Raw genomic sequence first — 72,089 nt, forward strand, 5'->3', positions numbered from 1 at the left:
TAAGAAGAGAAACTTCTTGTTCAATCTCAAAAAGAGATCTCTTCCCGTGCATAAAGAACTCACAAGAGAAGGGCAACGAACAATGAAAAATGAACACCTCTTTGAGGTTAAGCCAAGAAGTAATTAATCTAACTGGAAGCTATAGAGATCTTAGCTTGATATTAGGGAAATACTTCTTTACCTTAAGCACTTGAAGTATGTTACCCACATATTCTGGCAGAAGAGTTGAGTACATTACACACAAAGAGGGACAGAACCCACCCTATTTTATCATGTCTCTAGGCTGGACATACCCTGCACTTCTCTGATTGGCTTTTTTTAGATAGGGCCTTATAAATGAAGACTTCTGGTCATTATGGCTTTGTTTTGCTGGGACAGAACAATGCACTGAGATCCTTACAGGACTTAGATGAAATTGTACTGCATGCCACAGTCAGACTTCTCTCCTCTTGATTATTTAGTCTTTTATCATCCTTTCTGCAGAGCAATGTCAGTCACCATTAGGGAAGGAACATTCCCTTCTTTTCTAAAAAGGTAAATTAGATGCAGGGGAGAGTTCTGAAAATAGGAAAAAACTCTATTTTACTCACTTATGCAATAAAATGTAAGCAAATGTATTAAGCACTTTTACTCTTTGCCATTTAGGAGGTGGGAGCAGTGACTTGCTGAGCTCCCTTCATGCTCTGTGATTCCCCTTATGGATGAGATATGAGTCGGACAAGATGTGAGTTGGAGTGCTATACATCCTGTTTGGACACGTAGGTGATCCCACTAGTCACTCATGCAGTGTTCATCAAAATGTTCCTGTCTCAGAAAAGGCAGCAGTTCACTGCAGCCTGTACTCTGGCTGATAGATGTGTGAAACTGCACACTCCATAGTTCTGGATAAATGGAGTGCTTGCTTTAAAGACAGAGTGCAGGGCTCGTGAACCTGTGCCTGTACAGTGTAAATAGTGTTCAGTTTCTAGTCTCTGTGAGACACCAGTTAAAATTTTGCTGTGGTCTCAGTGGATAAATGAGGAATACCTCAAGGGTTCCTGCACTCTAGAGTTAAAGTGCTCATATGGAGAAAAAAGAGCATTTCACACAATCACTTTAATTTTGATAGACAAAAAAAGAAGAAGCAGTCAGACTTCTTATGTGGTTTTTTAAGGTATGGGTTGAAGCAGCTAACATTCATACTCTCTGCTGGGGGCCTAGGTTCCAGAGAAGTTGACTGCAGATAACAATAGTTTTCTAATAAATGTCACAAATTACCTAAGTTAAACAGCTTAGACATATCCATTCTCTGATTTCTCTTCCTGGTCCAAACCCAGCCTATTTGTACATATCATTACCTGAATTCAGTTTCCCTATGCAAAGAAAAGGGAAAACATTTGTACTGTTGGGTCCATGTGTACACTGCCTTGTTTGTGCAGACACAGAGCTCTGGATCAACATTCACTGCAAGATTCCATGTGCAAGTGGCTTCAGAGGAGATTTTGCAAGATGCGTCTTTTTTTCTTTTTAGAAATGCAAATCTTTTACTCTCTTTCAGGAATTCACTCCCAGCCCTTTCCTCCCTTTTAATCCAAAAGCCTTAACCAAGTCTATCCAAATCACTTTCATCCCAAAATGATAAGCTTGAGGTTCTTTACACTAGTTATGTATGGGAAGGGTTGGTGGAGAGAAAGACCATCAGTGGTCACTAGGAATTGTACAGGAAGTTCCACAATTGAAGATACTTGATATTTCTTTTCCCCCAGTGTGCCATTTTGTTCTCCAATAAATGATATAATTAGGGAAGAACCATGGGAGAAAGGGGTGGTGTGGGAAGTGTGTGCACCCTCACTATTCTGGTCTCTTGATCAGGGGAGGTGGATTCCAGAACAAGGACCTAGAGGCTGGAAGGAAAGATCATCCTTATTTTAGGGAACTAGAAAAAGTGACTTTCTAACCAACAATACTGTGATATGGAGACAAAACATATCTAAATAGATGGAGTCAAATGCTGGGGAAAGAAATTAACAACTCGAGTCGTGTGACGGCACCTGGTAGTGGGAGAAAAGCCCTCACCTGCCTACAAATTTAGCTTAGACAGGACACTGGCAGAAATTTTGACATAGCAGTGGGAGGGCAGTGAGCTTCTAAAACAGCTTCCCAGTGAGTCTGTGTGTGTAAAGGGGACAACAGGCTTGCTAAACCACTTCTAAATGGAGCTAAATTGCTTAATACCACCGTGTTTACAGTGCTAGAAGGCTGGATTTGTTGAGCCAGCTGAGAAGGTCAATGCAAACACTATTCTACCTCCACACTAACATACAAACATGAACTGATTTAATTATTAGATTTCTTCAGGAGGCAGAAACATGTTAAATGCATTTTGCAACCCCATGCAGTTGTTTAGGGCCTGACACCACTGAAGCTCTGCCACAATTAACATAAATCATACAGTTTGCTGATATTAGCCAGCCATCATGACTGTGAACTAGGCTGTCCTGAGACTGTTTCCATTTAACAAGAATTGCCACTGTCTTATTTATAAACCTGCCTGCTGAAGTGGGAATTGGGATGACTTCTTGGGCAGACTAACATCCCAGAGACTAAACAGCGGCTACCAGCATTATCTGTCTCTTCTCATGAGCGCAGAATCCATCACAAAAAAACCAAGCAATTTCTGATGCTTTTTTAATGAACTGTCTCAGAGAGAGAGAGTGAGAGAAAAAAAAAAAAGTTTGTTCCTAAGTTACATGGCAAAAAATTGGCTATAGAAAGCTGTGGATTTCCTTTGTGCTTGCTTCATAGTTTGTAATATCACCAGGATTGCACTCTGAACCTTTCTAGCTAATACTACAGCCTCTTAAACACAAACATTGAATCTGGAAGCAGGCTTATTGCAAACACTCGGAGAGCAAAGAAGATAAACACAAGAAAATTGTTTCAGTATTTTGACAATCAAGTCTGAGAGCTTTTACACATTGACTCTTGACAGTTCAAGATGTCAGAATACTGGAAGTGAAGGGTAGTGACAGGAAGAAGCAAACAAAATAGGAACCCAACCCCCACAGCAAAATAATAATTAAAAGGGAGAGCATAGGGGAAGGATATGATTTTTCCAAGGTGCTGAAACAAGAATAGAAGATTTTAGTTTGTGTGGTCAGGGTGCTCATGGGGCTTCATTAAGGCTTTTATGACTGTTGCTATTAACAAACCAACGATGTGTCCACTAAAACTCAACATCAGCTGTTGAGTATCAACACGGGAGCTATAAAAGCATAATGCTAATTTCTCCACATCTGCCTTTTCTTCTTTGTGCATAATCCCTAATTGCAATCCCTGCTTTTGGGTGTGTTTTTTGAGTGGTGACCTTCAGTTAGATGAAGGTTGATTTGTTCACACGATTCAGAAAGTGTATTAAAGTTTGACAAGCTGCAGTTCCTAAGAACTTCAGTGGCAACACCACCAAATGAAATATTGGAGCAATAATAATCCTCAGTAGCTTTTTCATCTTTGATACCAGTTTATATTTTTTTTCCCAAGAGGACATTTCCATGGCTGTTCTTCTGCACCCCATTTATATAAAAGAAAACTAGATTTTCTTATTGAACAGTGTTCTGGTTACATTCCTCATATCAGTACGTGATGCCTAATTTTTTTCAAATCTCTGTGGGCATCTCTTCAATGATATGTACATGTGTAGTGCTGCTCTGTGTTTTTGTGTTGTTTTGTTTCTTCTCTTGTAGAAGGCAAATGGGATTTTCAGCTTGGGGCTGTACCTATGTGTTCTTGTATTTCTTACCTTGCTGTCTATGGGATTTAAGCCAGTCCAGCAAAAAGCTGTTGGTGGATGCTGAGTTGACTTCCTCAGTACCTGCTTAGATCTGTGTGACCTCCTACCACAGGGACAAAGAGAAACAATAGAATTGAGGTACTGAGAGGCTTAATGGTGTACCGTGGTCCTTATGTGTGCTCAGCTTCAGTCAGAAAGGCATCCTTTTATTGTCGTCTTTTGAAGGTACTTGGTACATTAGTAGAAACAAGAACTTATACTAAATGTGCAACCTTCAGATACCTTTAAACAGGAGAGGGCTAAAGATATCTTTTTGAGCTTTCTAACAGATTTTTGCATGTGACTTTCACATGCACTTTTCCCAAGGCTAACACTGAAGTTACAGCACAGAGGGTAAATCTGTACATCTCACCTGTGTTTCTCAAGCACCTGCGTGCATGCACGTGTGAACACAAATGTACATGCTCTTGTTTGTCAGCTTCTCTGCTCTTAAAACTCTGCATAACACAGGCTCACACTTGAATTCAGGAAGAAGTTCTTCATGAAAAGGTTGCTAAGTGTTGGAACACACTGCCCGGGGAGGTGGTGGAGGTGTTCAAGAAATGAGTAGGCATGGCACTCAGTGCCAGGGTCTGGTTGACAAGGCAGTGATTGGTCAAAGGTTGGACTTGATCTTGGAGGTCTTTTCCAACCTAAATGCTTCCGTGACACTCTGACTTGATAGGCTTTGGATTTGGGCCTGGCAGCACACAGCAGCGTTTACTCAGAGCTGCTGATGGCGCTATGTGAAATTGTGGGTCAGCAGAGGAAAATTGTTGAAGCTTAGATTACAGTAAAGGTTGCAGAATTGCTGCTGCCACCACAGCTGTTTTTCTTTTTGGATAGTCAGGTGTTTACTCTTGCAGAGTAAAAAAGGGAACACTAAGCACCTCCAGAAACTGGTGCTTAGCCTGAGTGCTGGATCAGAGCATAATGGTGCAATAGGTAGGATTTCTAACTGAATGGTTTGTCCCACTGCCAAATCCAGATTTCTTCTTTAAAGCGGTCTTCTTTTGGGCACTTGGCATGAAGGAAGAAATTAAGCATCAGCACAGTAGTATCCTTTCCTGTAAAATTTTACAGAATGTGGAGCTCTGTGTGGAAAAACATAGTTTTTTCTCTTGGTGATGTAGAACTGGTTTTTAAAGTGAGCTCTGTGTCATTACAAGAGCTCAGTACTGTTCATATAACAGTCTTCTTTGTAATAATATTTCCTCTTCCACTTCTCACTGTGTGGGAAGAGGGCTCTGTGTGCCATACTGATCATTAAATGAAGGTTGTGAACATGCTACTCAGAATGTTGCTGCTATTATAAGCATCAAGTATGATGTCAAGAGTTTCAATTAGTCGTGCTGGTGAGTGACTTGCTGGAAGATGCTGTTTAATGGCGTCTGTAGAAGTGATCTTGGACCATTTCCTTGTAGGTGGGTGACTCATGCTCAATATGAAGTGGTGTTGCGTAGTGGGCTTGTATTTCAGGGCTTGGAAATTGAGACAAATAAGGCAAGTTTAAATGACTAGTATTCCTGATTGTACATGCAAGGCCTTCAGCCCACAGATCACCTTGGAAACCACAGTACCTCAGGCCCACCAGCCAGCAGTGAGTGTAACAGCACTGCAAGTAGTCTGGAAGATTGTAGGGGAGGCTTCCAAGCTGGAGAGGCTTAGCTCTAGAGAACGGACCTCTTATGGTGCCAGCATGATAAGACTCTCCTGTGCACTGATAACATAGTAGTGTGTTTTTTCACTCTTCTGAATTTAGTCTCACTACGTTCTGTTCCTTCTTAAGGTTTCCCAGGATAGATCTGAAGTATGGGACCAACATCCTTCTGCCTCCTTCTTAGGCTGCTTTTGTCATGGTAACAAGTGGTACATGATATTTATGTTACTCTTCTCTGTCGCTGGGCAACTAGACAGGGATGATGATTCCTAGGGTGTGGGAAGGGACATAGTGTTACCATCATCTAGCAGTAAGTGAGATGAATACCCTGTTGCTAATGTGTATAAAGCATAAGGTTCTTCTGCATGATTGAAACTAAATTGTGTGTTGGGGCAAGCACACTCACTTCTTGAGGTTATGCTGAGATTTCGTGTACTGCTGCTTCAGAGAACTGCAGTTTAAGGTAGCTCTAGTAGCCTTGGGTTATGTGTTGTGTTTTGTTACCAGATAGAAAAGCCCTTGGGAGGCAGCAGGGAGTAACAACAGCAGCTGCTGCTCAGAGGAGAACAGAGTGATTCCTTGTTCAGCTGTTATTCCTGGCATGGCTGAGAGAGGGTAGGGAGAGAATTCTGCAGAGTTTTGGAGGTGGCTAAGAGGAGGAGGAAACCTTCACACTTGGTAGATGCTGTTCCTTGTTGTCCTAGTGGTGGGGAACTTCTGCCCATCCTCTTGCTGGAGTAGCTACTGGGAAATGTCTGTGACTGATATTTCAGCTAGAGGAGCCATAAAGCATGTGCTTACTCTGGAGCTATTTGGAGTGAAGGAGGCTGTGGTATGAGTCTCCACAGTTAACATGTGGTACTGTTATCTATAGAAGCCCATTGGGCAAATAAAGACCATAAGATGAGGTCAGCAAGAAGGTAGCGGGACCACAGTGCCTGCTGTATAAGTGGAAAATCATGGGTGGGTAAAGGCCTAATTGTGTAAATGATCAGCTGAGAATGCTAGAGAAGAATCCCAAAGGCTTGGAGGAGGGCATTTTCATGGAATATTTCCTGCACATTTGTGTGTTCTGTCATTTGCATAGTGCAACAATTAGTTGGGAATGCTAAGAAAGACATATTAGCATAATTATACCAAATGTTGCTTTGGTTCTATAACACCTGTCACTTGAAACTTCACAAAGATTATATATTTTTTTTTTTAATTCATCCTTCTTTTTTTGTTTGTTTCTATGTAGACAGCTAAAATGAGATCCTGTTGGTCAGTTATACTGCAACAGTCTTCAGCTGACTCCTACTCCACCTCTTCTCGTTCATCCATTTATAGTAATAGTGGAGGAGTTCTGTGCTTTTTATTTCAGCAAAAATAAAGCAAGCTTGTTGTTTTGAAATACAACTGGGAAATACTGCCTTAAATATGTGGCTAAGTCCTTAGAATAGATTAAGAGTCTGATGTTTCTAATAATAATAAATTAGTGAGACAGTACATTTTCTGCTTGGTAACTGACTGGAAGGCAACGAGATTACTTTCAGTGTTTAGCTTCAAATATTAGTTTTCTCTTCCTTAAATTGCGTTAGTTATATCTAATTATAGGTACAGTTTGTGGTAATCAATTAGAAGCATAACGATGTGAGTTGCCTCTCTCTATAAAGAATATATTTTGACTTGGAACATTAGAAGTATTTTGAATGCTGTGTGATTTTCATTTATGATTTGATTACACAGGTAATTGAAATGTGACAGACTCTGATAACATTTTGTTGGAACAAATTGGTGAGTTCAACTTTTTTCTCAGATATATTTTTTTTTTGCCTCCATAAAGGCAAAAAAAAGAGTTTTCAGCTGCTTGACATACAGATATTTATGAGGAATTTAATCTTTTTGCACTGGGTCTTAATTTTTCTTTTCATTGTGATGTCTATTGGAAGGGGAAAAAAAACCAAATAAACTTCAATTTCCCAAGCTAATAAATCCAGCAACAGAGCTGTTGCTGCTCAATGACAGTAAACCAGAATTAAGTGTAATTTGGCATCTTAGGTGTAGCTTATAATGAACTTACGTCACCTCAAAACCGTGCCATTGCAATTATGATATAGTAGTAGTTCACAAATAAGATATCTAGTAATTTTTGATTGTGATGAACTGCAAACCTCTGCAGGCACCTAAAGATTGTTGTACAATATTCGGTAAATATCTGTAAACGCTGTTAACAGCTTTTTCCCTCTGTTGAAACAGAATGGCCAAGCTTATGTGAAATGTCAGTTGAAATAAGTCCTTTTTACGTCCATCTTATGATGTGTCTGGGGACTGACTGGGTCACTGCACACGAGTCAGCACACAAAACCTTAATTCAGAAATAAGCTATTCCAAATAATTCAAATGCAGAAGATATTGCATGCAATTAGATTGTACCTAGCCAAATTTTTGCCTTGAGTACCCTATTTTAGACTCCAGTCATGTAAATGTACACACTTAGATTTACTTATGAGTACATTAACTGCAGCAGGTTGTTACTTAACAATGAACCAAAATGTGTGCATAAATCCCCTCAGCATTGGGAATTAAATATGTTGAGATAAATTGGTTTGTTGGAATGGGTAAAAACAAACAAAACTAGGCTAACCAGAAATTATTGTTTCCCTTTGGTGGAGAACCTGAGGAAGGATAGAGAGGGAGAGTAAAATGAGAGTGGTTCTTTACCTGCTGATAAGAAAAACTTAACTCTGAAACTTCCCACAGAATACAAATATCCAATATATTATTTCAGGACTACTACCTATATTATTAGTATTGAAGTGTTTCACTGGGAAAGTGTCTAAAGTCTAACTTACATAATGTATTTATAGATTAGTGCATAGATATATGCATAAATACACTCTACAAGCATGAGTGCCATGCCATATATAATATTACAGGTATTCTTCCAATACCATGATTTGCAATCTTTTATTCCTACTTCTTCTATTTGTAGATTGCTAGCACTTCTCCACGGGAGATGTGGATCCCTATGTGTAATAGATTTAAGCTCTCTAAAAGCAAGCTTGCTCTTCCTGGTGGTTTTTGGAATTGTCAGAGATTTGCAGAGAGCCATAAAATTGATAGCAGCTTTGAATTACGTGTGAACGTTTTCCTAGTGGCTTTATTCCTTTCCATTCATTATCAGGAGTGTTGAAAAAAACCCAGGAAAATAGTCCTGATAATATTTTGGTGGGGGGCGGGGAGGGGTGTGAAAATAATGTGATTGTGCCTAGCTTTTTTTAGTGCTCCCTAGTGTTTCCCTATGTTCAAGACAGAAAAAGAACCATTCACATTCATGTATGTGTGTGTATTGTTCTGTGCCAGTAGGCTCAGTGTGATGAAGTTGCAGAACAAGGTAGAAAGGCTGCCTTCAGCTACCTGTTGAAAAGGATGAACTGTGGGTTCCTCCTGAGGTTGTGTGTGTGCCGGCTGATTCTCACCACCCTTCCGTGGAGCATAAGTTTGCCTGGCTCCTTCCAGAAAGTGTCCTTTCAGTGCCACCTCTTGGTAGGCTCACACGCTGACTTAGCTGCAGAGTCTTAATTCCACGAGTGAGGAGGTCAGCGCACCCCTCGCACAGAAACAGCCTCCGTCCCGTGAGCTGCCTGCTGGGCAAGCACTAACCCCGTCTGGTACCAGGACTCCACATTTATTGGTTGAAAATACTCTTGGTCTCGTAAAAAGGAGCAGTTGGCTGATGCACCGCTGCTGGGTTTAAGGCATGTTGCTACAAAGGTTTGCATGCATTTGGACTTAGCCCAGTACATAAAAAGCTGTAAAGTAACATTTTCCAGCAGGTTTTTGTCAATTCAGTGTGTCTCGTTGCCTGGATTATAGTGCTGAGTGGTCAGCAGTTTTTACAGCTGATTCGAAAGGAGTAGTTCCTTTTTGCGCAGCAAGGGTTGCGTTACCTTTATGTGCTCTGAGGAGTAAAATCAAGCAGCATGGCCTTTCAGGACTTCCTTCTTCCCACTTCTCCCAAGATATCCCCAGTGCTTCAGTTTTTAGGGAGGAATATTTTCAGGTGGATAATGGCAGTACACTTTCAGCTTCCTGAAACAGCATCCAAGAAGGAAAGGACAAAGTGATGTGGGTACTTAGCACCAATACTACAGATATTTTAATTTATTCAATCTGCCTCAATCTGATCCCTTTCTCCTTTCTTAGGCTGTTGCTTGGGATTTTCTGTTAATTTCCATGGCGGAGTAACCGTTAAATCTGCAGGGGAACAGTGTGCCCTCCAGCCCTTGCTTGTGTGAGCATGCTTTGGCACAGCAGAGAGTCTCCTGTCAATTTTGACCTTTGGTCAGTTTAACTTTTCTTTATGGAGATGGTATTGGTGGTTATGGTGCTACAATCAATACCTCCCTTACCCTTTACTTTGTTACAGACTGTATTTAAAAGTTCTGAGAAAAGCCAGAGATGAAGAAACAGCTTCAGAGAACACTCCATAAAGATGCTCATCTAATCTAATAATATAGACTGAACAGAAGAAGAGAAATTGAAGTGTACTATTCAAATATGAAACAACGCCAAAGAAAGCGTTTGTGTTTCACAAGGATAATTAGGAAAGAAAACCGCTTGTAACTGTACATAATTAAATGTGAAAGGGAGGTGAAAAACTTTCTTTATATCAGCAGAGAAGGTGAAAAGCTTAATTTTTCTTTCAAGTTTTCTCCTAATGAAGTAGTGGATTCCTGACTGGCAACTGAGTCCAAAAGTCCTGCTGCCAGCCTCAGTAAGGGCATTCTTACTCATTTTAACAGCAGGTACTTAATGTTTAATTGTTTCAGTATTTCTAGTTGTTCTCCCTCCATGTGTTTTGAAAGCCTTCATAATGATTTTTGCGTTGTGGCATGCACAAGCATCCTCACTTTCTCTTGGTGTCACTGGCAGGGAGGATCCACTGGCAAGGCACAGGTTTCTAGGTACACAGAAAAAAATTAGTTTTCTTTGTAGTTTATCTTAAAGATGTTTCTCATTCCTCTTGAAAATCAAGATTATGCTGTGTGACTTTCTCATCTGACTGTCCTATTAAAAAAAATCACTAAGCTTTGGGTAAGAGTTACTAGGCCAGAAAGAAAAGTTGGAACAGTTGAGACTCTAGGCTTATCAGTAGGACATTTGCATGGGACACAAGAAACTGCACTACTTGGAATGGGGTGTTTTTATAGAACTGAATTCTTTTTGGGATCAAAATGGAATTAATTTCACTGTGTGGGGGTCAGCGAGAAGATGTTTCTTGCAGCTCTCTCTGCATGATGGTTTTGTCTGAGTAGTTCAAAATTTGGAGATTTGTTGGCTCACTTTATGGGTGAAGCAAGTTATGTGTTCTTCAGTGTAAAACAGTGGGCAGTAAGCCAACCTTTCTAAACTGTTGCTTAAGCTGCATGCCTGCTTTATATCACTGCACTATATAGTGGTTTTATAGTCATCCTGTATTTGTTTCTACTAATTTTAGATGTTCTGGGTAGAGTGGAGTGTTTCTGAAGTACCCAAACCTGAGTAGTAGGTGTTTGTGACAAGACTTGAATTCTGAGTGCAACCCCTTCAATACTGGATTGAAATCTTGATCCATCTGAAGCTGATACAACTTCTTCCCATCTTTTCCCTTGAAACCAGCTTTTCCAGCCCTTCTGCTGTGTCCAGACTGTCAGCATATGCCTCCATGTACAGTAGTTAATGCTCTACTCTTAGTATTATCTGCATTTAAACAACCAAAGGAAGTACTAAAATCAGGCTTTGATTCTGCTGTCACATTAAAATTTCTGGGAGAATTGACTTGATGCAGAAAAATTTCTGATTAGGGTTTGAGGACAATATTTTTGTGTCTCAGTTCCATCTGTTTTGCCTTTTGCATAAGGCCTGCATCTTTGACATGGGCAGCTGCCTGTGCCCATTGTAAAATCAACCTGACAAGTTTAGAGTCCATGATGCCCTTTTTTGTAACTACATGTTGTTCTCTGAAACACGGCAGAGCTGATCTTGGTCAAATGTGGTGATTTGTCTCATAGCACATTTTATAGGCAAGTGATTACAGTGCAAGTACTGTGTTGCAACTTGAAATGGTCAATAATACTAAAAATCATTAATGTGTAGTAATAACTCAGATATATGGAAACCTGCCTGAATGGCTTTTATAATTCTGTGTCATGTATGTGTTTGCCCTTTATAAGTTTTTTCCATATAAGTCACAGAATTTTTAACAGGATGTGGGAATCCCCCCCCCCCCTCATGCATCACAGGCATACTTACTGAAGTGTGTCTTTGTTTTCCAGGAGATTATCTGCAAAGGTTCTCTTCTCTTAGTTTGATTAGTGGATGGGCAGAGAAGGGTGCGTGGAGTGGTTAGAAGCATTCACCTTTACTGCCTTGCAGAGACGCACCCTGGGCTTGTGGCACAGGGAAGAGCTGAGTTTTCAGAAATGTGGCATGGTTTAGTGTTAGATGGCAAGTAAGATTAAGTCATTAGGTTTGATGGTGATATTCTGATGCACTGGAAAATTGGCAATGGCACTGTAACAAGACTGACTGAACTTGAGTGTTGTTCTTGATGTGAGGTGATTCTTCGACTGTAAAAGCACATGAAAAAACCATTTTTAATACAAGCGGTACACTGATTTTAGATGCAGTCAAAGCAGCAGGAAGTTTTAACAACTTTTGGGATAAGTGAAGCACAGCAGAGGTCATTTTCTTCCTGTGTACACTCCAGACTCACGTTGAGGCGTGTAGGAGAACAGCGGAAAAGAGCTGTAACACAGGAAAAGAGATGCTCCTTTCTTCCTTGCCCTAGGAACTGACCTATCAGATTTCTGCCATGGTGACAGCAGATGGTCCCAACTGATACTGCAGGAACCAGGGAGCACTTTCAGTAACTAAGAGTCTAAATGATCCCTCCTAGTATTGGTCACATCATCTAAGCTAACCATCAGGGCTCTTTCTGTGGCTGGAGTTTTCTCTTAGTGCGAAACACATCTAAAATGGATGAACTTAGTTGGCTTTTGGTGACACCTCTTTGGTTCCTAATGGGAAGCTTTTAAATGTCCCAGACAGGATAGTTCTATCTGACAGCAGTCAGGTGGGCTCTGTTTGAAGAGGATGTGTATCAAAATTAACTGTTAGCTACAGCAGTTGCTGGGAAGAGGCGAGGAAAAATAGAGGGTGGATTAAATAAAAGATAACTTAATAATGCATTTGCTTAGCTTCGTAAGAACTTGATCTCTCTCTCCTTTTGCATTTACATGTTATCTGAGAATTGAGCACTATTTACAGCTTATTCCATGCTGATTTATTTCATCTGCTCATTATTCCAAATAAGAACTTTCTGTAAGTTTCTATCACAGGTGAAGAAATCTAAATAAATTAAGCACATCTGCAAACAGAGCTGCTGGTGTATTTCTTATGAACAAATAGACAAATGTTAGGAAAAATATTCTCAGCTCTCTGCTGTGTCAATGTGTCAAATCTCATCAGGATTAACTTCAACCCCTGGGTATCTGCGTATCTTTCTTCACAAACATTTATGATTTCCTGGCACTGGTAACCCTGTCCTTACCAACAGAGAGACTTTTATGCTGAGATGAGTTACACAGATTGAGCAGAAACATTAGCACAGCAATTTGAAATGATTGATATGTGCAGTGCCTTGTCTGCAAAGCTAGTTAGTTTGCTACTTTTGACAAGGCAATTTAACAATAGAAAATTGTTGATAGTGATCAAAACAGATTGCCATGTGGAGATGGTGGGTTTTTGAAGTGGAATCTAAGCTTTGTAAGCCTGCTAGTTCTGCCAAAAGCTATTTACCTTAAGTTACCCAAGTTCTTAAATTACTTAAATGCTTTGGAAATACTGCCTCTAAAAAGGGCCTCCAGAGAATCACAAAACCTAGATTTTATTTAATTGTCGCAAGGTAAGATTTGAAAAATTGCCCAAGTAGCAATAGGATTTGTGCATTCATATATCTTTGAAGTCTGGCTCTAGAACATCAAAGGCAGACTGCAGAAGTGAACTCCAAAGATACAGGGGTATGCTTTGGTATTTCATCTCCAGATTTACTGTTTAAATTCTTGGATTTGCTATACTAATAGAATGTTGTGCTGTCTGCTAGACTGACAATTTCCTTCTGAAGACCACTGTGTATTCCATGTGTTAGTCCTGAGCTGCATATGACCTCTGGTTGGCTTGTGCCATTCTGATGTGTTACAGCAGAGCTCTTCCCCTGATGTGCATTTCCTCCTGCCAGGCTTCAGTTGCTCCTCATAGCTATCCATACTCTTGTTATTCCTTGTATCACAGGAGTACTTGCACATTTGAGCCAGACTTAGGCTGTTTCCTGAGAGGTCTGAAGGGATAAAAGGTAGGGGGAGAGAGCCAGGACCAGGAATATGGTTTCATTGTCTTTGCTCTTCCTTATCTTAGTTTGACTAGGGATGTGAAGGTCATGTCCATTGGCCTGGGTGGTTGTTTCTTTGGATAAGCTCCAGCTTCTGTCATCTGTTGTGGGAAATGTAATGGCACTAAAACAGCATGAAAAAGGGATAGCAGCCCTGGTACTTGGCACTTCTCCATTTTTCTCAGCTATGTTGAGCTTCTGTCAACAAATGACTACACTTTTATCATTGTTGTTCAGCTTCAGGTCACTCCCATGATCTCATCTTGTACAAAAAAGAAAAATCAAATTAGTTTGTCAAAAAAATTGATGAAATCCAGTTTATGACAGTAGCCTGGTTTCCTTAGAGCAGCAGCTCTCTTATCAGGATCACAGCCTGAGGAGCTCCACAGCCCCTTTGTTTTTATGATAATCAGTGTCTTTCATCCCAGAATCCAAAAGGCTGTTGGAGCATATTTAATATTCTAGCCATTCCATGTGTCAAACAAACATTTGGGCTGTATCTAAGGTGGAAAACAAAATTGCATGGTTTTTCTTCTTCCTCTGTAGGGCTGCCTGTCTTACACATGTTAGGTGAAGGAATTTTCCGGAGCCCAGCTACTGTGGGGAAAGGTGAATTTATATCTTGGCATCCACAGGAAAACCTAAATTTGTTAGCCATGGCAGAGGCACTGCAGAACAAGGAGAGCAGCAGATTCTGAATGTCACTTTATGATTGATGAAGATATGGGTGGTGCTGGAGGAATTTTCCAAAGCATCCAGAATTGACTGTGAGCCTCTTGCCATAAATTACTCTGGAAAACCCTGCTTGCAAAGTGATTTTAAAAACCAGGATGGATATAGAAGAGGAGCTGTGAATGTCAAGCATAATTTCTTGCCCAAAGCAAGATTGTCTCTTGCAATATGGTGCAATCTATGTACCTGTCTTTTACAGACCTGATTATGAGGGTAACTGATATCTTCCTTTTTTTCCCTTTTTTTTTTTTTTTTGGAAATTCACCTAAAAACTGTCTTTAAAATCACAGCCCTCCTTATTCACATAGCAAGATAAGAGACAATGTGCAGACAATATGCCATAGATTATTTTGCTAGGTGATAAGGAAAAGCAAGATGTTCAGAAGACATATTATTTAATTTTTAAAAAGATAGTTAAACATATAAATCTTTCCTCATAAATTCTCCCTGAATGGTCCTAGTTGGAAATTTATCACGTTAGAAGCATTTTAGTTTCACAATTCATTTTTTTCTACTTTACATCTTTAAGTCGAAGATTGATGCCTGATTAAAACATTTCACCCACACCAGAGAAATTTCCAATTAAAAAAAAAAAAAAATCCTCAGCCAAAAGGAACATGCCAAGTGAGAAAAATCACAGCTATCTGCTCTGTGGATTTTCTACCTGATACTGACACCTGAGCTCTTTGTAGACTACAAGAATAATTACAGTGCATTTGCATAGGCTGGTGCTGAGTTCCTGCAAAAGAAATCCAGGAAGGGATTAACATTCTTATTCAGACACCTTGCATATTTTATGCTGGATTCGTGAATTAATTGTCTCCTCTCCACCCACACCACATCCCCCACCTCTCAATTTTATTGTTGTATAGTGTTTCTAGCTTGAAAATTTCAGATAGAAACTGACTATATTGGAATATGTGGAGGGAACCAAGCAGAAACAAAACCAGTTTCCTAAGTAAATATTGGCTCTGCCTTTTTTTTAAGTGCTCTGTGAGAGTGGGACCTGTGTCTATCACGATCTAAACAATATTTTCAGCTAGTTGAGCCAGTCACGATTCTCCAGCTAGGATCAAACATCAACCTACATTTTGTTTGGGTTTTTTTTTTTTTTTTTTTTTGCTAAAATGGCAACTAGAAACACTCACTGTCATCCAGCCCCCAAATACTCAGTTCTGTACACAAAGCACAGTCAACACAGGACCTACAGGAACAAGACACTTGTCCTAGCTACTGCACCTTCTGCCGTTTCATCTCATAGGTTCTTCTGTTTCCTTGTGGACAATATTCTGCCTCTGGTGCAGGGAAAGGTTTTCCTGCGAAGGGAAAATCAAGGAGAGCTGTAACTGTGTGCAGGTTTATGAAAGGCTGCTGCACTGGTAGGGCAAGCAGTGATAAGGCTGAACTTCAGAAAGGATGATTTAGATAAGATGTGCTAGGTGAAACACTAACAATAAGAGCGGGGAGAGCTTGTGCTGCCTGGGTATGCTGCAGAGTCTCAAGTAGAAGAGATTCTGTAGGAAAAACCTGGACATGCTTTTGCAGAGGATAAAGATGACTCCAGGCATTCTTCTAAGGTGCTTTCCTATCTTGTGTCTCTGCCTTTCTGGGCCTTCAGGGAGACCATGCCCTCTCAGAATTACTGATTTATTAGTGGATAGAGCACTAATGGGAGCACACAAGGGCCTGTGTTTTCTTTCCGGTTTTACTGCTAGCCTGATGCATGACTTCTTGACCCTGCTGATCAGGGAGACTGCAAGAATCTTCAGGTGTGTCTTTGTACAGGGACAGGGACACTGCACAGTCCCTCAAATGTTAGAAATGCCCCATCTTTTTATGGTAATCACTTCTTTCAGTAAACAACTACTGTGCTTGAAGCAGTTCTACAAGCTTATGCACTGCATTTCAGAAAAAAATGGTTTTAAAATATATTTTTAGTTATTTATATTATTATAGTGTCTACTGTATTCCTTGTATTTATGGCAATTTATTTCTGGGTACTAAAACTGCCTTGTTACTTTGCTTAAGAGGCAACACAAAATAAATAAATGAATAAATTATTTACCCAGCTTTGGTGTGAATCACACCCCTTTCACTGTAAAATTATGCATTGCAGAAGTTATTTTTGATCCTGCAAACTGAAGGGGGTTTTGGATTATGGACTAGTCTTTTGGAAGTGCTCATAGCTGCTCTCGCTCAGAACAAGGGAGAAGAGCTCTCCCAACGAGAACAAAGGGAGCTGTGAGGTGCTGAGCAGGTTTGAAACTTCATCCATACAGCTTTAGAGTGTGCATTTTGTTAAGGATTCTCTCTGAAGATTCCAGTAGAAAGACTTGGTTTCAGCAGGAAATAACACCAAGGGTTTTAAATTGATGCTTATTTTTCCTCAGCTGGACAAACTAGGCCATGCTGGAAAGTATGACTCCAAGAATCTGGGACCTGAAGAACAATTTTGTTTCCAGCCTGAAAAATTACTGCTGCTGCTTAGTATAGGCCTGCTGCATTCACACATACTTTTAAGCTCCAGCCTTCCACCTATTTATATTTCTCCCTCAGTATTTGAACTTGGACAAGACAAGGTCTTTGCCTGTTTTTTTTACCACTGAACTCTACCTTCAGCTCTTGGTCTCTCTCATTTCAGGACTCTTTCCTCAGAGAAACTCTTGGGGCTGACTTTTCAGAAATACTGATCTCTACACTCTGCTTTCCCACCAACAAAATCTTGTGCTAAGGCAATACATGCTTTTCAACACTTACTTTCCTGTGAGAAGGTTGAATGATCGCGGTTTAAAAGCAGATATCTGCATTTCTTTGTTGCCTGTTAATGTCACAGTATCAAAGTGCTTCAGTACAGACTCTCATATCTCTGAAAAGCAGAAAAGTACTTCTATATCTAGTTTGCAGAAAAGATGTAGTACAGACATGGTACTGTGTGACATTTTACTTAAGAAGCAGAAATAAGTAATATCAATATGGTCTATATTAAATAACTTATAATGAAAGTGTAAATGTAAGATTGTTGGGTAGGGGTTTGGATAAGTTATTCCTTGGCTCTACCTGTATGACATTTTCATCAAACAAAGCCAAAATCCTTACTGATAAAATCTACAGATGACATTAAGGCTAAAGAAATAGCAAATAAAAAAGAAGTGGAAATCATTGCAGTCTGCATGCAGCTTATTCCAAATCTGCAAACATTGTGCATTCCAGCATGATCGTGTGAAAAGGTGCAGAATGCTCCTTGTACGTGCACGGGTGGTGGCTCTGTCCTAGGACACCACATCTCCAGAAAGGAGCTAGGGATTCTGATGGTTGATGAATGGGCTATTGAATGTTGGATGCCCTCGAGTGCTTATGAGTCAAGATACTTACATGAATTCCAAATGCATAAAGAGCAATTGTACCATAGGACCACTGCTGGAATGCATCTTTGATTTTCGTGTTGATAGCTGAAGAATCAGTGAGAAGATTAAGAGAACTGTGAGGAAGATAGTTGAGAACCTGAAAACAGAGCTATTGTTTAAAAGCATACTTGGTTATGTATTATATTTGCTCAAAGGAAACCTGGATCAATTTGATCACAGTCTAGCAATCTGTCTTTGAATGTTGAAAAATACAGTAACAGGTGTCCAGCCTTCAAGCGAAGGAACAACAACATACAGTAATGAAAAGCTGAAAACACTGCTTCATTTAAAATGATCAAGATAATTAATGATTGAAATATTCAAGCATCATTACAGTTTCACTCCACATTGAGATCAAATAAGGAAGCTTTGCTAGTGTGTGTCATACCAGAGTTGAAATTAGAAGGTGGAATTGGTTCTAGAGAGCTGTAACATCTCACTTTTGGGGCAGTACTTAACAAGTTGCCCCCAAGGCTGGGGCTGCTTGATTTTATTTTCATTCCCTTTTTTTTTTTTTTTTTTTTTTAAGCCTTCTGGATGCAAAATGCAGCATGCTATTTCCAGCCTTACAAAACTGGACCTATCTTAGTTCCCTCAAGACTCGAAGCTGCAGTGGTCTGCCATATCTGCTTCTTAAGACACCAGTATAACAGCAAGAAATACAGGGAACTCCAGTAGGAAACTAGGAAGCATCCTGTTTCTTCAGTGTAACCATATTTACCTGTATACTAGGTGTAGGTGATTGCTACGTGTGTAGCTCAGTACCATCCTCTTCCCTATTCATTCACACCTGCTTTTTGCAAAATTCATTCAAACCTAAGGAGTAAAATATCATCTTTAATGCTTATTTCATTGCATCTAACACTGAAGTCGCCAATTCCAATAAAATATATCCAGAAGGGCACTGTGTCATTTTCCTGAACATTGCAGGAGACATATTAAAATGTGTATGCTAATTGAATGTAGGGAAGCAGGATTTGAAGGTTATGAGCTCTCTCTTGCTTTTCCAAGCTATTCAGTATTTCTCTTATTTTCATGTCAGCTCCCTGCCAACTTCTTTTCTGTATGAAGTAATCATATTCAGCATTAGATTGTAGGATAGCAATAATAATAATAATAACAATAATAAAAGACTTTTTGAATATTTTAAACGGCATGGCACATATCCATGCTCAAAAAATTCTTTGAATATGACCATGATCTCATTTCCTTCCTGCTCTTTCACCATCACACATGCACTGACGGGAGGGACAGGCATTGCCAAGTTCTGAATCGCATGAGATCCAAGGGGTATTTTCACTTCTTTCATCAGCCAGGCTGAAGTGTTCATTGCAACCACAGTAAGGTCCAATAATGTGCACGTTGATGAGAAAACTGCAGAGCAAACAGAAGTACGGCAGCCTTTTGTGTTTGAGATTCAGCAGGCACACCAAGCTGAAAGCGTCTCTTCTGCTTTGACATTATCTACAGGTTCAATCTACAATATGCTGATTCTATCATAATACAGAAAATTGGTTAATTCCCTCTGGAAATTTACAATAAAAATAATTCTCCCCTTGAACTGCTCTTGCTTCTTCCTTTGATTGGATGATGCTATCACCTTCATTCTTAAGTGGGGGACAAAGACAGTATTTATATAGCCAAGTATGTGCATTTATATAAAATCTGAACACTTTATGCACATGTTTTACACTTTCTCTAAAAATATTGGCAAGTGAAGATGATTAATCAAACTTATTTCCAAGTCACTAGGACCTGTGCACACTTGCAAGTTGTTATCAAATCACTTGAAATTTTTTCCCCTTTTGTTAAAAAAATTTTCTCTCTCCACAACTTGGCTGCTTCTTTTCTTTTGAGCATTGCCCTCATCCAGGATGTCCAGTGCAGCACTGGAATTACAGGTCACCATGTCAGCAGATAGAGTGATTTTATCATCCCAGTAGCAGCCATTTTTTCTAGATCCATTTCATTCATTCACGTATGGAAGACAAGAAAGCTTGGAAATAGGTAAAACACCCTAGTTTGAAGTTTACATGTTGCTGCAGAACACAAACTAGCCAGAATCTAGGATTAAGGCAGACATTGTTTTGGCAGGGAATGTAATTAAGCACCAGCACAATTTGACTGTCATGTGGATGAACTCTCTAAACTTTATAAAGTAGCTGCTGAGGATCTGACAGACATCATGAGCTTGTCCAGTACTTAGGATGTGGGGGCCATGGTTGGCAGTGTAAAAAACATCAGATGAAGGAGATGGTGATAAATTTCTTCCAGCTTCCTAATCTCAGACACTGCATTTCCTGAATTTTTATGTGTTTATAGGCAATGTGCATTTGAAAGTCATGTGGCTCTGCTGTCAATGCATAGTGAGACAAACCATATTTAATGGGATGCAACTTCTATTTTCCATGTGTGCCATTGTGAAACTTTAAAGCATCTTTGTGTTCTCCTTCTGAATTTTATTATGGGTGAAATTCATATCTGATGAAAGTTCTCAAAATAATGTCAGCTGCTTGCCTTATGACACAAGTTAGCACATACTGAGTCTTGGACTAGGAGTCAGTATAGAGGGCTGGAAAAAGGCCCTCTGGGAGGTGATCTAGTAGAGCTGCCTTGCCAAGTGTGTGTTTTCCCAAAAAGCATTCTTAAAATTGCCAGGCTCTCTCTGTAGTGTGTAGAAAATACGCACCTTGATAACAACCAGTTACAAGAATTGTAGACTAATAGCAGCCTGGTGGGGATCTCATATTTTTTGTCTATTAATAGTTCTCTTCTATTAGTACTGGCTATGGTTGAAAACACAGATACAGAGAAGCACAATTCTGTAATATGCCTCTGCAGACTTTGAAGCATATCAGCAAGTACTGGAATATCATACACATGCTGGTTCCTAAGCTTGGAAGGCTTTGTGAGAAACTCTCTGCAGTAGAGAGTTTCTTACTAAGATGTGTGATTCCTGCTTCCTATTGAGATTTACTGACTTGCTTAGTCTCCCATAAAACATAGAAAGAAGGAATCCACTGTGTAAAATATTTATTTTCCTTTTTCTCTTTTAAAAATTTATTTATTTATTTGCAAGAAGCCATTTTATGAGCAATTAGGGTTTTTTATTTGCCCCAGAGTAATATTTTTGTTTCTGATTTGGCATATCTTTATTAGGCTAAATAAAAAATATCTGCTTAATTTCCAGAAGACTAAAGAAAAATAATGTGCCTGCCAAAGACATATTGTGTTCATAGCCAGGCACTTAGGTTCAAGTTCAGCAAAAGTGCAAGGAGGAAGGGCTGGCTCTGGCCAGAGAACTGCCACAACCTTTGCACTGCCTTCCTTGCTTATCCTAGGTTTTGGGAAAATCATGCTAATGGCTTGTGACAAAGCCAGTGGAAGAAAACTGCATCTAGTTTTTTGATTTTGAGGAGGAGAAGAGAGCAGCTACTGCCTCTACAAGCAATGTTTCTGATACGAGGAGCAGGAATAGCTGGTCTGGGCTTCCATTTTGTCTCTTTCCCATGAGAACTGACCAGTCTCCTCCTGTGGCTGGCACAGGCATGGCTTAAGCCATTTTGTGGTCTCCTGAGAAACTGTGAGATGTATCTGCAAGGAAAACCAGATAAAATACACAAGTGCTCAGGCCCCAGGGAAAGGGAAATGAGGCTGAGAATCTGGATGGTCTTTAGGGCTTTTCTCTTAGATCTTCTGCTTCTGAATGCAACAGTCTAGTATTTCTGCTTCCCCAAAAGGGGGGGGGATATCTGAGCTAGCTAGAGAGCTAAGCAGATTGAAATAAAATGAAGGAAAGAATTTAGAAATATCTTAGTTGCTTGCATTAATCTGGATTTTTTTTTTCATTTAAAAATGATCTCAACAGAACAGAGCTTTTAGAAGCAGTTAAAGAATATTAACAAAAGCAATATTTAGTTTAGCATTGAACTCCTTATATGTACAAATCAAAAGGACTATTTTTTCGATCTTTCATAAATATTAAAAACTAATTTTTTTGCAAATTACATTCCTTTTATATTTTTTGGGGTTTTCTTTTTAATGAAGCAACTAAGCAAGCTCTCATTCATAGGGAAAACAATCTGTAAATGCTATATAATACTTTTGCCTGTAAAATGCCTTACTGGTGTAGCATATTCCAGACAGCTTGATACCAGCCAAATGAATTTATGATTCTTTTACTCATTACAGGGGAGTAAAAGAATCCTTCTGGTTTTTTAATTACTTCTGTAACTTAATAGAGGAATAGCAAGCCAGAGCATTGCCTGCTGTAAGAACACACTCCCTAAATAACCTCACCCTTAATTCGACATTACATAACAATGATGCACTTTCAGTTTTACATTAGAATGTTAACAAACATCCTGATTTCAGGATTGATAGAGTTTTCTTTTTAGAGCAAGAGCTTATAAAAACAAAACTACTTTCTTGAACATAACAGCTTTGCACATCTATTAGGCAGAAAGCTCCACTGATTTAACTTAAAATTAGACAAGATAGAACAGGATATGTGACATTCTGTTTGTGTATGCCTTTTGAAATGGATATATATTACATTAATCTATTAAAACACAAAAGGCAATATCATAATGGTCTTGTTATAAACACTTTGGGAGGTCCAGGGTGTGGAAGAAATTATTTACTTTTTTTGAGTTGCTACTTTCTGTTATGACAGAGGAAAGGGAATAAGGATGAATTTTAGATTCTCGATGGATGGTCCTCATTGAAAAGTATCATTGTAACCTCTTGCTTGCTCAACAGTCCAACATTTTGGTCTTGCTGAGACATTGCACATGTTCCTTTCAGCAGCTGTAACAACTTTCTGTTGTCCCTCCTGATACAAGTCTCTTGATCCTTTAATTAACCCAGATATGTCCAGTAGGTGAGAGATTACAGCTTTTACCAGTCAGTCCAAAATAACAAGAATTGGAGAGAAGATTGTATTTCTTTGACTACCTTATGTGTTCAGGTTTTTAGAGGAGAAACCATTAAAAAAAGGCAAGATAAGAATAATAAACAGTATTATTAATGATAGGGTATGAACTGGGAAAACAGTTCAGATACAATTTAAAAAGTTAAAAAAAGTTAAAAGAGAGGGATGTTTTGCTGATGGTTAGCAGTGGCATCTCAGTAACAAGGAGCCAAAATTTCTGTTGGCTCACAAAGCAAGGGAACGTGAAAAACGTAAAAATGAAGAGATGAGAAAATCCCATATGTCTGTGTGATCCTGATGAACCTTGAAGACACAGTTTTGGTAATCTGTGCCAATTCTGCCAGCAATAATTCAATAGGAGCCTCTTAGTGATTAAATATCCTTTTTAACATCAGTAATAATTACTGTGTACGCTTAAGCAATAAACTAATTCCTGACTCCAATCCCTTATAATTAAGGTTAATGAATTGAGTTGTCTTTAGTGTCAGATAGGCCTGAACATTGATAAAACTACAAGGAAAAAAGATGAAACGGGAGGCTTTTGCAGGGATAGTGCAGAGATAATGTGACATGCTCTTTCTTTAAAACAGAAGTATCTGCAATTGAGCAAAACATGTATTTATCAAAATAAAATATGTCAACGGAATGTTTTAGTTGCATTTTAGCCAGTTGTCTCTCTCCATCCCATTTATAGAGGCTTGTTGAAAATTTTCTGAATTCTAAAAATTATTTTGATTATGCATCCCTAATCTCTTTTTAGCTCACTTTCCCATATTATTTCTCAAACTGTTGTAATGGGAAAATAGTTACTAGTGAGTTGGATTTCCAAAGCTCTCAGTAATGACTAAATTCTGTTTGCCATTCAGCATAAGAAGCAGTATTAGGGCCAGCAGAAAACCCCAAGGTAAGGGCTAGAAAACTATTCCTTCTCATTCAGTTTTGTGAACTTGTTAAAAATAATAATAATTACCAAATTAAAAAAAAAAGTATTCTAGACAGAATCTCATAGCAAATAAAAGTTACATTACTCTGTGTCATAGGCTAGCAAGCATAGTCCCAGAAGGGATGTCCTTGCTGAGGGGTGCTTACAGTTTCCTCTGGGACCTGATAGAACCTATCAGCTGGCCAGTTTGAATATGGACAATTCTCTAAGCCACTTAAAGTTGTGAACACCTCTGTGATCCACATTTAAGAATAGACAAACTCCCCCCCAAGCTCTCTCTCGTTTCTGGCGCTGGCACAGGTGGCTGCAGGCCCCGTGTGGGGGCCAGCGGGCCCAGCCAGGCCCTGCTTGGGCCAGGCCGGGCCGGGCCACGGCCATCCTGGAGCCATGGACCTGTTCCAGCCATGGAACCCCCCCCCACTGCCTTGCCGTGGGCAGCCGGAGCGGCTCGGCTCTCCGCCCTCTCCACTGCGATAAGAAAAATTCAACATTCCAGCTGCAAAGCTGCAAGGCTGAGGTGAGATTAACCCTTTTACTGCTGTGAAGAGCTGAAAACCCTAGGGAAGAGAGAGAGGAGATGCTTAAAGCTGAAATTCTGTTGTGAAGCTATGATATATCAGAGTATCCTGTTGTAATTTCATGAAGATATGGGGGGTGCAGTGTTCAACTCGTAAGCAAAAGCACCTGCGCTGAGATAGGCAGATGCTGATGCAGCTGTAATTTCATGAGAAGTTTGGACAGGGAGAGATGGACCAGATGAGGACTTTTGCTCCAAACGGGAAAGGAGAAAACCTCAGTCCCTAGAGATGCTCCCAGAGATAGTCTTAACGATGAAGATGATGAAGACCCTTTGCTCCCAGGGAAGGAGAAGGGCCTCTGTTTTTGTTTCTGAACGGCTCAACCTTAAAACTGTACCCCAAAAAACTTCAAGAGAGGACCCTCGAACGCGGGAAAACCAATTGCTATCTGTGTGTGACCTTGAACAAGCTGCAAGTCGGGGGAAGGGACTCAGGCGCAGGCAGAGAGACTCCTCTTCCTAAATGGACTGAACAATATTTGGAAGTGGGCGGCTGTCTCGTTGTGATAATGTTTTCATAGCATGAGCAAGAAGAGACTTCTCTTTCTAAATGGACTGAACAAGGTTATTATGGCAGTGGTAAACAGACTAAACATCTTAAGGGTTGTCTTTTCACATTGTCAGTGGGAGAAGGGAGGAAGGTGGGGGGAGGAGGAGAGTTCTGAAGGTGGTATAATTCCCCCCCCCCCCCCCCCCCCCCCCTTCTTTTAGGTCTGTTAATAAACTTCTTTCTATTCTTTCAAGTTTGGTGCCTGCTTTGCATTTCTCCTAATTCTTATCTCACAGCAGATAAACAGTAATGAGTCTTTTGGACCAAACCACTACACTAAATTGGTGTTTCTGCCTGGTTACAAACCCAACCCGCGACACTGTTATTACTTCTATTAACATTCCAAACACTCAGTGGTGTAAAGAGGCATCTCATTCAATCCTGACAGGTTCCTACATGTGGGTAATACAAGCAGTAGGTGAAAGTGGTTGAGGGATGAAGAGGGATGCTTGATCCAGTAGATTCATCTTGTGCTATTAGTACCTGCTGTAAGGAGGAAGAAATACAAGGAGACAGTGGTTCTGCCTCTATGCCTTTGATTGCTCATCTCAGTGGAGGCTGATTTGGAATCTCATCTTTGTCTGGAATGAATGGTCTTTGGCTCTGTTGCTCATGCAAATGTGAAAATGTACTGAGGCCTGCATCAAAATCTCAGCTGGAATAAACTGATGTCAGTGGGCTTTGGTACAGACCGGTGCAGCCCCAGAAGACTGACAAGTCTGAGAATAGCTGGATCTTCTGCAGGTTTTATGTGCCTACATGCACAGTTTAATGGCTATTTAGTGTCTTTAAAATGTCTGATATTTGCTAGTATTGCCTTTTCTGAAAATTCCTTTAGATGGCACTTGGGCTGCCTTAAAAAAAAAAAATCTAACTCAAGTCCCTTAAGCAATCCCTGTTAAATGAAAATGTTCTGCCATTTCAATCTCAATGGGAGATTTTTGTCTGAGACAGAATTTAATGTGGTGCTCATTCACATCTGTAGGAATATGTTTAAAAAACCAGAATGACCCAATGTACTAAAATGAAGCACATAAATCATATTATGGCATTAATCAGATTGCCATATACAGTTGCCAGCCTCTGCTTAATTTGACTGGGATATACCAAAACATAATGCATCAAGTAAAAGGTATTTTTAAATGGGCTGAAAGTAGCATATACTCCATTACCATTTCTATTTTTTTATTACCATTTCTATTTTTTTTTATTAGTGATCAAATGGAAAAAGCTCATTTGCAGTGTTGATGACTTGAAAACTTGGCAGTCGTGTTTTTGTGTTCTTCATGAAATAAAAAATGAGAGAGAGTACATGTGCCTCAGAAATGGCACAGGTTTGTGTCCATACATAAGAGTGTGTTCATATTCACATCATTTACATAATCCCTGTAAGGGCTTTTTTACAAATGGGGAGATGGAAAATGTCTTGAGTGACACTTCTCTCGATATCCCCTGTACTTTCAGTGAATTATGTAAAGGTCCAGTGAATCGAAAAGTGCCTCTGATTTTTCCATGCTTTATGCATATGGGATTGAGCGTTCAGTTTTCATGACTTAGACAGAAAGCAACTGAATAGCAACTGGCTGCATGATTTCAAAGGTCTTTTAATAAGGCTTTCCCTTTTTCCATTCTGCAAAATACTTTCTCCCATCAAGATTTGGCTGGTTTTTCACCATTCTCATCAGAATTTCCCAGTCTTTTATTTTTAAAGAGTGTTTTCAAATGGAATCAACTCATTGTGGTTTTCAGTTCTTTCTGAGTCTGACATTCCTAATTGAAAATCTAAAAGTGTCAGTGTCACTACCATGCTGGAAATTGATATAATGCATGCTAATGAGGACTTCAAAGGAGGAACTGTTTTTATTATTTTAATTCAAAAATGACAGATATGTTTTCTTGAGTCAAGCCTAAAAGGCACATTTGAGGTAGATCAGTTCAGGGAAGAAGCAGAAAGAGATAATAATTCATGAAGTGAGCAAAGCTGTTTCTTGCCATCTTTCTTCCTGAACTCTGGCAAACTTAGGTACCTTTTTGAAGAGCTTACATGGACTGATTGAAAGATTCCGTATTGGTTGTAAACAATCTTTTTCTGTCTTCATACTTTGTGGAAATAGGTTTGAAAGTGCCAGCAATATAAACTAATCACAAACACTGAGTACAAGGGAAAAATGAACTGCTAAGTTTAGGTGACAATTGTAATAAAACGTCTAACTATGGGAAGAAAGATAAAGTTAAGTTACAGATACACTTTGGTCTCTGCCTCAGAATTGCTGATGTGAATTTTGAAGGCATGAAGTAGAACTGAGTTTTTTTTCTTTTCCCCAAATCCCTGTCATCATTGCCCTTGTTTAAGATAACATTTCCTTTTACTTCTGTTCACTGCTGCCAATGCTTTTGATATACGTACTTCAGAGGCCCACGTTTCTGAGCCTTCCACATACCTACTTCAAGCCATTTACTTGTGTGATCTGTAAATTTTTAGTGGCCTAATGAATGGGTGTGAGTATGGAATGGGAAGGAAAAGGCACATACGGGCTGCATTTGGACTTTCAGTTCACCTCAGGCTTCAGCAGCAGCTTTTCAAAAGGCTGCTTCTGGAAGAAGATGGGCAACTGTGTGCAGGCCAGTAAATGGTTTTCCTGTTTTGTAGGGAGGTCACCTCTCATTCTGGTTCAGCTGAAGCTGTACTTCCAGAGCAGTAGGGCCAGATTTGGCTCAGTTTCTGACCCTGCTGTCCTTGCACATCCGATCTCTGCAGCTTTCTTCCTGTGCTGCATCTGCTAAGCACTATCTTGCTCTGTGTTAAGTGACATATTTCTCAGCTGTGTAAGTGGGCTCATAACTAAAACCTGAGTCTTTTTTTATCTTTGAATTGCGGGCTTTGCAGCATAGAGTTAATTGCTGCATGCATTTTTCAGTGACAAAAGGTTAGGAGTTTATATTCTGTGTATGCTTTTCCCTCTCATGTTCTGTGGCTCGCTCCATATTGCATTTCCCAAACGGGTTTCCACTGTTCTGCTGTATTTTTCTAGTCCAGGGTGCTCCTTTAGGATGAGTTTTCTTCTCAGTATTCTTGCATGCCTTTTGCAAGAGCTGTGCAGGGGAGGTGATAGACTCCAGTTCCAGCCACAGCCTGAGCTTCTCTGACTTGAATTTAAGAATTGAAAACTAGCCTTGTATTGCTGATAACTTTATAGTTCTATTTCAGTAGCTGCAACTAAAAAAAGTACTTTGTTTTTGATTTTTGGTGTCACATATTAAAGAACCCTGTAACCCAGCCTCTAGAGACTAGAGGGGAAAATGCAGGAAACAAAAGTATAGACCTTTGTGGTGACTTTCAGGGCTAAACAGCATTTTAGTCTTAGAAATTGCTTTCCTTTTCCTCAGCAGAGCTGTGTACAGAGCGGGCTACATTCCCCTCCTGTGCTGTACAGCATTCTTTGCTTGTCAGTGGTACAGGTAACTTTCAGCTTGTCATTTGCTTGATGTGCTGGTGCTGCAATAAGCTTTCATATGTGTGCGTTCTTGCCAAGTATATGTCCTTCGTCTGGCTCTGTTCCTTCTGGTTTTTAAGTGTATGTGCCACATTTAAAAACATCGGTGGAATTATCTGGTGGGAGATGACATTCTGAGCTGAAAAAGTGAATGATAAGTAATGAGGGAAGTGGGAAGTAATGTATAAATGCAGAAGTTTTATTTTCTGAAAATTACTGTAGCATCGAAGTCCCTAGATGAGTAGAAACAATGTGCCAACATTTCATCACAGACTCTCATCAAAACTTCAAATAGAATTTTTACATCCATACACTATCATGAAGTATTTATAATTATTGTGCCAGGAAATCTAGCTGGTGATTCTCGGAAATCAAAGGATGAAAAATAAAAGATACATAAATGAATAAATAATTATAGATTCTCTTTGTGCATTCTCTAAACCTAGAGTGTCAAAGTTTTTCTGTAGCAGGGGATGACTGACATTTTCAATTGAGCTCCCTGGGAGAGAAATACAAAATGTGCCAGTGGAGGAGGGAAGGCTTCACTGTACAGAGCTCCTAGTGAAATCAGTAGGCATGCTAGCTGTACAGCTTAATATCTATGCCCTGAGAGTTAGGGGTAGGTATCTTTTTTCAGATATTTAAGCACTTGATAAATAGGCAGCAGTTTGGTATCTAAATATCCCCAAGGATGTGGCCCTTGTACATATGAATTGTAATATTTTTCTGCATCACATAAACATTGTGATATGTACAGAACACTGCTGCAGAAGGAATTCCTTAATTCTGAGTGAGGGCTTGCACTTTCTTCATTAGGATCATAGAATGGTTTGAGCTGGAAGGGACCTTAAAAGTCCTCTAGTTCATGGGCAGAGACAACTTTCAGTAGCCCAGGTTGCTCAGAGCTCCATTCAGCCTTGTCCTGAACACTTCCAGGGATGGGGCAAACACAACTTCTCTGGGCAACCTGTTCCAGTGCCTCACCACCCTCACAGTAAAGAATTTCCTCCTAATATCTAATCTAAACCTACTGTCTTTCAGTTTGAGGCCAAAATGCCTTGTCTTGTCACTACATGCTCTAGTGAAGTAGGGGACAACAGAAGTGTTTTTTGGAAATCATTGAGGCGCTGAGCTCCTAATACAATCAGGATGGAATGATGGAAGAAGTGTAAGCTGGAGGCTTCTAGCTGAGTGGCTGGGCTGATGCTCCTGTCTTGGAATTTCACATGGGGAGCAAGCCAAGCTGTAGGGAGACACAGCTGGTGGAAGGCAACAAAATCTTTTTGAGCAGCAAGGCAGTGAGGGAGATGGAAACCACTCAATTTGCCTGCTGATGTGGCAGGAGACAGGCATAATTGATTTCTGCTCAGAGTAGAACCTGTGTGATCGCAATTACTGTGCGCTGAGCCCAAGGTAAAACATCTTGCTGGGATACCCTGTGTCCCTACCTGGATGCTGGCAAGGCTGGGGCAGGGTGCAGGGTGAGACTGTATCCAAGTGATGCCCGTCCTGCACAGAGAGGGTTTCCTGTTTGGGAAGTGCCATGCAGGCATTGCGGGTGGAGGAGAATAGACCTGGTGCCGTCTTTGCTGCCCTCCAACTACACAAATGAGACAGAGGTAGCTAAAGGCACTGATGTGACTTGTAGGAAGTGTGCCTTACTTGGTATGTTGTCAAAAGAGGCTCAGTTTGTGGAAAATAAAGGTGTCACAAAATGGACAGACTGGGAGGGGAGAGAAAGAAAGGAAAGAGGAGCATGTTACAATCCTGGCCATACATCAATATCTAGATCCAGCAAGTGGCTTTACTCTACTAGATCTCAGTTTTACAGGAAAAGATTCCATATTCTTTTAAGGTCTAGCATGGCAGCCTTATATCTTAACTTACACATTTTTCAGCTCTTGCTTGTATTCAGTTGTTCTACTCCCACTGCAAAGCTGAATCAATCTTTGTGCCACAGTTAAATACTGGGTGATTTAGTGTGTCATCAAAAACTGCATAAACAGCCTATTAGAAATGTATTAAACATTCAGTAGGAAATTGACTGTTCACATATCTCCTTGAAGTAACAATACCCAAATAATACAGCAGTCATTACCCAAATTATCTAAACTTGGTTAATTGTACAACAATGTGATCATGGTTTTGTGACTGCTGATTTTGATTAATAGAATGCAAGGATTTAATATGACAACTATATTTGAAAAGATGAGGCTGTGTTTCCATGAGCAAATGACAGGGAAATATTTGCAATGGTGTTCCTTAATCCCCACCAGGATCTAGACTTCACACCTGTGACCTTTTCTATAGTAGGTAGATCTCTGTTCTAGTAATCACAATTCCAGTGGTAACGGTAATGAAACAAGTTCTGAGCACTTCATGTTAACAGCATGAATTTACTGTGCCAGATTTATGCCAAGGAGAGAAAGAAACTTTTCAGATCTGTTCATAAATTTAACATATTTGAAAGATCCTTTTAATCCCATGATAATGTGTCCTGACAGTGGTAAACTTCACTGATGGAATGGGTTTGTTGGTTTATTATTATTACTCACACACAGTAGCAGAAAAATCCCATGTTAATGTGTGTGTTACTCTCATTTTTTTATGAAATTCTGGATAGGAAGTCAACTCAAATGGTTTCAGAATGTGATACAGTTTATCAGGGTGCTTTAATATGTCTGACACCATTTTGAAATAGATACTGCCTTTCATATGGTTAATATATTGAGAGAGTATGTACTTATCATTTAGAATGAGGGGATCAGTCCAAAGAGATGATGGGGCTAAAAAAGCCTGTTGATTGGAAGATACCATGAGGATACTCTTCACCACCACTCATACATTGGATGAGGCTATGGATATGAAGGCCAGAATTAACTGTTCTCATCATGTCTGGTATTTGTAAGAAATTATGTGGAGCACTGCCATGACTCATAGCTTCCATCTAAGCCTCATTACTTCCATCATTACTCCTCTAAAAGTCTGCCTGCATTTTCAGAGTATTTCTGTGCCTTCATTTTGAGAGCACAGAACAGCTGGAAAACAAAAGGAGTTGTTTGGAACAGGAAGCCTGCCTTGAGTTAAAAGAAATGCAGAGGATACTTGGAAGAATTTCTAACATCATAAGGGAATTAAATATTTTCCCTGAATTGCCAGTGTGTCTGAGGAGAAAGGGAATCATTAAAAGGAATGATGGTCCTCTCACTTCCACCCAGACTGATTTATGGTTTCACAGGCTCTAAGCAGGGACTTGACTGATTTGTCTCCAATATGTTTCAAGGGGTACATTTTCTTGTCCCATCTTCCTTGTTTAATATTACTGTCCTGCAGATTTTCCTGAGGTGGAAGGGTAATTCCTTCTTATATGAGAGCTGCAGATTCTGAAGGAAATTATTTTTGTCCGTGGTTGGGTCCAAGACCCAGAAGGTATCAGAGTCTAGAGACAGGTTCCCTGTGCCCATTTGGGGTCTATAAAACTGCTTCTCTTTGCCTAGACCCAAACTTTACTTTCAAGTCATGAGAATGAAAGGGAAAATAATGTGTGTCCATAAGGAAATGCATTGGAAATGGGTGCAAATCAGGTCTTCTGCTGATGCTGGCCATCTTTTTGGGATGCAAGGATGTTTTTTGATAAGATTTCTGTGATAGTCCTACACTGTAGGCAAAAGACTCAAAATGTCTCCTTCTTTTCCTGTCTCTGTACTGCTCAGGCTTTTGCACCATCAGAGGAATGAAAGTGTTTAACTTTTAAACACGTTGTTGAAATATTAAACAAAGTTTTTCCTGCTGATTGTTAATGCCATATCAAAGCAGGTTTGAAACGGCTTCATAATCTCTTACATAATGCTGTCATGCTGTTCATGTCACTGATGCTATTTCATCCTGATAGCTGCCACCAGTAGGAGGCTCAGAAATGTGATTGTAACCATTCTCAAATGCATCTTAAATAAATTTCACAGATTACTCTTGGGGAGAGGTGCTTTCTTATGTTACAGCTTTTTAGGTGGAAACCAAATAGAATTCTCCATTACCTCAGTTTCCTTGTCTGTGTATTGCAACACAGATTCTCCTCTTCCTCCCAAAAGATGGATCATGCTTAAAATAGTTGCCTTTTGCTGGTGTAGGGTTAAGGAGCTAGAACACAAACTCTTCCCGTGTGTTGACATCTTTCATACAGATGGTTTGAGGATTGAATCCTGTGTGGTATCTTCCATTGCACCTAACTCTGGTGCAAGATAATCCCCTTGTACCCAGAGAGGAGTCTGTGATTGAAATCAAGGAGTGCCTCCTGTCCCCCTCCCCACAATCTCTGGTAGGATTGATTCATATGGGATTAGGAGATCCTGCTTCATCTGAGTTAGATCAATAACTTGAATAATGTCTTTCCACTTGAGTGGCCGTAGCAGTGTGCCTGGATATAGGAAATCTGTACTTCTTTGGGGAAAAAGAAAGAATTCTTCAAAGAGAATCCAGCTTAACCTGCTATGGACTGGGATGCATACTGAAATAGCAAATATCTTTTGTCAGTTAGGAAAATGACTCAGATATGGGCATGAGAATTTTTTCAAGATTATATCCTTCAAACCTCAGTGTAAGAAAGTTACTGAAGCATGTAATGATGTCTTTTGGAACAGGCACATGCTTGACTGCTTCCCTGAGGCAGAATGCTTCCTTGGAGTTAGCCTTCAGGTAAATATATATTTTGGCATGTTAATTTCTACCTGGAGCCTTCAGAAGCAAACAGGTATTCGTGGTCCTCACTTGGAGAATGGTACAGAACACTGTGTGTTAGGTGAGGGAAGGGAAAGAAAGAGGAAGGAGAAACAGAATAGGGACCCCCCCACCCCCCCTTTTTTCCCATTTCCAATTTGGTAGAGTATTTTAAAAAATAATATAGACCCTGAGATACTTGTGCTGTGGTTTAACCAAAAAATTACAGTTGTTGTGCCTCAAGACAGGGTCAACCTCTTTGAGAAAATGCTGGCACGTTTCTTGAAAATCAGACATCTTGTTTCCTTAATCAAAATTTGTACAGACTGTTTTAAAGCAGTAGTGGGCATCTGGAAAGAGAAATGTTCCACTTTGGGATGTCATAGGAAATTTTGATCTAAGAAAAAAATTGAAAATTCTGTGGTCTGAAGTAGAACTGCCAGAAGGGAAATTCAGAGGAAGTCCATGAATGCGGCCACAGGCAGGAAGGTGGAGGACTGAGAGGCTGAGAACTTGTATGTACACCTGGAATAATCAGGAATGTGTCCCTGGGATCACAACAGACATTTCCATCAGAATCCCAAGGCTTTGGCATTTGGTCTGCCTTTTGCACCTCTATTGATACTTACCAGATTTGGCAGATTGTTTTGATTCAGTGATTCAGGGTACTGGGCATCTCATGGAGTATGGAATAAGTAGTCAACTAAGCGTTAAATCTAATCTGCTGTCCACTTAATTCAATAGGAGAACTTCCTTCCGAATTTGCAAGGTGCTGGAACAAGTTCCAACCAGTCCAGCCTTTTGAGGTCTGTAAGTGTGTACACGGCTTGCTGAGCAAAGACAGGAGTTGGTGTCAGATTCTCGTTGCTTGCGTGTTTATCCTTTCTAGAAGGCATTAGTTCTCTTTTTCTCTCTGATACAGTGCTTGCCCTGCTTTGTTATTACTGCATCGATGAAAGCACACTCAGTTTTTGCAGTTCAAAACCCCTACCAACTAGAATTTCAGTCATCTGAGAAAGAGAGTGTTTTTACCCTGTAGGAATGTATTGAAAAGTGGATTACTGCTGTTTCTGCTGCACAGAGAAGCACTGTTTGTAAGCTTACCATCGTGCATGTGAATACACTTTTACAGGATCAGGACCTTAAGAATTGAAAAGTATTTTGAAAGATTTTTTGAATGTAGTCATCACACCTAATTGTTAAAGATAACAAAAGAAGATCTTATCTAGATTGATGATAGGAAGTTGTCAATCCACATATTTCTTAAGGAAAGTGAAAAAAAATGTCAGGATCTTTAAAAAGAGCAGTGAATTTTAAAGTATTTTAAATACTGCCTGGGTTATTCTACCTGTCCCTATACTTCAGAGCATGATATTTACTATGATTTTCCATCTTGATTTTTACTTTTGCAGAGGAAATTCACAGCAGAGTTCTGTTTATTTGGTGTTGGGGTGGGGTTTCCAGCTCCAGCAGAAAAGTGCTTCACTGTTAGCCCACTGCTGATCACCAAGGACCAATGCCAGCCTCGCAACTGGCTGCTTTCTGCACACACACTGGGAAAGCACAAAAAGTTCTCAGGCTCATTCCAGCTATGCCTATAAATCTGTCTGGAAAGGATTCTTCCCCTTCAGCAGTCCTAGTGATTAATTAGCTAGCAGGAGCCTCTGCAACAGCTCAATCACATTGAACAAGTGGTGTCACATTCCCTTCCTAAATGTGATTATTGCAAATGTCCATGACATAGCAGCAGGCTCCTTCACTGAGATCTTTTACTGCTGCAGAGATTACAGAATATTTACTGCTTTCATTTACTACCAGGCACCAGAACATCTCAAACCATTTCAGCTGTAAAGTCAGGGAATACACAGAGAGTTTTCGGATGTATTGGAAACTTAACTGCACTGTTAAAAATTGAGCACATACAGCATCAAACTGGACCTACAAGATAGATAATTTGGAGATTATGTTTTATGACTGATAATTCAGTTTGAAAATGTGATTCTATTGCTTGTTCTTGTCTGCTACTGCTTGCTTGCAAACACCAACCTCTTCTCATGCAGGTAAGTTGTTTGTCATCAACTCTACAGGGCAGATACTCCCAGAAGATATTCCCCACGGCTCCCCCACTTTTTGGCACTGCTGACCCCTGCCTAACTTCTAATTCTCCAAATGTTCATATCTAGGGAAGACAGACATCCTGTCCAAGAATTAATGAAACCAGAAAGCTGGGGTTAACTACTGAACAATACAATTATATGATTAGCTCATAGTACTGTCACTGGTATTTGTGCCTGAATTCTGAACTGGCTGTCCTGTCTCCATATTGTAATTTAAGCATGTCTCAGCAGGATCATCCTAACATCAGCATTTACAAAACAAGTTACCCTTAAAGCCTTTGTCATGGTGCTTATCAAAAGATAAAGAGGAAGGCCATACTAAAGAAACAAGGGAGCAAGGAAGTATTTAATACCAAGATAAGCATTACACTGGGCCCAAGCAGGGAGAGAACTGGGGTCCCATGCATCCTAACCTGATATTCTCCAGAGTAAACTGCATTACAAAAAATGAAGTTCTGAGCTCAGGGTTAAAGGACAAAGCAAGAAAAAAAAGTGTTTGTTTTCCTGTGTTATAGCAAAATCTTCCTAGATGTAACTGTTTCTTACTGATACATTACCCTATGGAAGATGGTACAGGGTTTTTTTACTTTGTGGTGTTTAGAAAAGATGCTTAGTTTTAGAATCTTTTCAGGTTTTTCTGACTTTTATTGTTCTTTTTGTTGGCTTTATAGAAAGTTTCAGATAAATTTTCCCGTAATGCAGTTTCCATTGTAGAATTGTTGTTTGAATCTACCTGCTCTGGTATCATTTTCATTAAATCTATTTACATCCTGATCCACAAATATCACATGCTGATAGTTATTAAAACTGGAGATAGGGTCTGAGCAGCCTAGCAAAGAAGCCAGTAGGAGATTAGCCTCTGTGAGTGCAGCTCCAGACTGGAATGCATAATTCAAGTGGAGATAAGGGACAAGAAATGAAAGGCAGATAAATTCAGTTTCAGTTCACAGGCAGTGCTCCTACTTCAGGTGCCTCTAGGAGGGAATTTGTTGGTTAATCAAGAAAGGTGCATAGCAAGACCTCTCTCAGCAACTGCTCTGAGCTTAGTAATATGACATCTTGCCTAGACACAGTCAGTGAGGACAGGCATCTCTGGCATGTTCCTCTTTGGTAACCACAGACCTCCAGGATTTGGTTGCTGCTCAGACTGTGTGTGTTTCCCTCACAAAATATTTAGGGAAAAGGAGTGTGAGAAATGAGACAACTCTTAAAAAGATTAATTTATTGAAAACAGAAAAATTGAAAAATTACAGAAATTAAAAAATATATAAAAATTTGGGATCCTATGGCTCGGTAGATGGTATGCCCCAGGAGCGCAGGGATTTGAGATCTTCTGACTGAGACAGCACTAGACCTCAGGTAGAGAAAAAGAACTTGCAGTGCTGGGTTGACTTAAAAAAATTACTAAAAGCCCCTTAAAAGGGGTAAGGCTTTTAATGCCCAGCACCGATGTCTCCCACAGGTAGTCTGGAGAGAGCAAGAGGGGAAGAGAGAAGAGAGCCCGCCTCTCGGCTTCATCCTTTTTATAGTTTTTGCTCCACCCCCAGTCCGCCCACAGCCCACCCCTTCGGTCCAAGGCGATTGGTGCTTTCCCTTTGATGGATCATCTCTGTCCACCAATGGCTCATCGTTGTCAAGGGGGGTGGTATCAGTTAGAGATAAGGGAATACAATGCCTTCATTAAAATTCAGGTATGCAGGTTGCCGTGGAACTTGCCTGCAGAGTAAAGGCTCTGTAGCTAAAAATAGCTGCTGGCTATTAAGACTGGGTGGGGGGTTTGGCCTTGGAATCAAAATGCAAGTGAAACACCTACAAAAAGTATTAAAATACATCCAACACACCTCAAAACACTTGTAAAAGTATACAGTAAACACAGGAAAGGTAACTCTTATGGTGTACCAGTGGTTTGTAGCTTGAAAAGGGGCAAGTTTGTGATTTTTAACTGGGAAAATTTTAACTGGGAAGAGTGCAACTCTATTAATAAACTTTAAACAAATGGAAACACTGATAATGGAACTGGATTTTTGTACCTGGGCTGATGGGTTAATTGTAACATTCAATTTAAAAATAATTAACTCAAAATTAATTACTTAAAGCACTTAATATGCAAAGACCAAGCACAAATAGGGATTTCATGTATGACAGGAGTGCTTGTATGTCATGTAGATATTACCATTAGAATAACAGGGTCCCTGACCACTACAGGGCAAGACACTGCTAGAGGAGAGGAATATGCAGCCATTCCTCCTCTCCAGATGTTTGGGAAGCGTGGTGTGCTGATGTAGAGATCATCGCCTGAGAGTTACAGTCACCGGTTCTATTGAATTGCTCTTTAACCTGCAGGATGACACCCTCCTTGCCTTCCTCTCCCTCAAACCTTGAATGTGCACACAGCTGGGATTTTTTTCGTGTTGCTGGGTGTGGAGTAGATGTGTTTCTTTTAGCTGTTTGCTTTACACACCTAACATGTCTTTAGAGTCGAGACTAAGGGACAAGAACTTGTGTGGAAGAAAGGAACTGAGCTTTCAGACTGTCCATATCTCTCTGCATTGGCACTAGAGAGCCTCACCAACAGGAACCTCCAGCAGATATCTAAACTCTGTGTGTCCAGGGCTGCCTGGCAATGTGTCTTGCAGTGCAAGTGAGCCAGGGAAGAAGTAATGCTTTTAAAAGCATGGACAAACGTGTTCTCAATGGTCAGGTGTGCTGCTAAAGGTAACAGAGATGTTAATAGTGTACCTGGTAGTACTAGACAGCTAAAGAAACTCTTACCTTTCAGATGACTCCCTGTATCTTGAGTGATTTCAATCTTCCTTACAGAAACTGGGTCATTCGGTTTTGTTTTCTAAAATCCTTTGTTCCAGAAGGCTTTTATTCTTGTAAGAGTAAACCGAAAGTGAGGGGCATCGTGGTATTTAAGTGCCTCTTCTGTAAATGCTACCAGTAAACCTTTGTCCTCAGTTTCCACAGCTGGAAAAAGACTGTGATATACTAATGCCTACCTTCTTCCTGTGAGTACTTGGCTCTGACGTGGCTAATTCATTCCTATGTTCAAAGCACAGTGGATTGCAAAATTATGATTATTAAAGCCAGCTATTAGCGGGTGTTGTCTCCTTTGAGAATATTGATTTGATCACGTCTCTCTGTATTTTAAATATAAAGTGATATGATATGGAAAGATCAATTTATACTATATCTGTATCTAGAGAATAATTATGGAGTCTTCTCAGTTCTTTCCGTAATTAATAAAAAATAGATGGGTTTAGTCAGAAAAGACAGGAGTGCATGCTTGACAAAGAAAGTCCACCAGGCCATGATGCATCTGTTTCTAACTTAATTTGCTTTTTTCAGATGTACTTTTCCCTTCTTCCCCCCTCCCCCCCGCCCCTTTCTGTTCTAGTCAGAGATGCAAGGAGAGTAGATGCATTGCACTCTGTTGTGTTGGTTTTGTACCATGTCTTCAGAGGGGCAGGGTAACTGGGAGTACCATACTCTGCCTTCTCTCCAAATGTAGGTTTGCTCATGGCCAAGTTATTGTCTCCCTCTCTGTCCTTGTTCTGTTTCTTGCTATGGAAAGAAACAAGATACCATTGTTTCCATAGATACATATGGATTATATCTTTCATGTCACTGTTTTTGAGACTGTGTCCAAAAGGGAAACAGATTTGTAATAGATGGGCATTTATCTACTTGAGTACTCCCTGGTCTCTGGCAGTAAAAGCTCCAGCTGCAGTGAAACCTAGACCCTATGAGAGTCTGGCTGTCCTTCTGGGACAAACATTGCCAAATTCATATGTATGGCCTCGTTAGTAGGGATGTAAAACCGGTATCAGTAGGGGCTGACCTTTTCCTACAAAGCCACTTCAAAACTCTCTGAGATTGCGACAAATGTTCTTGTTTGTTGTTACTGGCCGTGCTGCCTTCTCTGTGTTTTATGGCTTAGGCTGAAAGTAGACGTAGTAAAAAAACTGAGTCTGCTTCTCTTGAGCTGTTTAGTTTTGTTTCCGTGACTTCAGGGGTCCCTGGGTGAAGGGCAAGCAGCTTTGAGAGATGGCAGCAGACCTTTGTAGAATTGATACAACAGGGACACAAATTCTCAGCCCTGCCTGTGTGTGTGCATGAAAATGAAGCTGATGTGGGCATCTTATTTTTCTGTGAGGGAGAAGGTTGTGTTCAAGTCAGGCTTAAACCAAGTTTAAAAAGAAACAGAAACCCACCAAGTATCTCTCCTTTCCAACTCCAGCCCCTAACATTTCCTCAGCTGTCAACATTGTTTTGGCCGGCTTTCCTAATAGCAATTTTGATCTAGCCTTAAAGAGAAGATTTGAAGGATTGAAGCGCTCCTTAGGGGAATGAAAAATATTTTCAGGTCCAGTGACAGCTGATTTGCTTTTATGAGATTCACTTCTCTGTTGTAATAAATGAGGGCATGATGTTGTGAAATGCGTGTTACGGTATTACCAATAATGTCAACACTATTAATATAACGTCTGTAATTCACTGCATCGTGCCTCATTATTTCATCTCTGAAGATTCTTGTTGTTGTGAGTATAATCATTTTTATGTTATATTAAATTAACTCTCTAAGAGGTCCAGCACTCTGTTATATTCCCCAAAAATAGAAGGTACTAAGATATGCACTGCCTCAAAGGTGTTACATTTTTATTACAAAGTGATAGACTAACATGAGAAAAATCTCCCCTTCAAAGTATTTTCTTGGGATCAGAATGGCTCCTGCATCTGCTGCTTTGTGCAGACCCTTTTGGGCCAGATACTGAATTATGTTATTGTCAAAGTAGAAGTTTCTTTGTATCTTACTGATTATCTGAAATCGTTTTCATTTCTGCAGTCCACTCAGTCTGTGTTAGCAAACTTGCTTGCTTTATGTACATGTAAGGATGTGACATGAAAGATAGTTTTGGTTCCATTTTTGGCACTGAAATTATTACCTTTTGCCCACTTTATATTGCATGAATATGTCCAACCTTTATTTAATACTAATTTCTGACATTAGGCAGCTGAGGTATTGTCAGAATATCTTAAAGTTGCTGTTGGGATGTTGTACTTTAGCCAAGGACACTGGAGGCTGCAGTAGGGATATAAGGCAAGTACTTGGGAAGTTTTGGAGCCTGCTGGTCTGGATGTAACTAATCCTGTCCTGTGTCACCTTTCTGAAAAAATTAATGTAGTCTGTATCTCACAGTTTCTGGCCTATAGAATTCTTTAATTTGAGGGTGGAGCTAAGGCTGAAGTTCAGAACAAATTGCACTATTTTTTTGGCATTTATTTAACTTGAAATATATTTGTATATGTGTGGCAGCGTATGTCTTTACCAAGGTGATGCAACTGGTCAGATATTTGGGTTTTATTACAGATCAGGCCTATGGTTTTGGAATTTCATTCTGGTTAAAATTCTTCAAAAGGACATGAATTTTCAACCTTTCTTCCACACTCATTTGGACTACTCCTGACACTTTCTCAGCAAACTTTCATGGACAAAATTATACAGAATGATATATACTGTAGCAATTATAGGAAGTAGCAAGTATTATGAAAATAAAAACATAATGTATGCCCTATTGAAAAATGGGCATCTTGTAATATTGCATCTTAAACTGAACATGGAGTTTCAACAGGACATGGTTTCCTAAGAGCTAGAGATATCTTTGTCTTGTTTCTAGATTTGAAACATAAGGAAGCCTATTCCCTTTAATACATATGGGTGCAAAACCCCTAAGTTTGTAAGATTTGAAGATTATGGTAAAGTGAAATGGAAAATGTGCAATCCCTTGAAGTGTGTGGAAGATTACCCCAAAGCCTGTACTTAATAGTAGGTTTCTGTGCATTACACATACTCCTCTTCAAATGCACATTTTCTTTTAAAGACATAAAAGTCACTCTGGAAACCTACTGCAAGAGCTTTTGAACCATCAGCAATGCATAAAACTCTGTTCTGAGAAGGGCTAGTGACAAATGAGGTGAATTAATTTCAGAGAATGGCACAGCAGAGCTGGAAAGTAGGAAAGAACAACAATTAGTGTCTATAATAAGAGCCTCTGGGTTTGAAGAGGTCAGTGGGTCCGTTTCTCTTCTACAGAAACTAGTAGCTGAAGTTTCATTTACCAGCTTCATTCCATAATGAAACTTCCTGCAATGTCCTTAACAAGAATAAAACTTGTGAGGTGGAGGAGAGAGATTTAGCATTTGACTGGCTAAAATTACTTTTTCTATGCAGCCAGGAAGAAATTTTTATTTACTGCTCATTATTGTTTATGCATGCTACACCTCTATGTAAAATAAGCAATCAATGTTCTTTAGCCTTTTTCATCACTGAATGTTTGCAGGAGAAAGTTTCATTTATTTCACTTAAGCAAATAGAGTTACTGTGGAATCCATGCTGAATGCCTGAAATTCATTTTTAATAGCAAGCAGGACTGATATTAAAAAAATAAAGCAAGGTAACGAGAACAGTTGTCAGTTAACTTCATCACTTCTTCCCATAGCTGAGATTTTTCCTGTTTCAGTTTGACTGCAACTGAGGCAAGAACCAGAAATGCTAATGACTGCATGTGTACTGGGAATATGGCAAGCAGTCCTCATTTGCAGGCACCAATTACTCATAAAGGAAATGCCATGACACAAGGGATTTTTTTCGTTCTTTCATTTGTGGTTTGATTCTGTCATCATTATTTGATAGTCATAGGCGTAGCAGGGTGTTGCTCAGGCTTTAAAACAAAGGGAAGTCAGCCTGAAGCAAATCGCCTTGCACACTGGGGAAGTTCAGAACTTACTCCTCACCAGGCTTGCTTTCCCTTTGGGATGTGACTGGAGAACAAAGTTTCCCTCACAGAAAAAACTAAATGTTTTGAGACTTCCTTTCAGCATACATCAGGATGAAAGCAAATCCCTCGACTCTGATTGTTCCCTCTCCTCACCAGCCATGCTGTCTCCTACATCCCTTCACTGCTTCTCTGCATGTCATTGTCTTTTCCCTTTGCTTTCAAATGTGTTAATGTCTCTCTCATGCTACCCTATGACACATCCCCTCTATCCCATCTGCTTCCATCACTGTCACTTCTTCCCTTGTTCCTGCCTCCCTCTGTGTTTCATCTCCTTTAGCAAACTGTACCGTGGTATACTTTCCTAGTTGTTCATTTCCATGAGTGGGTTGTCCCTGTTCTTTACTTGCTGTGTGGGCTCCCTGCTCAACACTAAGCAAGTCCATCCTGGCTGCTCTTTGCATCCTGAGCCTAAGTTGCCTGAAGCTCTAGGATAAAAGGCTGTGTTTCACAGCTTGGTTCCAAGGAGCTTCTTCCTCAAAGGATGGAATCTCTGTTCATCAGAGATGAAGTTTACATGTCAGAGTGCAGATTCCACCTTTCTCTCTGCTACACAGATCCAGGGATTAAGAAACGTGTCTAAAAGTCTTCACTCTTTTTCCCCACTGCAAGTTTTGTCTCTCTCACGCGATTGTCTCAGAAACAAGTAAGGAACGGAAGACCTTAAACATATCCAATAAGACTTTTATGGATTCACTTTCCAGTTGCAAAGGAAAAGTGACACAGGTTATAGGTGCCACCCTTCACCTCTCCTGTTTGTTGTCAAAGGTGTGACATTTGGTATTCTGTACTAAAGGTCTGTACAAAGACTGCTGGGAAGGCTTTGGTTTGCTCAGGTGCGGTCAAGAGTTCTGTGACGTGTTTAGTGAGGTTCTCAAGCACTTTCTGGATATGTATTCCATGGTGGACAGTATTTGCAGGAGAATGACATGGATGAGTCAAAGAAATTGTTTACTCCTCAGTCCCTAGACTGGTAAATAATGATTTTTAGTTGTACTGCTGGTGCTGTTCGGATATGAAACTTCAATGTCATGTGGGGAAAAAGTGCCACTAAGAAGAGCCCACTGAGGAGCTGTATGGAGTCTTTTCCCCATGTGCTGTAGATGCTCCTTCAAAATTTTGATTCACTCCACTCCAGAGTTCAGGTCAGCATCCAAAACCTCCTGGTCTTTTTCTGTTCTCGTTTTCCCCAGTGTCTGTCTCGCCTTCATCAGGAGAGATTTCAGTTTTCTCTTCCAGTTGTCCTGGAAGACTCTGCCATCTCGTGGTGGTCTTTTCTGGTGACTCTTCCTTTACAGGGGGTTGCCTTTTGGGTGTGATGGATCCAAACTGTTTTGTATGTGAATTTCCCATGCAGATAGTAAGACCTAACAAGCTAGAATTTGGAGAAATTTTGTATTCTCTCCACATTTTAGTAGAGCAACTGAACTGTGGGAAGTCAAATAAAGTCCCTGTTTCTGCATGGTGAGAACTGATTGGGAATGTGGCCACAACTGCCTCCTTTCAGCTCTAAGCTTTTGCTTCTAATGCCATTTTCTCTCCCTCTCCCTCACTTTAACAGCTCTAACTTTATTTTTTTTCATAAAGAAGGAAATATTTTCTGCAGCATTGCAATAATATATACCTGAAATTTAAAAAAAAAAAGCCAAACCCAGCTTTTATTGACCAATATTTTTGGCACTATGACATCATAACCCCTGTGTGTCCTGTCACTAAAACAAATGTATGAAACAGTTCCACTTCTCCTCTTTAATTGGAACTAGCTTGTTTCAAGGAGCTGAAGAGGCAGACTACTCACAAAGGTTAGTGTGGAGAAATACATCATTGTCTTGCAGGGTGTTCTAAGTGGGTCTCTTGAGTATCAAGGTCAGAGTTTATTTAGCAGCAAGTTCTGCTGGTATGAATCATCAATAGTGTTTCTTACACAATTTATCAATGCCTGGCAATTATACTTTATTCTCTAAGGAAATTCTACACATTTTCTCAGGAAATGGTGCACACTTTTAACTCTTCATTGTCCTTTTCAAGTACAACTTTCAGGTTTTTTGACACAGAAGAATGGAGATGACATAACACTATGTTCTTTTGAGCAGGTTTTATCTCAAAAGTCAGTTCTGCATCAAAACCAGAACTTCTTGAAAAGGAGAATTGATTCAGACAGAATTAATTTTCAGTAAAATCCTGTTTTTCCTGATATTCTGTGCTTTAAAAAGTGTCACCTTGGGCAGTAAAATAAATATATATATATATATTCCTAATTTATAAATGGGGAAAACCCACCTTCTTTCACACTGGGAAATGAGTTTTTTTCACTAGCTTAATTCATGCTTCAATGAAATTCATGCACTAGGTATTTCTGAAAATTCAGGATGGTTTTTTCAGTTTGGTGAAAGAGTTCAGATGAATGAACTTCTGTTAACTGCTAGACTAAGTAGGGGTGGACTCTCCTGGCTGAAATGGCTCTGAAATTCTGGCTGCTGGCACCTGTTGTCTGTAGAAATGAGCTGAAGCACTTCAGCTGGGGATGGATACCGTAAGTGCCAAACATGGGTAATAAATCACAAACTCCAGCTCACTGAGTTGCCAAGAGGTTTTTCCACAGTTAAAGGAATACTGAAGCAGAGAAGGTAGTAATAATGTAGGCAGAATATTCCAAAAGTATAATTGGATCTTGAACTGTGGTTCACCATCTCTCTAAAAACAAAAAAAAAGCAAACCCAAACAAAAAACCTCAAAAGTACAAATCCAAACAGATACCTAAGCCCCATCTGCCAAAAAATCCCCAAACAGAACAAAACTAAAAAAACCAAACCAAATAACTCAAATAAACACACTCCACACCCATGCCTTGATTACTGAGTAGGTGAGAGACACATTTTTCAAAGAAGGCTGTTGTTTCATTGTACTAATAATACCCAGTCTCACTGTCTTTGCCTTTTGGGACCCCTGGGACGTAGCATTCATCTGTTACACACCGTGCCTAAGTGACAGTGCTCCCAGGCCAGCTCCAGTGCTTTGCTGGAGAATACAGGGCAGGGTGAGGCTGCATGTGGCCTTATGTTGCATTTCTGGAGGCACTCCTGGTTTCTAATATACCTGTTTAGACAGTTTCCCTATGTTTAATCAAACACCTTATTTCTTCCTTCTTTGCTCTTACAGAATCCAAAGAAGATGACTGACATAAAATGTTAACCTGCTGAAAACTCAACCCTCTCCAAACCATTTATTTATTTATCATTTCTCTGACATTTCAAGCTTTAGAATGTGTCTTCAAGATTTCCCTGCAATTAAGCAAAGCTGTTTCCTTTTTGAGAAAATCTCAGATTCCCATGGAACTGAATTCCAGGGGCTTGGTCTTCAGTGCAAATACTAAAGATCACAAGACTCCCCATGTTTCTGTGGAGTGCCTTTCCCAAGCTGTTCCTCGAGCTGCAGTTTCCCCAAGTTATTTGAGGAGATGAGGAATGCTGCAGATTAGATTGTGTCTGTGTATGGCAGAGAGGCTGACAGCCCTGAGGGAGCAGGTGTAGTGGAGATTACCAGTGAAGCAAATGCAGGTATGAACTGACACGTAAGTGGCAGAGCTACAGACCCTCATTCCTTCCTATCCTTTGTGTGAGACTAAAAACTGGTGCTGGCTGAAGAAGCTGTTGTGCTGTGGGTGCACAGTCAGGGCAGAGCCAGCATTCAGCCCTTTCCTTCAGCAAGTAGCTGAGTGTAGAGTTGAGACGAGAACAAAATACTCTGCCCTGCAATTAAGGAGGTTCTTTGTGTTCAGTAGTAGCAGGGGGCTATGCTGCCTTCTGACCTTTGCTCTATTATTTGGGATTCACAGCAGTGTTGATAAACTTTGGTATTAAATGCATCAAGTCAGCCAGAACTGCATTGTGAACTGGGCTACAGGGTGAGAAACTCACTTCAATATCTGTGTTTTGCCAAGAGAGGTTTGGATTAGATTTTAAGAAAAAAAAGTCACTGATAGAGTGGTTAGGCACTAGAATAAATTGCCCAGGGAAGTGTTGGCATCACTGTCGCTGTAAGTGTTCAAGAGGTGCCTGGATGTGGCACTCAGGGTATGTTTCAGGGGGAATTATGATGGCTCCAGGTTGATGGCTTGACTAGATGGTCTTAAGAGTCTCTTCCAATCTTGTTGATTCAGTGATTCCGCAGGAGCTGTGCAGATTATGCAGGGCTCTGCTGAGAAGTGCATAGGGTGGAAAAAGGAGATTCATGGGGTCTGTGACTGTACTTCTCTAGTTACCCAGTGGGGAGATTTGTTTCTGCTATAAGCCATCAGGAAATAATAACCTCACTGGAGCAAAAGGAAAGGGTAGAGAGCTGAGATGCAGGAGTCCTGGGATCTACATATCTCTTTAATGTAGTCATGTCTCAGAGGAGAGTGTCTGCCCATGAATTGTGGTCAAAATTGGCTTGTTCCACCTTGGAAGACACGTACTTGAGCTGATTTGTGAACTGCACTTTGACACACACTTTCTTTTTTGTACCCACTTGATTGAACAATGAAATATTTCATCAGAAGGAAAATCAAACTGCTACAACTGAGTGTGTGTTGGCAGATGCTGGACACACCTTCTCTGTGCACAAGTTGCAAAGCAGAAATAAGGAGTTAGATTTGACAGACCTATCACCAAGTCTGGAGGCAGTACAACCATGTTAGCACAGCACTAAACCTGGAGGCACAGTTTATGTTCTTTGGCTCCATGCCATGCTTTTAAGGCAGTATCGAGCCAGCTATTGAGTTAGCATCTCCTCAGGGACTGTGTTGTGCAACTCAATGTGTGTAAGATAAGTGTTCAGTGGTGTGGGGGGTTGTTTTGTGGTTTTTGGGTGGTTTTGCTGCTGCTGTTGGTTTGTGTTTTTCTTTTTTTTTTTTTAATGTATTATGGTCAGTAAAGCAGTAGGAGGAGGCTATTTGGTGCTCTTGGCTTCAGAGCTTGCTATGGACCTTGCTCATCAGCACAGGCCATTTTGGTCAGGCTATGAGAAGACTGTGCTGCATTGAATTTTGTGGGAATGCTTTATGAGAAACCTGAAGTAATGTTTTAAACTTTCATACAGGCTGTACACATAAAATAAAAGCTTTTGAGAGGAAGAGGGAAGAGCTGCACTCTTTAAGGCGGTCACAAGGGGTTTAACAGAGAAATAATAAAACTGGTTCCTCTAGAATGTTCCAGATACCTGTGTAACACCCCAGTCTCCAAGGCAGAAGATGTTGATGTTTCATATAGTGAAAGTTTCATCCCAGATTGTCCTGCAAGCCTTGGGTACACAGAGCACAGTGGGGTTTACTAGGACACCACACAGCATTCATGAATTAAAAAAAGGCACCCTCTGTTCTTAAGATCCCCGCCCACGCCCTTTTTCTTTTCCCAGGAAAAAATATTATTAGAAGGGAAACAGTGTGAAAAGTTGGTGGAAAGTGTCCTTTTTATTTTATTTGCTTATGAGTTATTGAGCCTGCTGGCTGCCTTTCACAGAGTTTATTAAAGCTGATTCTGATTTCAGCAGAGCTCATGACAGCAAAGGATTTTAGTCTTGATTTTGGGTTACCTTTACAGGGCACTCCTAGAAAATACATGCAATCGTCAGATGTGTTGAAGTTCTGCATGTTGCTTAAACACTATATTGAGCAAGTAGCAATAGCACTGCTGGGGAAGTAGCAGTGTGAGATGGTGGTGGATCAAGTGAACATGGAGCAGCAGAACAGAACAGAGGGAATCCTCCTAATATCGTTATCTTCTTATAGATCAAGTTTTCTCCCAGACAGCTAATAACTGCTTGAATGTGTTCCCACTGCTTGTAAATTTTCCTCTTGTGACTCAGCTGTGGCATCATGAAAATTCAGTGAACTCTTGACTTATCATAATTCCCACAGTGCAAAGAAATTACTTGGGAATTGCAATGAAAGGTCACCTTAGATGCAATTCATGGGCATCTGGAACACCTGGTCTACTTCTTTTGCACAAAATTTTACTTCTCCAAGATTCTCTGAGGATAAGCTGTTCCCATTACAGTTTTCATAGAGATGATGGCTCTGGTACATAGTTGTGATATGCATCATGCTCTTCCTGGTAGGGAACACAGAACTTCTGCCCTCTTCCACTGCTAAATCTCTGAGATTGCTCATTTACCTTGTTCTTTTCTACTCTCATTTCCCTCTTTAACCAGGGAAATTTATAGACAGACCTAGATGTTAGTTCTCTCCTTCAGTACTGTTTTGTGAAATGCTGAGAGCACAGAATCCTTAATGTCTGGGGACACTCTGGGACAGAATTTTATGTTCATAGTGCCCTTGGTCTGGGGTAGAACTCAGCTTCAAAGGATGTCATCTGTCTTCTAGCTATCTTAAGTGGAAGCTGGAGGTCGCATATTTGAGAGGTTCCTCCAAATTGCTTAAATAATTCAAACTCAAAAACCTGATAATCATAGAGCCATAGAATTGATTAGGATGAAAAAGACCTCTAAGATCATTGAGTCCAATCATTAACCCAGCACTGCTCAGTCCACCACTAAGTGGTGTTCCTAAGTCTACACAACTTTTTAAATACCTCAAGGGATGGTGAATCACTTCCCTGGGCAGCCTGTTCCAGTGCTTGATAACCCTCTCAGTGAAGAAATTTTCCCAATATTCTATCTAAACCTGCCTGTGAGAAACTTCAGGCCATTTCCTCTTGTCCTGCACTTGTTACTTGGGAGAAGTGACCAACCCCCACTTCTCTACACCCTCCTGTCAGGCGGTTGTAGAGAGTGATAAGGCCAACCCTGAGCCTCCTTTTCTCCAGGCTAAACAACCCCAGCTCCCTCAGCCACTTCTCTTAAACCTTGTGCTCCAGACCCTTCACCAGCTCCGTTGCCCTTCTCTGGACACTGCAGCACCTCTTCTTGTAGTGAGGAGACTAAAACTGAACACAGGATTTGAGGTGGGGCCTCACCAGTGCCGAGTACAGGGTGACAATCACTGCCCTGGTCCTGCTGGCCACACTATCCCTAATACAGGCCAGGATGCCACTGGTCTTCTTGGCCACCTGGGCACAGCTGGCCCATACTCAGTGACTGACACCTCCAGGCCCTCTTTTTCTTGGCAGTTTTCCAGCCACTCTGTCCCAGCCTTTACCGTTGCATGGAATAGTTGTGACCCAAGTGAAGGATCCAGCACCTGGCATTGTTGAACCTCAATGGCCCTGGACCATTGATCCAGACTGTGAAGATCCCTCTTCAGAATCTTCCTGTCCTCCAGTAGATCTGTGCCTCTCTGAAACCTCTCTCAGGAGTTAGCTGAGAAGTTATTTAGCGTAGTAGGGACAGACAGTGTGATTGTATACTTTCCTACTCAGGACACAGAACAAGAAAATAACGTGTTGTAATGAGATCAATCAAACAGAACACTGTGTCTTTATAATGGTACCTTTACAAAAGTATTTTTGAAGTATTTGTTTTATAAAACTGGAGAAGGAAAAAAGGACTAATTTTGTTATTTGCCGCCTTCTTTTATATCACATGCTGGTGTTAGTGACTTTAATTTCCAAGAGGCACATATTTTATAACTTTTTCTAATTATGCTGAAGCTCCAGGGGACGTACATGGGAGACTGTGACTCTGGAATTATGGGAACAAGAAGTAGACTAAGCATCAGAACTCTTGGGTAAATTGTCCAGATGAAGTCTACATGACTTCTCAAACTGATGGTCTAAAGATCATTTGACTTTGCCATGAGTTTTCCTGATGAATTCAGCCATCTTATTGTTTTCAGGCATTGAATTCCACACTATAACTATACAATCTCTGTTTGAGCAGATCGGTAACTTCAGCTTTACCATCTTCTGCAGCATACAGTGTTTTGGTTTAGTGGTGAGGCACTCTGTTTGAAAAATCATTTTTCTGGGAAATTAAATTTGTGAGGTACTGGAATTTTTTGTAAGATGTTTCCAGCAAAATAGTTTGACAAATTTGTAAATGTTGTCAGATTAATGGCTTGGATTCAGTCATCTGTTGTCTCTGCTCTCACTTTTCTTGCTGTTGTTATTTTCTTTTCTTTTTGAAAATAATAAGAAGGGAAAAGTCTGGAAGAAATAGTCTTGGTTGTATAATGTTCCAATGCCAGAAACCTCCCTCTCTTTTAGTCTTTCAGACTAATTTTCAAAGAAATACTTTAGACATTTTTAATTGATCTTGTAATGAAATCCTCCTTGTCCCATGTGCTTTTGTTATCTGCAAAGCAAGGCACAGCAGGCTGTGTCTGTGCTGTGTGCTTGCTCTCTGGATGCAGGCACACAGGAGAGAAGCCCTTTACCATGCACTTACTGGGAAATATTTTATCTGGAGCTGTTGTATTTCCTTGACTGCTTCCTAGCAGGCCTAGGATGAAGCTATCAATCCAAAGAATTAACCCTGTGTCATCACATTACAAACATTTCAAGTGACTCCCTCCCACAGAGCATATGGACTGGTCCCACATCTTTTCTTCTGTGTGCTGCTCTAGAACAGCAGTTCCGCAAAATTATAGATAATTAAAGAACCTGACTGCTGTTGAGAAGGAACTCTGTCTTAGCAGCAAGGACAATTTAAGTCAGTCCCTCCTCCTCAATTCCTCCTGTTACCTCATCTGTTCAGTACCTGCAGTAAACATGGGGATTTTGAAGGGGACACAGAGTTGTACTATTCTGTGGGATACCAGAAATGTCTGAGTTTTAATAGAGGTTTTTCTGGTCAGTCAGTGAAGAGTACTTTTCCTCTATGCAGTCTGCCTTGTCTGAAGTGAAAAGTCCTCTGGAAAGTCATTTTTCCTGTTGTCTTTCAAGACCCTTGGCTTTCTGTAATGATGCTTGAGAGGGGATTTCTTCTGTGCTAGCATGTTACATGTCCTTGGCACCTGTATGCTGCAACCACGGCAAATCCAGCTTCTCCTGGAACTGTGCGATGAATAGCTGCTGTAACTTGGATATTTTCAATCTGAATTCCAGACAGCTGGCAATTGTGAAACATTAAACATCATGATTTCTCTAAAGATACAGCTTAAGCAGTTACATAGTGCAAATAAATTGCTCTGAAGATACCTAAGGTGTAAGTTAAGGCAGAGGATGCTATTGTCATGTGCTAAGCTAGTGATATTTTGCAATTTGCTGTGTTGATTCCTCCAGGATTCTGCAGTGGTTTTGCTCATCTGTATCAATGGTTGATATCAGAGTCTCCTGTTATGCAAAATAAATCAGTAATATCTCTCCCTTCCAGGGAAAATGTGCAACAGTTTATTGCCTTGTAGAAGGAAAAATAAATTAACAATGCTGACTGTAACTGGAATGAAACACGAGGGAAATCAGTTTGCCTTGAAAACATCTGTAAAGGAATTATCTTGCTGGGAATCAGGTATCAGAGCTGCTGCTTTAGTATGGCCAGCTTAGATGAAAAGTTGAATTGCTGAGAAGCATTTCTCATACTGTGAAGTAATATAACATATTTCTAATGCAAACACATGAGCTCAGGACCAACTTTATGATACCTAGAGTCCAGATTCTTGGATTCTTGCCTAAGCAGAGCTGAGCTAACCACATGCAGCAAAACTCCAAGCCCTGTGGTTATTAGGAAGAAGACTTACACTCTCAGTAACATGACCAGAGTTAGAGGGAGGAGGGTCTTAGTGCTTCAGAATTGGAGGAACTGCCTGCCTGTTAGGAGAAACACAAAAGAGAAGGTTACCATGCAAAAACAGCTAATGTTGGGCCTGAGGAACAAGTTCTCCTTCCTTTAGGCTGATGGGGATAAACCTGGAGCCACCATGTGGGCCTTGCAATCTCAGTGGCTCTGGTTGGGCAGTGCCCCATGCTGAGAACTTCAGGTGAGTGACCTCTACTCCTGCCGAAAACCACCTGCAGCTCATCTGGCTGTGAAGGAGAAGCAAGGCACTGGGGATAGGGGATGGAGGATGAGCTGTAGCGATGCAGATTTCTGCATTGCTATGGAAACAGGTATTGCACTTGCTCACCCAGTGCACTAAGTAGGTGTGGGTAGACCTCTGACCTCTCTTCATTTTACTTTTTTTAAGCTACTGGAGGAACAGGAGAGAACAAAATATGTCCAGGAGGATGTAGTCAATACAATATTTTGCTCAGGGCTCAGAATAGAATTAAAGGGTGTGAGTTTATTTGCAGAAATGGACTGATTATTTTGAGCATGCTGCAGCCACCTATATGAAGTATCATTAAAGTTCTGCAGGGCTCCCCCCCATCCTTCCTGGAAAGATTTGCATATTGGCATCACCTGGAAAAGAGGTGTCCTTAGGTATCTTATGCATGCTCAGAAAGCCCCAGGATGCTATAAGCTCAAATTGAAATTGGTTGCAAGAGTTCTCTGTAACATGAATCCTGGTTCATTTCTAGAATTATTTTAGTATTTCCATGTGACAAAGCCTGTGATATTACAAGGATTTTAGTGATTCCTGATCCTTTTTAATTCTATGTCACATTCTACTTAAAATTTTTATACACTTAAATTTTTTATATACCCTGTTGGGAGAAATTTTCTGGCTTGTGAGATTTGGATGGGAAGGGGGGGAAGCCTGGACTAATTTCTACACTGGACCATGCTCAACCTGGTAAGTCTTATGGAGATGCCTGAGAAGAACTGGGCTTGATATCTGGTCTGATGATTTTATGCCTCTGCGAAAGGAATTCTGTTTGTGTATCACATGTGCATAAACATATGAAAAGCAGAATACTATCTTCCCCTAGACTGCTTGCTTGTCTTTTTTCTGCAATGTGGCTTTGCAGAGTAACTCAACCCAAACTCTTGGACTTAATAGGTAGAGGTGTGACTTTACATAAGGCTTTTGATGGGAAATTATCTTTAAAATTCTCTCTGAAGTCATCAGTTGTTAAAATAATTTTAACTAGTCATTAAGTGCTTCATTAGAGTGTTTTCTTCTTAACCTGCTTTAGTTAGATTAAAACTGAATAGTGCCTATTTCTTATTACTCATTTTTGCCTTCTTTTTTTCCTAAATGGACTTTGGCTCATGTGTTTTTGAGGTTTAATATCAGTTCAGCTGAATGCTCTTGAATTTCTGAATTAATTCAGTCATTTTGTCTTAATGACCATGAAGAGTTTTGTTAAGCTGGAGTGCCATTAAACTCAAGAGCTGTAGTGTTTAGAGCTAGTGATCACTGGGGGAAAGCTTACAGGTAGAAAATAAGATTGGAAGTTGGACAGAACGCATGAGGGGTTCATTTGCTGTGAATTCATCGATAAACACCTGGAGAATACGTGGTTCAAAGTGATGTAAAGTGTGTAGTTTGCTGAAGGAGAGTGTGCTAATTCTTTCAGGATAGATTTTGGTCTGGAGCTCAGCTCTGCATTTTCTTTCTGAAGTCTGATTAATACTTTATCATCTGTTGCAAATAAAAATATTTTATGTTGGGAATATGTTTCACATAGCTACTCTGTAACTAAAGAAAGCTCAGGTGGCCTTGGCATACTTGACATATTCTCTTCTGATTGATGGTGGGGGAAAAAAGCAGACAGTTTCTTTTGTTGTCATATCTGCACCCATTTAAAAAGAAACTTTGAATTGAATAGAAAGGGGCTTTTGTTTTCAGGACAAGCTGCATTTTGTTTTAGGACAACCTAAAATTAAATTACTTTTTTATCTTTAAAAATAAAATGAAAGGCGGCTTGAAATAAAAAGCCACTGAAAACGCAAGTTATTTTTCTCAAATTCTTCTGAATTTTGTTTTTCATCTTTTGCTCAAACACATTTCTAAACATTTTGACTTTACCCAATTGATATTTTCACAGTGAAAAAAACCATCAGATTTAACATGTTAGCTTAATTCTAGTTTAATTATTTGAGCTCCAGCTGTACTCTGTGTATTATATGAATTGATGAGAAAAAGTCCCCAGGTTGTACTACATTTGTGACTGGTAGGGGCCACTCCTAGGAGACAAAGGCAATGTGAATTGTGCTGGCTTATCCTGATTACAATGAACACTTTTGTATGTACTTGGACAAGACAAGGTTTTCAGAAGTGGTCAGCTTTGGGCTTGCTTTCTGCTCACTGGAGTCGCTGGGATTAGCAGCGCTGGCAGGCTGCTGATGAGCACTGTGAGAAGTCCATTTACACCAGCTCTCAAAGCGGAATGGCTTTTCCCATTGCTGACAGGTGGGGGCAGGGGGGGAGGTGGGCGATGCTGTGGAGAAGAAAGGATGTTCTTAATTAAAGCTAGTGAACTTCACTAAAAATCTTAATGGCAGAGCACTTTTCGATCTTCTTGTGAGTTAAAAATTAAGAGTTTATCTTCACTTGTGAAGCACTTGTGAAAATTGTGGATTGCTTTGCTCTCCTTCTAAAAATAAGCTATTGTGGCAGAAAATTAACTGTCCCAGACAGAGGGTGTTTAGAGGACCATTGGGTTTCTGCTGCTTTGTTGTTTGGTTGTATTGTTGGTTTTGTCTGCTTTTTCCTTGTGTGTGTTTGTTTGCTTTTACAGTGGAAGTATGGCTTTTGCCCTTTACACTAAAAACACATTCATGATTTTCAGGGGTTTTGTACTCTCCAAGGAGCCTCAATTTTTTTTAGTGAGGCTTTCTATCTTATACCCAACTCCCTGCCAGAGAGGTTTCCTGGCTAATACATCTCAGCAGAAGTTGTTTCTCCTTTGAATATCTGCTGTGAATGGTCACCAAACACAGACGAATGTTTTTGCCTTCATAGAACTTTTAGTTCAGGCCAAGTAAAAGTCTAAAGGAACTGTGCGTATATATACATATAAATATATATATATATTTAAATAAATATATATACATATAAATATATTTCATATATTTATGAAATGTGAAAGGGACAAAGTTGGTGTAAATGGTGTTCATAGTGACAAAAGTAAAGAAAAGGATATGAAGCAATATGCCTACTTCAATAACTGCAAGATCACCTTTGAAAGGTGCTTTGTGGTAAGCCTCTGGCTCTCCTTGTATCCCCTTGGCAAACGAGCTCATGCCTACTGCATGCTCTGTCTTCTCTCTTCAGTAAAGATGTTTGGCTAGAGCAGGAAAATATGCTCAGACGGGTTTGTTCAATTTCTCCTACTTTGCTCCAGATTATTGATTCTTTCTCAGCATATATTTTTGACATCTCCCTCCCTTCTCTGTTACTACATTTTCTTCTCCCTGGAAGGGTGACCTGGTTGCCCTGATGCACACACATCCAAGACATGACTGAACTATTAAAAGGTGTTTGCCTGCTCTTTTCCACTTGTAAAGCCATGTGTATGAAATCTTTTCCTACCCTAAACATGGAGATTCTCATCAAAGTACTTCAACAACTTCATTTTATATAATGTTTATGGTGGGTGAGGATCATTCATGGCTTCTGTTTGTGACTAGGCCCTATGACAGCTCTTAGGCTGGAAGGGGGAGGATTTGAGGGAGGGAGGAACTAACTCAAAATTTGAGGCTACTGCTGTAGTCCATTGATCAATTTTCATGAGGGGCCTGTTCACACCACCATTGTCAATAATTTTCACTAATAAATTGATCAGAGACTTGGCTGGCAGAGAGGTAGAACTTTCTGAGCTGTTGTTATTTAGCACATTCTCCTTGTGAGCTTTAAAAAAAGGCCTGGCGTCCCCCTTCTCCCTTTTTGACTGACACGTACATCTTCATAAAATGCAGGCAAAGAGCTACTTCAGCAAAGATTGCCCATGCTTAACAAGCTGCTGTGCACTTAATATACTTCAGCTTTCCTTGAGAGCTTTGAAGTAGAACAAGGGTTGCTTCAAGTTGGACAGCTCTACATCACTGCAGCATGTTAGTACAGCGTGAACACTCCCCATCTTGCGTTAGAACGGATTCTAAACTTATCACATAAAACTGGCAGTAACTAGGTGTCTTCATGTACTCTGAAAGTAAAACTAGGGCTCCAGCAAATGTTCCACTACCTGTAAAAGATACCCAGACCTATGGTTTTGGGCTCTGAAGTGACAGTGCCATTCACTTGGCAGCACGGTGTAGGTAAAGCCCTTCTTTGCTATAAAGGCCCCAGAAGCTGTGCACTTTATGATCTACCTAAAACCATGTGGGAATGGGGGAAATTCTAGCAAGAAACAATATGGCTGGAGTAGAAGCTGAAGCATCTTGAACTAGCAGTAGTGTTTTGCAATTCCAGCAGATTCTGTAGCATACCAGACTGGAAATGCTGGTGGAAAACTGGTTGGTTTTGGCCTCACTTAAGTGGAATTTTCTCCAGCTTTTCTAAACACTAAGATATCCTGACAGGCTCTTCAGGCTATCAACACTTCTTGACAGGTCTTTTCCTTATAGTCCATGCAACTCTCCTCTTCCCTTGTTTTCTGTCAATATCCATGGGCACAGCAATCCCAGAAAAGTTTTCTGTTTACCACAGGCTGTCCCTTTCCTGTCGCTGCCTCTTATGTGGTTTAAGTGGATCTGAACATTTCTTTATTCTCTTGGATCTCAAACCGCCGACCAGAGGGGTTAGTTGCACTGGATCATATTTGAAAATATGCCAAGCTGTGGACAGGTGCTATTAGATGTAGCCGAGGCTGTTTTATGTGAGTTTTGGGGGCAGGTGCTTTTTCTGTTCTTTTTTAATGTCTGTGAGAAATAGTTGCTACCTTTAATTTATAAGTGCATTAGGAAAAGCTAAAAAAATCATTGCAGTGCTTGAAATGTGAAGGGTTAAATAAGGCGTAATCAGTCAATATTACTTTTTTTGCTTTATTTTTTCTTAGGGCTGTTTGAGAGGAAGAATGCTTTTGAAGCCTTTGTTCAAATTAAAAATTGAAAAAGAGCACAAAATAGGTGAGGTGGGCTGACTGCAGGAGTTCTTGTTCTTGAAGTATGATCATGTTTCCTTGAAAAGAGTTAGAAATAAATGCCTCTTAAGGGGCTAATATAACAGCAGCAAAATAAACAAATTTGGTTTCTGCACCTGGTGTTGGCTGCAACTAGTAACTTCAGCACCAGAGAAATGGGCAGAACTTGTTGTCCATCATCCAGACAAAGATTGGACTAGCTTCTGCTGGAATGCTTAAAGTTTTGCTTTTCACTGTACTTTCACCTGTTGGTTTATAGAACTGTTGCAAAAGATTCCAGCCGGTTTGGGCAGGCCATGTCCCTACTGTGGAACAAGAAGCGTAGTAAGAAAGAGCTTCTTCTCATCTAGGTCCTTTCACTCTTTCCCTTCGTTTCTTCTCTTTCTTTGCCTTGTAATGGGATCAGGCTCTCGGTGAGACATCTGTAACAGAGAGAGAGGAAAAGCACAACAGTTAAGGTCTAAGAGAATGCATGGTGCTTTCTCCTTTCCTCACCTTTATTTCCTCTTGCCATCCTGCTTTAATTTTCCTTCTGACCTTCACCACATGAAGAATGCTGGAAAGATGTGGTGGTAAACTGGACGTTTTTCTATGGTTGTAGGTGCACCAGTTAAATGCAAGTCTGGCAATGCTTCTGGATCCTTTGACTCAAGAGTCCATGCTGTTCTCATTCAGTAGCTGTGCTCTAACGTCATCTGAAAGTGGATGTAGACAGCTTTTTTGTTTCAGCTAATTGAGCATTTTTATTTTCAGGTACTATTTTATAAAAATGGGGTGTCATGGAGTCTTATCCCTTAGACACTTTAGAATAAAGGCATTTCCCTAATAACATCTGTGCATTTCCTCTGCATGCTCTTATTACGTAAATAGCAAATACTGCTATTTAATAATGAGCAATATATCCAACTGTTGGCATAATTAGCATGTAAGCTAGTGAGAGTTTCAAAAATGAAAAAAATCCTGCAGCCAATTTTGGGTAACGATTTTGCCATGGGGGAAGTTAGTGAGAGAGACAAAATTCCTCAAGATGTTGCAGCAGCTGGCAAGGTCTCCATGGTTACATTGGCAAGAGATCTGGGAAACCACGAAGAGTAGTTCATTACTCGACAATAAAATACCAGAGAGGAATATTCCTTGGTGCATCTGAAGATTATCTTAAAGAGAAGCTTTAATTAAAAAAGAGGAGAGTGAAGAAGATACAAGGTTCGTTTAGGGGAAAAATGTTTAAACTTGAATGCAGCCAGTGACAAAGTTGTGTCTGGGACACCTTTAATCACAGGTTGTGGCTGCAGTAATTATGTGAGCTGTTGTCTCTGCTTATTTCATGTATTTGTGGCCTGACAAGATCAGGGAAATAATCTTGTCTGAATGCAAGCAAATTGTCACAGAAAGAGTAGCTACTCAGATAAGATTGTTCTGCCGTGCATCGTGGGACATGAAATGTCCCCTGCTTCATGCTCATGGATGGGAAGGTTTTGTGAGACTTCAAGACATTGGGCTTCTCAAAAAAATTATATTCTGTCTTAAGAATGCCAACTTTCAGAACAATATTTTCTTAATAAGGAGGAATAGCAAGCTACAGCTGGTTTTAGGTGGGATGTAGATCAAAATCTGTATATAAGATTTTCTTTGTAAGAATGTTGAGAACAGAAGAAAAATGGCCCCCTTTTAAAAGCCATTGTGATTTTTATCAGCATTGTGTCCAATATTCAGTATAGTGCAGTGAATTACCTCTTTTATTTTCTAATGCTTAAAGTTATAAAAAGTAATTTTGAGCATCATCTTGTTGAGTCTGAGTTTCAGGTAGAGCTTTGTCCATATGCCTATGCATCCATATTAAATACCTGTGTTTTTCAGCCCTGCTGCAGAGTTACAAGGTCTAAGTCACAATCTAGTGCCTCATGAGAAGAATACTAAAAGATATTTCTCCAAAGGAGATATAAGAGGCATTTGAAGATAGTCTCACAGTTTTAGCAGTCTGGGATATTTTTAGTGAAATAGAAAATACTGATTTGCCAAAAATGTTATTTTGTTTCATTAGTTTATTTACTTTGGTGAAGTTTTTGAGGCATAAATGTTTCTGAAATTTAGGGCTGTCAAAATATAGCCAGATGCCGAATGTCAGACAGTAGGATGGACTGGCTTGGGGTTAGGGAGACCCAAACTCTGAACCAGCCCTAACAAGAGGCTGAGTCTGGGATGTACCCATCCTGCAAGTGCTCCTGCAGATATGAGCAGCTGGCTATTTTAAATATGAATCTTTTGGTGTCTCTTGTCATAGTTGATCCATCTTGGATAAATGCAAATTGCTGGCTTATGGGGCTTGCCTCTGTATTTAGTGCTAGAGCATCCGCACGGCTGGGATGTGAGAGCCTGGCAGCCCCTCCCTATTATGGGAACAGACCTCTTAACTGCTTGGCCCCATCTCATGTGCAGCTGCCACAGATATGGCCTTGGAGCAAATCTGGAAAAGCTCTTAGTTAAGCACATGGAATACTTTTTGTTGCCACTCTTGTGCCTAGCTCAGCCTAGGGAATTGAGATCCTTGGGAAGGTGATGATGGGCTCCTCCATCAGCAGTGACTCTGCAGTGTTGCCCAACCTGTTTCCTGCACAACACTTTCCAGATCACTAGGCAGTGATACCTTTTTGCTAGAGATAAGCAGGTACAGGAATAATACTGTGCTTGTGCTGTGCTTAGAGAAGAATCAAATACCATTCTGGTAGTTAATTAAAAATAAATGATGTTTTGCTTTTGTCAGTGTTTCACCTTTAGAAAAACACTTAACCTTTAACCAGGTCACTGTTTTTGACCTTTATAGCAAATGAAGCATTCCTGTGTTGTCTGAGAGATTGAATACATGACCTGCTCCTTTGTTTCTGTCAACTCAGTCAGAAAAATAAACCCTCCATTGATGTATTTCATCTTCAGCTCAAATTCTGTGTGGCTGGCTTGTGGAAAAGGCAGCCATTAGTGCACTGATATTTCCTTGAGTGCTACATGTGCCACATTCATTGTTTTCCTCTCCTTGCCAGAGGGAATGGCAGGGAGGGGAAGGAACTGAAATGGGAAGAGAGGGGTGTTATCATTTTCACCTCCTTCCTAGTCTGCCATATCCTTCAATCTCTGTGATCTTTCAGAGCCTGAAAATGGTCCCAGGGATTCCTGAACTCTGTGGAATGACTCAGACTTTGGATTCGGTGGTATGAGAGGAAAAATAATCTGAGTAATTATTTGTGAAATGAAATAGTTTTTGACCAAATCTACTTGTTCATCATCAAAGGCCCCGGGTTTGATCTGGACTAAATCTAAAAGATTGTGCTTGTCATTGAGTGGTGGTCTCTGCTACCAGCTGAGGTTTTTCTGACAGCAGTTAAGGGACTTAAGTTCATTTCCATGAATTCTTCACTCACCACTCGAACATGTTCAACAGAGAGGACTGAAGCTAATTATTTGCCTGATTGTGTACAGTCCAGGGATACAATGATAAACATTCATCCATCACTAAGCATTTTCTGATGTCATCAACAGTCATGATAGGTGTATTTTAAACCAGGAATTTTATATTTCTGTTACAATCTGGACTTAGCTGGTCTTAGTAGTTTTGCAGTGCTTGGGCAGTGTAAGGAAAAATCCAGTTTAGTTATATCATGATTTCATTGTTCTGAATACACTTAAATGCCATTGTCTTTCCTACTCTACTTATCCAGGGCTCTTAATGAAACACTTTAAAGTGATGTAAGTATTCCCCATGGTGCTCAGTCCACCAAATCTTGCTGAGAATTTGTTCCCTCAGGTTTTGTTGCCTGTCCATTGCCTACCTAACAGATTACATGTGGGGCAGGCCCTTTCCATCCCCAAGCTGATGATTTAGCTCACAGAACTCCTCACTCAGGGCTGGGGATTAGAGGCAGTATCACAGAGCAAACTACAAGAGATAACGAAATACTAATTTTTGCTTTCTGACTTTCTCTTCAGAGCCTCGTTCTGAAAATCATTAAAGTGAAATGAAACCTCGTATTTATTCTTTCCATGACTCTGAGGGAATAATAAAAATTCATACAGAAAATTATTAGTCCCATGCAATATTGGGAATGTCTCAGCTGAATGCCAGTCCAAACTTGCTTTCTTTCCTCTGTATAGTGGTATCTGAGTCTGCTTGCCAAGATTGCTCAAGCATTTTCATCTAACAACTCCCATGCTACTTCAGAGTTCTTAACATCAGTGGGTAGTTTTGACCTCTTTTGCTCTCTTTCTGCTGTGTGCTGTAGTTTTTGAGGCCTTACTTGTATGCGTGGAAAGGTCACAACTTAGTTGTATGATGCTGGGGAGGATTGCCCTTGCTGCTGGTGGGGGCCTCCCTGGAGTCAGTAATGCATCTCATATTGATGACAGGTTTATTAACATTCCTTTTTCCATTTCTGCTGCCCTGGGTTCTTTCCAGGTCCAGAAACAGAAATACTGTAACCCTCTGAGTGAGGTGATGTGGCTGTGACTGTGACTATTGCCAGCGCTCATAACAGCTCTTCCCTCAGGGGACCTTCAGGGCAGATCCATTAGCTCTTCTTTGCAGGAAAAGTGGAACTTTCCATACTGCCTGTGTGTGTTTGACCATGCTAATAATGAGATTTTCTCTGGAGCTGAAGTTTGGATTTGTTTTGGACAGGTTTGATTCTCTTTTTCATTTGGCACCGGTGCCAAGGGCAATGGCCGATCCCAAGAGGGCTGTACTGAAAGGACTGGTCACTTACTGATCTTGCTCCTCTTGCAGCCAAAGACCACCTAGGAGCTGTGTTCTGGAATGGATTTAGTGATATTTAAGTTCATTGCATCTTGTGGAAGCCAAAGACCTCTTTTTTTTTTCTCATTCCACAAGTTTGAAGACAAGTAAGAACTGCAGTTTTCTTTTAGCAGAATTCCTGTTCAGAGAAAAACCAGTCCATTTCTGAAATAAAAGGAGCAGAGGTGTTCCATCCCTAAAGGGTCTTTTTCTGGACCAATGGAAGTTATTTTGTGTGTTCTTTATGGAGTGATCAATACAGAGCAGATATGTTCTACTTTCAATATTGAGTACATATGTGCTGGGTGAGGGAAACATTAAACACACAAAGCTAAGTCTCACCGACCTTATGGAGCCAAAAGGGTTTATAGAAGGGAGAAAGGGGATAAGCCTCTGTGTGGAAGCTGGAAATGTGACAGACTACACTGTAGATTGTCCTTCTAGTCATATCTTTTGTGTTTGAATAATTTAAGTGCCTTACCTATGTTTTGAACAAGCCAGTAAATTCCCATGTTTGGGGTTTTTTTAAGTCTAAAGTTATCAATCAACTTCTGTCTGCTTTTCTTTCATGCTGAAAGTCTCTAATATGGCAATTACACCTAAGCAGGACAAACTAAACTAAGTTGGAAAGGCTTAGCTCTCTAGATCCTAACTAGCAGTAGGGGCTTATGGAACACTGGCTCACTGAATGACATTTTGCAAATGTTTGTTTTGATATTCCCAATTAGGATTAGCATATTATTGGCAATCAACATTGTGTAACATTTGGAGCATGATTGCATAACTTGCCTTTGGTGTTTTGTTGTGCATCAGGTATGGGAGTTCTGTCAGGAGAAGCAGCAGCCTGAATTAAGACCCAGCAACTAATGTCTGCTTTTCATTAGCTCAAACTGTAAATTTCTCTGGGTGTTATTTCTTTTTCTAATGTCGTGTAGACAAGTCCATCTGGCACAGGTGTAAAGCCAGCCTGTAGTACTACCAGTAGTACTGGGCTGGTGAGCAAGGAGCTCGTTTCAGCAAGTAACACAGCTCTGTGCTGCTTTAATAGTTCTCATGGCTTTGATTTCAAAATGCTGTCCTGCTTATCAAAGCAGATCTGAGATAAGACAAGATTTGAGGAACTGACATACGTCATATATACTATCAAGCAGCTAATATTATCTCAATTCTCTTTTTGTATCAGTCTTCTGCCAGGCATTATGTATCATGGACAATACAGCCAAGTTACCCTTGCCATACCACTCCAAGCTACTATTCACTTTCCCTCTCATTCATCACTAAAAACACAGGTCAGGCAAGTCTTTTGCTACTTGTCTACTTGTTGACTGATATAATTTCTTTTAACAATAAATTATTTTCATAATCTGATATTCAGAAATGTGTATTTCTGGAAATATTCAGATCTTGGGTTTTGATGTTTAGGAAATAGACTATAGGGAGGATGGTTAAAGGAAGTGTAGCAGGGACAAAAATTTCTGAAAGACATGAAGGAGCTCTAAGCAGAGTAATATTAGTGTCCACTGTAGGGTCTCTGTACCTGTCTAACTGGGACATGGAACTTCTCCCAACAGACTTCTCCACAGCCAGTCTTATCCTACAGAACAGGAGAATGGCTGTGCTGGGAGAAGCTGAAGAGACAGAGTAGATGAGGGGCCTAGCTTCCAGTTCTGGACTGCGTTCTCCAAATCCTCTTTTCATCAGCAGTCCAATCTGTTAGCACTGGATTTTCTGGTCTCTTTGCATGAACTGTGAAAAGAAATGATGTTACAAGAAATGTAGCTTAAGAACATTTGTCATTAATACCACAGGCATATGGATGGCTGCACAGTGAACCTCATTGCTGAGTGCTCCAGGGTGATGTACAAGGGTGTCCCATTAGCCTTTGCTGCTGATTTATATCTTTTACTGAAGCTGGTATTAAAACGTGTTTATGTAGAACAAGAAAACTATGCAGTGTACCATTCAGAACAGACTTTGTTGTCATGCCTGTTTGTTGAATTCATTATTTGGAGTGTCAGTGGATTAAGCCCCAAGCCACAGTGGAAATAGGCAGAGCAAGAAGAATTAAGAAAAGCAATGCTTTCCAGACCTGGCCTAAGTGAACTGCTCCAATTATAGCTCGGTAATGAGTTTATTAAAAAAGACAGATGAGATCAGTAAGTGGTGAGATGGCAATTGTTTTTCATAACTGACCTTAGCTAAGTGTAATTTGAATAGACATACATAATGTTAACTTGGAGGTTTTAATTTTGGTTAGGATAATCAGAGTTTGAGCACTCTATGTTCTCCTAATTCAAGATACTAATATATTCCATATTTTTTAAGGGCCTTGGACATAAAGTTTAGCTAACAGATGTGCAACAGATTGAGCTGGGAACAATCTAAGAGTAGTCAAAAGAGCTGCTTTGATTGTAATTTATAATAGGCATACAGTTTCAAATTTAAAAATGTATAAGTCTGTGTAACTTCTAATGCTTGTGATTCACAGGCAGTTACCACTAGCTCCCATTAATGGAAAATGATGATGATTTACATAATGCTAATATCTATTCATTATTTAAATCCTTAATTATGTGTGCAGCCATGTGGTGCAGTAAAATAATAAAAGGATAAAAAATGCAGGAAGTAATGGTTCTTTCAAGCAACTGGGAAGTCAGGTGGCCATTACATTAAAAAGAAAGAAGATAAAAATCATATTTGTACCACCTTTTGATGGTTTTTCAAAAAGGGAGGGCTTCTGTTAATACTGTCTTAATATTTGGGTCCTAGTTCTACCTCTCACTTTTGCAATATAGCTTCAGAACCCAATTTTGTTTCTCTTATTTGAAATGAAACCTTTTCCAATCCCATATGAAAATTGGTTGTTTCCCAGAAAATCGAATCCTAACTTGCTCTTCCCCTAACAGAACTGCCTTCTTGGAGAGTTCAAAAGTTCATTTGTAGGTTTTCCTTGCCTATGGTTTTTTTTTGCTACTTCAGATTTCTGAATGAACCTCACAGACTATAGGGTACTCATTGCTGGTCTGTTGTGACCTTTTCCATGAGGTTTATATAAGGCTGATCCCATAAACACCCACTCACAATAGATTGATTTGCTATTTTCCTGTTAATTGATTCTTCATTAATACAAATCTATGTGGTACTGAATTTTAATTTCAGTTCATATCAATGCTGAATTTTCATACCAGCTGGAGCTTGCAAATTGTATTGTGTTCATCCTAGGTGTATTTTTTGATAGCAGAATTCAAATGACCATTGTTGTTTTGTTGTGGGGTTTTTGGGGTTTTCTTTTTTGGGTTGGTTAGTTGGTGGGTTTTGGGTTTTTCTGGGGTGGATGGTCAGGTAAAAAGCAAGAATATTTCTGTGAATGAATGCTGGAATATTGATCTTGCACTAGATTAATACAGGGGTGCTCTTCCAGGATAAGGGCTGGGAGATAGCATATTAAGATTGGAGGGTTAAAAAGAGCTCCCTTAGGCAATGAGAGAGATGGGTTAAGAGTTGCCCATCAATTCTCAGCACTTCCATTTGACTCCAAAACATAATAATGGACAAGTCTGTGCTTGTCAAATATTAACAATCAAAATCCTGTCCTCAGACACCAAGCTACACTTAAAATTAAATAGATTAATAACTTCCAGGTTGTTAATGATAGATGAAAGGGTTCTGCAATTGGTGCTGCCTTTTAAATTCAATATGTCACTGATGTCAAATGCAAAATTGCTGTCAGTATTCTTGAAATGAGGTCATTACCTTCTTGCCCTGTTGCACAGCTGAGAAAGGTTGGTCGGTGCCATTTTGTATGTTGTTCAAGCAGCTACTTCTACTGGGCTTGTCCAGACCAGTAAATGCTGCTGGGTCTGTTTCCTTCCAGTTTTGGGGGAAGGGAAGTGAGGCCTATGGCATCCCTTTTGTCCAGAGTCTTTTGTGCAGGCATTGCTCTCTCTAGGACTCTTCATTGGGCACTGAAATAGCACATGAAAATGACCTAGTGAAGAGTTTTTCTGACAGCCCTCCCTGAGGACGTGCCTGTGCATGGTTTAACTGGCACTGTTAGGCACATCAGATGCACTCATGCTATCTAGTAACCTCAGTGGGTCTGGAATAGGTGTCAGGAGAGACGGATGTGTCACTTGAGTTTGATTTGTATGCACCATTACAGTAGACTGCAATGAGCATCCCGAGGACATTCTTTCTTTGGCTCAGGGTGAGAAAGCAAGATGTAATATTTGGCCCTATCTTTTGACTACTTCTGGCCTCCCTTGCAAACAGACCCCTACTCACAAGTGCTAATTCCTAGCAGCTACAGAGTCACAGCAGTTGGAGCAGGATTTTTCACAGACCCTGCAGAGACATCTTTAGAAATCTGTTCCACTCTGACAGCTTTGTAGGTCTTTAGGTGGGGCAGAATGAATAACCCATAAACTGACTCTGAAGCTGGGTAAAGTACACTGCAAAGGACATATGCAATGGGGAGTGCAAATGCTTCTGCACAACAGATAGTACAGATGCACTCTAGTTGAGAGCTTGTTGAATGCTGCAGCACAGCTGCAAATATTTCAGTCATTGATCTTTTTGTGCAATGTTTGTTATGTATTGCATATTTTTTGGAGCCCTCCCAGTCACTTGTAGAAATAGATGCTATAGGCAACTCCTGTTGGTTTGATCACATCTCAATAGGAAATTGAAAGTGCTAGACAGCTCTCAGTAGAAAATGGTCTCAGACTCTAAGCTTGCCTGTTACAAATGGAGCTTTACAGTGACAAAGGGAACAAAGTCTACCTCACTGCAATAATGTTCTGAAACTCTCCTCTATAAGGTGAAAAAGAAACCCGAGGCATTATTAGAGAACCTTGCTTACAAATGGCTTGGCTGCAGCAAATTTCCAGTGTACTTTGACATAACCCTCAGCTTTACTGTGGTTGCACTGGCCGCAAGAAACCTTGACAGCAGATTTGATGACTGATATTTCTGTTTTATTCAGACATTTTATTTTATGCTTGCTCCAATCATCCGTTGAGGAATGGATTAAAATTCAAGCACCATTGGATTGCTTGGACGGAAATAGGAGTTCAATAAATGTCATCTTTCATGGCACTAAATTGACTGTTTATAGGGCTAGGCCTTTGATTCAAACCTTTATTGAACCTTGGTTTATGCTGATTGAAACCTTTGCTGAGGACTTTGTATAGAGAACATATGTAACAGCTGAAGCTTTCTGATTGCTGAGGGCTATTTATAGAAGTCTCTGTCCTATTTTGAAAAGAGATCTCTGCACCAAGCACTCTGTAGTCCTGATGTCCTTCACGGAGCCTTGAGCTGCCTTGTGTCACAGAAACGGCCTCTTAATATGTTTAGGTGCTGAAGGCAAAACTTCACAGTAATTCAGGGATCAGAGCCCAAAAACGTCATTACAAAAAGCTGCCGGCTGAATGCAAGCACCAAAGATGTCGTCTCTTTAAGTATTGGCTTTCTTTTTCCCTAAGGACTTCAGGGAAGTATAGCTGGGACTCTCTCAAGTCCAGGACTGACCCAGTTCAAGAAATTGTCCTTGCTTCACACTTAGTCCTCTTAGATCCTTTCTAGCTTCCCTCAGGGTTTCATGTGCATAGCACTTGCTAGGCAGCTGGGAGACAGTTCCTCTTCTGTTTGAGGGGGATTTAAATCCTTTGGTTTATCTCTCTGAAAAATGGTGAACAAACAGTTCTGTCTGAAGTTTCTTCACCTGCTGTGAAGGAAGTTATATTCTCAACCTAGGTCCACTCCAAATATTTCCCCCATTGTATTTTATATTGTAGTGGGAAGTCCATCTCAAACATCCTGGGAGATCAGTTGATTTGTCAACTGCGTATTTCTGCATTCTCTCTTCCCCTCTATTCCCTCTGCCATGGTGAACTTTTAGAGGTTGAGCCAGAGGATTCTCAGCTTTGCCTTGGGGCATCTTGTCTCTTTCCACTGCAGCATAAGATGATTTTAAAGGTCATTTCACCAAGATGCTGTGGCCTGCATTCTCCTCCAGGCATGAAGATAAGGTGTAAACAGTGAAGTCCATTTGCAATACATTTAGAGATTGTAGGGCTTTTTATCTTGTGAATGAGGGGGAAAAGATGCTAACACTTCTGGCTATGGATGTCAGAGAGGCTTCCTTTTCATAAGAAGATATGGCCTTCCACAGAATTAAGCCCTGAAGAGGAACTTACCATTTGAGCTTAATTTTTTCACAACCATTTACTGCAGTAGTGGAGAAAATGAGAAGGGATTGTCTAATGGAATCCTTCCCCGAGTCTCAGCTCCTGAGTTGTGGAAAAGAAAAATACATTGAACTTCCACCATATACTGAGGTTAGTCTAAGAATATAAGTCTTTCCACGAATATCTTGATCCTTTATTTTTCCCCTGAGCTCTGAGGCTGATGCTTTTGAGCTATATAGACCCTGCTGCTTAAGTCCTCTGTGCCTGTGTGGTAAATATGATGTCCATGCCTTGAGGTAACTGGGCTGCAGCAGTGCATTATCTCTCACCGAGGTGTCCCTGGAGGATTGGGCAGTGAGCTGTGGCTTATCTCATCCATTGCTACATACTTAACTGGGAGTGCTTTAGCTAGCAGTGGGAGCACTTCTGCATTGCTCTGCTCATCCTTCCATTAACAGAGAGAAATCTGAACTGCTTTTCATGTCCTGTTTCTCTCTGGCCATTTTAAAGGGTGATTCAGCGCACGATTTTTTGCTCTTTATCCGCATTGATTCTCATTTAAGTGTTTTTAACTAAGCTCCTGAAGTTTTATGGAACAAGTCCATGTCGCAGTGTCCTCCCTTTCCAGGTGACCTCTACAAAGCCTGCTTGCACTGTGATAGCCTTCTGCACACTATCCTGCAGAGCCCTGTCCCCCTCCCAAGTCCAAGACATTCTGTTGTTAGTCAGGCTTATATTTCTTGCTGAAAACCTGTTCTGCTGAGCAGTGCTCCTTTTACCTGTTGGCACAGGGATCATCCAAAATTGCCTAAAAAACATTTGGCACACTAATGATCAAAATTTGTAATATTAGTGCTGCTTCCAAAGACAAGCTGCTGTTATACCAGTCCCTGAGATCTCACATAGTATTCACAGAATAACACAGGGCAGCCAACTAGAATAACAGAACTGCAGGTATGAATATTCTATTCCATTGGCAAATTTGAAACTCCCACCAGGATTAGAGCCTTTTATCAAAGCACAAGAAGGGAAACATATTGCTTGTAGTAGAGAAGCAGAACTAGGAACCTAAAGCACTGAAAAGTTTCAGGCAGTATTTTTGCAAACCCTTATTTTTGCAAATATTTTTAGCAAGTGAAATGAGGTTACTTCCACAAGCTCCTCTTACTGCTCTGCCTGGAATATGGGGAGCAGAGCCAGCAGAATTCACTGTTGGGTACTGCTAACTCCATTTACTGCAGAATATTGTCAACAAACCCATCTTCCACTCATTCCTGCTTGTTCATTGTTTATTACTTTCTCAAACAGAAGAGAGTTCAGTTCTTGAGATCAGGCTACAGAGCTGTACAGGTGCCACACCCTATGTAATACAGTTCATTCTTCAATTGTGTCTTGCCCCTTGATATCAGAAAATGTTTTATTAAAGGAACAGTAGTATCACTCCTTGTTAAATTGCTTCCTTCTAAGAGAGGTTGAGGCATTGTAAAGCAATGTCAGATTTTTCTGCCATTACATGTAGCAACCAGAGGACGCAGAGAGCTTTTCTGTTATGGTAAGTGTAGGAAAAGCATCCTTGCTCCTTCTCCTGATCTGCTGCACACAGCCAGCATGGGGACCTGTACATCCAAAGCTATGTTTGCCTGTAGTAGTTCAGCAGGGGAAATGATGCTATTCATCAGCACTTTTATGGCTCTTTAAATATTTCATTATAATCCTGTTCATCCAGCTACTTGCAAACAACTAGAAAGTTCCAACAACTAGAAAAAGTGTTCCTTTTAGAATGTCCGGTCCTGGTGTGAAAACGAGGGCCATGGAATAGGTAGACACTGGTTTAAGAAACAGAGCATAGTGTTTTCTTTGTCAAAGTTTCTGATAAATACTTGAAAGGGGACACCCAGTATTTAGTCTGAACACAAGTATGAAGATATGCTACATTTGGAAAAAAATACAACATGACTTAAAAACCAAACACATTAAAATCTGGAGGAAGTAGATCCTCAAATGTAAAATATTCACATTATTCAAAGCTGTGTCTAAAAGAGCGTCAAGAGCTTCTGTGCTAGCTAATAAAACACAGTGAGTAAACACTGGAAAACATGGAGGGATGTATTTGTAGGGTGAGAAATGCACTGCAGTGCAGTACATACTGGAAGGCTTAAGTCATGCCACCCATAATGTAAGGTTCTTTCCTAACTACAGTTATGTAAAGATAAACCTTGTTCAATTTCCCTAATAACAGATTCCTTTTAGGTTCTCATTTAGGTACTTAAATATGTACCATGAAAATTGGCAAAAAATTGGAGAAGATGCAGGAAACAACCACAAAAAAATGGGCCAAACGCTAGAGAAAAGTTGTGGTGGTGAGAGATTTAAAGAACTCCATCTCTCCAGTTTAGAAAAAGGAGTTGGAGATAACTTGATTTCTGTTAAAGAGCCTTTATGGGAAGAAGAAAGTAGGCACTAAGTGGACTCTTTAATCTTACATAATTGATTTCAGTAATGTCTACATCATGTCTTCCCAACACCATAAGGTAGTAGAATTAAAACTGACTGGAAAATTTCTGATGAGATGGTTTTGAATTGACACCTGGAAGGTATTGGCTTTGAAAATTCTTTTGATGAGAAGTTTCTCAAGCTCCAAAGAGTGTTTCAAGCCCAAACTAGTGAGTCTTCAGGAGTGCTAAAAGAAGTAAGGTAATTGTATGGGGTATGGAAAGGAAAGTTACATGCTGTCATAGCACATAATTCATAGGAGTTTTCCTACTGTCTTTATGAAAGGGAATGTGTCATCAGCTAAGCTACCTGCTGCTCTGGGAAATAGCTGTTGACCCTTTTCTTTTACTCTTTTATTTTCTCCTCCTTCTCTATATTGACCTTTCCCCTCCACTTTGCCATCATTAACACCTTCTCACAAAAACAACTTTTCCCAAAACAAAAAGACCCTTTCAAAAAAATCTATGCTGCCCAGATACAGGACGGTAAGATCCCTAAATTCAAGAGGGTCCCAGGGTAGGGAGACCGTTTCCTGCAGAGCTGTAGGGAAAATGCCGAGGTAGCTCTTCATGCTGGCTTTTGCCTGGTCTTATTTGGAGCAGCTGGATTTTCACTGCTTATGATACAGGCTGTGAGGCCCCTAAGGCAGACGTAGTAATGGGATGTCATGCTCATCCAGTGAATTTGGTTACACCACCAATCGCACTCCAGCATTCTGTAGAGAAAAATTTCCTATTCAGGTGGCTTCTTCAACAGTTTATTTATGCACCAGCATTTCAGCAAACATCTTGCTTCTGCCACATTCTAAATAAGGCATTTTCCTTGTAAAAAAAATATTGATTGTTCTAACAAGAAAGGCTTGAGTGTATACTGCATAGCAGCTCTAATAGAGAAAAGAATGTCTGTGAAAACAAAAGTAAATAAAAATTACATGGTATTTATATGAAAAGAAAGGTGTGACAGTCTGTGAACAGCAAAGACCATCCTTGGGAGAAGGCTGGCAGCAAAACTAGTTATTTAATGTATAAAACAGTGCATGCAAAACAGGACAGATTTGGATCTAAATATCAACTTAATGTCTCATTTCAGGAGGGTTTTGAGCAATAAGGCTTGTCATCTGTAAGCTAACAGCTATCATGGGAGGATAATTTTTTATGAGAATTTATGAATTATGAATTTTCCCTTTTTTACATTATGAGTTAGGACACATTAATCCTGTTTCTTCCTACAGTAAACAAGGAATGTTTCTTTCTCAATTTAACTGATGTATTGTAACTTCTTCCCTTGCAAAGGCTTTATAAAAGGAAATTTTGTTTGCTTGTTAGGGCACCCCAAAATAAAGCAAATCTGTGCTGTGCTTATAGTTTTGTTCTCAAAACCTTATGCATTAAAACGCAGTGACTATCTAGGTTTTATTCACTCTAGTCTGGTGAAACAAAAGTGGCTGTGAAGGGTCCAGTTGTCTTTAAGCAGCCAAGTAGGGATGAGAGCACAGGATCAGTCTGGGCTAGCCACACACACATTCACTCCCAGTTCCCAGTAGGATTTGCAGTTTGTTGAAGAACTTTCAGTTCAGGCAGTTTTCCTGCTAGCAGGGAG

Source organism: Coloeus monedula (genome assembly GCF_965178545.1).
Source record: "Coloeus monedula genome assembly, chromosome: 5".
In the NCBI taxonomy this organism is placed as follows: Eukaryota; Metazoa; Chordata; class Aves; order Passeriformes; family Corvidae; genus Coloeus; species Coloeus monedula.